At 34.9% G+C, this 72,089-nt stretch overlaps 5 protein-coding genes across 5 annotated transcripts in view; 4 read left to right on the top strand and 1 right to left on the bottom strand.

The window, feature by feature from the left end:
• LOC123540003 (uncharacterized) overlaps nucleotides 1-304 on the top strand; it is a 4,658-nt gene extending 4,354 nt beyond the window's left edge. The window contains exon 5 of the mRNA XM_053527530.1: nucleotides 1-304. This exon is cut by the window's left edge and continues 1,583 nt beyond it. The gene's annotated coding sequence lies outside the window, so the exon portion shown is untranslated.
• Nucleotides 305-5,815: 5,511 nt separating this feature from the next.
• LOC123539591 (uncharacterized) lies at nucleotides 5,816-8,978 on the top strand. Its single transcript, XM_045324240.2, has 4 exons — nucleotides 5,816-6,031; nucleotides 6,791-6,935; nucleotides 7,287-7,514; nucleotides 8,042-8,978. Exons 1-4 carry the CDS (start codon nucleotides 5,873-5,875, stop codon nucleotides 8,254-8,256), a joined length of 747 nt encoding a protein of 248 aa, XP_045180175.2. The 5' UTR covers nucleotides 5,816-5,872; the 3' UTR covers nucleotides 8,257-8,978.
• Nucleotides 8,979-14,370: 5,392 nt separating this feature from the next.
• LOC123541518 (uncharacterized) lies at nucleotides 14,371-17,504 on the top strand. Its single transcript, XM_053527528.1, has 5 exons — nucleotides 14,371-14,508; nucleotides 14,785-14,985; nucleotides 16,063-16,207; nucleotides 16,780-17,004; nucleotides 17,326-17,504. The coding sequence occupies exons 1-5, from the start codon at nucleotides 14,431-14,433 to the stop codon at nucleotides 17,502-17,504; spliced, it is 828 nt and encodes a 275-aa protein (XP_053383503.1). The 5' UTR covers nucleotides 14,371-14,430.
• Nucleotides 17,505-44,310: 26,806 nt separating this feature from the next.
• Nucleotides 44,311-54,408, top strand: LOC128549293 (uncharacterized). Its single transcript, XM_053525860.1, has 6 exons — nucleotides 44,311-44,398; nucleotides 50,417-50,610; nucleotides 51,407-51,551; nucleotides 52,447-52,671; nucleotides 52,956-53,092; nucleotides 54,319-54,408. The coding sequence occupies exons 1-6, from the start codon at nucleotides 44,311-44,313 to the stop codon at nucleotides 54,406-54,408; spliced, it is 879 nt and encodes a 292-aa protein (XP_053381835.1).
• Nucleotides 54,409-55,740: 1,332 nt separating this feature from the next.
• On the bottom strand, nucleotides 55,741-58,639 carry LOC128549850 (uncharacterized). Its single transcript, XM_053527527.1, has 4 exons — nucleotides 58,437-58,639; nucleotides 57,667-57,811; nucleotides 56,958-57,182; nucleotides 55,741-56,402 (listed from the first exon to the last, which is right to left on the bottom strand). The coding sequence occupies exons 1-4, from the start codon at nucleotides 58,593-58,595 to the stop codon at nucleotides 56,188-56,190; spliced, it is 744 nt and encodes a 247-aa protein (XP_053383502.1). The 5' UTR covers nucleotides 58,596-58,639; the 3' UTR covers nucleotides 55,741-56,187.
• Nucleotides 58,640-72,089: the final 13,450 nt, after the last annotated feature.

Raw genomic sequence — 72,089 nt, 5'->3', positions numbered from 1 at the left:
CAAGATCTCTGTTGCTATCAAAGCCATTGAATTGATAATTAAATACTTGTTTACTATTAAAGGTTACACCATATAAAACAACTCCCATAGTTCTGATTAGAAATTTGAGAGATTTATGCCCCTTTTACTGGCAAAGCTCTTATTCAGAGGCAAGCACCGTGAAAAGTCGAGTCTTGTTATTCATGAATCTTAACTGTAAATTATTTGAATATTTTATATGACATGTACAGAAATTATATTACATTTTCAGTCTCTTATAATTCTTTAATAGAATGGTCTTGCAATAGTTTGTTGTAATTGTACACTGTAATTATATGTTGTATGCAAGAATGAGACGTAAATAAAGATATAAAACTACAAAGTTTCATAACAACCTATGTAACCCTTACCCTGCTAAATTTCTATAATGAACTTGTCCATCTTTCAATTTGGAGAGTGCCATTAACTGTTAAAAGGAGTGCTTACCAAAATATACTAGCTTGCATTTGTCCTTTTAACGTCATGACATACTTCCTGTTTACGAACGTAAAGTTCCCGCGCTTTATTAATATGTTACTGTAAGAAAAAAGTACAAAGTCGGGGTGAGCTGTTGTGATTGCTCACCGTCCGTCCGTCCGTTATCCGTCCGTCCACAGTTCCCTTTAAACAACATCTCCTCATAAACCACCAGGCCAATTTTGTTGAAACTTCATATGGATGTTCCTTAGATGGTCTCCTTTAAAAATTGTTCAAAGAATTGAATTCCATATAAAACTCTAGTTGCCATGGCAATCAAAAGGAAAAACTTTAAAAATCTTCTTGTCCAAAACCACAGGTATTTGATATGTAGCATCATCTAGTGGTCCTCTACCAAGATTGTTCAAATTATCTCCCTAGGATCAAATATGGCCCCGCCCTTGGGGTCACATGGTTTATGTAGACTTATATAAGAAAAATCTTTTGAAACCTTCTTGTCCAAAACCACAGAGCCCAGGGCTTTGATATTTGATATGTAGCATTATCATCCCCCTAGGGTCAATAATAGCACTTCCCTGGGGTCACATGATATTTATAGACTTATATGGGGAAAAACTTTGAAAATCTCCTTGTCCAAACCCCACAGACATAGAGCTTTGATATTTTATATGTAGCATCATCTAGTGGTCCTCTACCAATATTTTTCTAATTATCCCCTAGGGTCAAATATGACCCCACCCTGTGGTTCACATGGTTTTTATAGACTTATATAAGGAAAAGTTTGAAAATCTTCTTTTCCAGAACCACACGGCATAGGACTTTGATATTTTGTATGTAGCATCATTATCCCCCTAGGGTCGAATATGGCCCCGCCCTGGGGGGGGGTCACATGTCTTATATAGACTTATACAGGGAAAAATTTGAAAATCTTCAAATTATCCCCTAGGGTCAAATATGGCTCCGTCATGCGGTTCACATGGTTTATATAGACTTATATAAGGAATAAAATCTGAAAAGTAGATCCTTCGGAAGCACCGAGAACAACACAAACAGTGAAAATTGCAGACTCGGTTTGATTGAGTCTGTTCATGAGCAGTAATGGAAAATGCAACACTGCACACGCCCCCTAGCACCGGCTTAAGCAGTATTCAATCTTCAAATCTAAATGAGTTGAAATCACTGATCCCGAAGGACCAGAAAATATAACAACGCTGAGATGAAGTCGGGGCGACTTTTTACGGCCGCCACACAGCACTTAACACCCACTGTTGTGAAGTAAATAAAATCTGAAAAGTAGATCCTTCGGAAGCACCGAGAACAACACAAACAGTGAAAAATTGCAAACTTTGAAAATATTCTAGTCTTGTACAAAATCACATGGCCTAAGGGCTTTGATATTTGGTATAAAGCATTGTGTAGTAGTCCTTTACCAAGATTGTTCAAATTATCCCCCTAGGGTTAAAACTGGCCCCTCCACGGGGGCACATTGTTGGAAAAGATTTGTATAGGGAAAATCCTTTAGAAAATCTTGTCTTAAACCATAAGGCCCAGTGCTTAGATATTTATATGTGGCATGATCTAGTGGTTCTCTACCAAGAGTGTTCAAATCATGACCCTGGGGTCAATATTTGCCACGTCCGGGGGTCTCTAGTTTTACATTAACATATAAAGGAAAAATCTTTAAAAATATTCTTGTCCAAGACCATAAGGCCCAGACCTTTGATATTTGCTATTTAGTATTGTCTAGTGGTCAACTATCAAGTTTGTTCAAACCATGACATAATCTTTACCATGACCTACTCACCTAGTTTTTGAAGCTTTAGCAAAGAAATTTGTTAAAGCAAGCAACTAAACTCGGGTGAGCGATATAGGACCATCATGGTCCTCTTGTTACTAGAATTTGTGTATACATAGACATATGTCCACTTTCGGTCTAAGACGGTCCTTATTCACGACTTTCAAAAGTTCTCAACCCAGGAAATGCTTTCGCTCTGCAGATCGACCTACATATGTAAAAAGTATAACCACCCGTGAGTGGAACTACACTGCCCCTTACTGAAATAAGGTCTTAAATTTGTTATAGAAAGTAAACAATAAACTCACCCTTTTCTTTGTTTACATTTCTCATAAAGTTCAAGTCTTTAGCACGGCCTCGGGAGTATCACTGGCTCTTTTTTTAGCTCATCTCCATAAAGAGAGGGAGCCAGTATTTACAGGCCGTGACCTTCATTTTGTAACCCAATCGATAAATGTTAATATAAACCACGTAAAAGTGGAAATATAAGCAAATGAAAGAGAAAGATATACTTTTTAACAAGTTAAAATCCTACAGGTATGTCTTTCTTCATGTACACATACTGTGGTGTACAAGTAAAACGTGACCATATTTTCAAACAATTCCTTAAAAAAATGATCCTATTTAACCATCACCGAGTAGACAAAGTAAACGTAATATTTTGCTTTTATTTATACAAGTGCGTTTGTGAAGTAAACATTTCTAAAAATTATTTTTGATCTTTGACCTGTCAGTGACCTTAAAATGACCCCTAAGATACGACAATACCCAAATATTTCCGTAGTTGACCCGTCAGAATTAGCATAGCTATCAAACATTGTCACCCAAGTATTTTTTCCAGATATATCGGTAGACTTTAACAAACTATGTCAATAGGCCGTCTAGAAATATTTTTTATCAATGTTATTAATAAAACTTAAAATTGAGACGTAATGTTGAAACCAATTAAGAGTGGGGGTTGTGGGGTTGGGGGTGGGGGAGGGGGGTAAATAGAATAACAAAAGTGCATGGAGGTATAGTTTATTTGTGAATGTACACGTTTGACCTCTTACCTCATGAGAAACCTTCATGCATTAACCACATTTATGCTATTATATGAGCATTAACAAAGAATGCCATCGGATGTCACATTTTCCTCGGGTATTGCAGCCTATTTTCTTTCCTTAATATTTGAAGTATAATGTAATTCTAACTTTGGGCGTGGGGAGTGTCGTAATATCAGCGTATAACTGAGTCAGACGTTTGATTATAATGCGCAACTGGTGTTGATAGGTAAGTTTCTTCAGCAACCTTAGTGATTATAACTTGGCATAACCATGTGGGTACACATCTGTTCGCTTTGTTTGCACAGAAGTAATTAATTAAATATTCGTTTTTCTGATTCATTTATGCATGCGTATCCTGGATTCCATTGTGTTAGTATAGTAACCAGGTTACATATCTCAGAATTAAGTTATCAGGATTTAAAAATTCAAAGTTTATTCTCTCAGGATAGGAATGTCAACTACTTTTGTTTGTTTAATTGTTTCGATATGTATGCAGTGTAACAAATATTTAGTCTATGATGAAGAAACTGTGATTGCTTTCGAGTATGGACTATTGATAACTTACCGTCATATATCTACAGTGAAACAAAAATCAAACTTTAATCTCATTATGGTAATATTAAAAGGCAGAGTTAAAACCTACTACCTTCTCTCGGGGGAAGTGGGGCGGGGGGGGGGGGGGGTTGGGGCTGCGATATAGTATTCTCTAGACCTTAGATCTTGTTCAACTGCTCAGTGTCTTGTGCATTAACAACAACCACGTGAATTTTATTTGTCTTGCATTTAAATAAGCAAATGAATACATAACTGTGTTTAGTATTCATTCAAGAACATAAGAAGTACCAAAGAGTCAAAAGTTATGTATAATATGATATGATATAATGTTGCAATAATAATTAAGCATTTCATAACCGATCAGGCATCTAAGCAGTTTAACAGGAACTTCTATATGTTGAAATACATTGTTTAGAACAAAACAGAATGAATATCTTCCCAGGCGATGCGACTATTTTTGACATTGGTTTCATAAAAACATTAACAATGCAGGGGGTGGAACGTCAGACTTCTGACAAATGGATGCCGCACGAATCCCGATGAGAGCAGAATTGCGCCGCCTAACTTAAGCACGGACACTGACAGAATTCAGGAAGCAGCCATCGAGAGTAGTTAAGCCAAATTGTGAAAAATTGTTCAAATCTGAATATAAAGTATCATGTCCAGGAAATGGTATTCTTAACACAAGTGCCAATAAAAACCAGAACTCTGTAAATGTATTTTGACTAAAACAACTGGCTAAAAATATACGTTTATGATCAAAACGACGTCTTCATCATATTTTGTGGAAGCTGAATTGCAAACATGTGACTTAAAATAAACTTCATACATGGGATTTTGAAGTGTTTAATACCGATTACACTTGTTTTGATATTTAACAGTTGGCTAAAAGGTTATGAAGATATTTCATAGTTAAATGATATACGCATCTGCTGAAGCAATTCTGAAGCCCGTTCAAATTGAAAGAAGTTTTAAACAATTATCTGGAGCCGTTTTTCTTGAAATGATCAAACAGGAAATCTCTGTGAAGATTTTTGCACATAAAGTGTCAACCATGTTTTTTTTTCAAAACATTATTTTCAGTTTATATTGATTTTGAGCGAACTAAAGCTTTTCCGATAGTTTTATAAAGAATGAACGAGAAATGATTTCAAAATGTCAGTTTCCAACGATGAAACATTCAAAGTAACCGAATACATCAAAAATATGTACCTTTACCAAATTCTTGCTCAATTCCAAAATTAACAGCACGCCACTGGTATTCATTAAACACTTATCTTTATTTTCATAGAAGGGAAATCATGAAATTATTCCTATTTGACATTATGTTACCAGCATCAGATACGATTTTTGTCATGTGCATTTTTTGTTTAATTCCAAAATTAAGAGCGCACTGTTGGTATCTGTTAACCACAAATCGTTATTTTCATAGAAGGGAAGAAAGTTTATTCCTACTTGAAACATGTTATCAACATCAGGCTTATGAATGACAAACGGTTTCTGTCCTGTGATTGGCGAAAACGGACACCCGGAATAAGATCAGCGTTAAGAATGAGATAAATTATTATTAATAGCAAAGGTAAAATTGCGCATGTAAGCAAAGGATAGGATGGCGATTCTGTATATAAAGCGAAACGTTTCACTAAGATCTTATTCAATTTTGGAGATACAAATCTTCGAAAGGTACGTACGTTTTAACTTATTCTTTTGTTCATATTTTATTCACAGTTTAGAATTACCAACTTCATTATAAAAAGTCAATTGGTTTTAAGACTTTATCCTTACAGCAGTCTGCAACATTTTTGTGTGAATTCGTTTTCAGTTTATTGTACATTAGTAATACCTTTGAAGAATTTGTAGATTTTACCGATATTAAAATTATATTATAATACCCATATGTAACTGCATTTCAAAAAGTGGGCATTATTTAATTGCGTATCTAATTTATTTTTCAAATAAAGGCTCACAGATAACGTATACACAGGAGTTACTAAAATAAACAGAACACTAAAGACAAAACATGGCCATTATTTTCTCCATGTTACTATTGAGCTTGGCAACAATTGTCCTTGGACATGGCCGCCTAACAGATCCACCGTCACGGTCCACTGCTCACAGATATGGGTTCAACACACCGTTTAATGATATGGACCATCAGTTGAGTTGTGGAGGATACTGGGTAAATAGATTTGAGCCGTGCCATGGGAAAACCAACAAAGTGGCTTTGCGACCAGCATGGATCCAGGCCAGCCTGCGCATCCGCGCAGTCTGGTCAGGATCCATGCTGTTCGCTAACGGTTTATCTAATTGCAATAGGCTTTGAAAGCGAACAGCATGGGTTCTGACCAGACTGCGCGGATGCGCAGGCTGGTCTGGATCCATGCTGGTCGCAAACCCACTATGTTGGTTTTCTCATGACACGGCTCATTTATTATTTTGGAAATTCAAAAACCCTGTTACTATGATTTGTTCTCCTTTTGGTCAATAGATCTTCATCATCGGCAAAATTTGCTGTAAAATAGTTTCAAGAATTATTATATCTATGTATTTATTGCTATTAAGTCTTTTGAGCATTCCCCTGATTACTAACGAGTAATGTTTTAGGAGCATATGTGGTTTTGCCCAGCCGAAGCGGCATCGATGCAACGGCAGCTTTTAACAATAACAAATCAGCATACTCTACAATCTTGTGTAGTTGCCACGCTAGCACACATAAGAACCTATTATCATCAGTGCCCGCCTATCTAGGGTTGTGCGGGGTTTACTTTTATTAGCACTTTGAAATGTTTCTGAAGATAACCGTACAGTATTAAGACCAACTCGGGATAAGTAATCTAATATAGTTGCATATTGCTGTCTCTTCTTTCCCTCTAACATTTTAAGAAATACAATATTTTTTACTGTGTGAGACTTGAAGTATATTATTGCTTTGTTTCAGAATCAATGGGGAATAAACAATGGCCGTTGTGGTGTTTGCGGAGATCCTTATCAAGGTCCACGCGAAAATGAGGCTGGCGGGAAATATGCGACAGGGACTATTGTGCGTAGTTACAAGGAAGGCCAACAAATAAACGTTGAAATTGGTATATGTTATTTCTGGTTGTTGTTTTAAATAACACTGAAAAAATGCTTTAGGACTATTCCATTCATGTTACATTGGCAACAAAATTATTTTTTACCTGGAGTTAGCATTCGAACCCGCAATTGTGCGGCGATCGCGGCTTGCAAAATTACATAAGAACTGCTATGTTACCCACAATTTATTATTAGTGGAAACATCGTTACAGACCAACAGGAAGAGTACATGAGATGTTGATAGACTGTCATACGCTTTTACTAATACAACGCATTTAGATTAATATATAAAAAATATAGACTACTGACAAACAATAACTGGAAAATGTGTCAATAATCACCCTCTTCAACCCTTTCAGAAATAACTGTTGCACACAATGGTGGTTGGTCGGAATTTCGAATTTGTCCAAACAATGATGTAAATAAAGCTGTCACGCAACAATGTTTGGATCAGTTTCTGCTGGCAACACCTAGCGGAGAAACACGATATATACACCAGAAAACAACAGGAAGATTTAACATACCGCTTGTGCTTCCACCGGGTCTAACCTGCACTCAGTGTGTACTACAATGGAAATGGAACGCCGGTATGTAGATAGACATACACCCAGTATGTTAAATTAAGAACAGTTACTTTTCAATTATATATAGAATTACAGAATTTCCAATTTAACATGTAGTTCATCTATAAAGTAGGTAGACGAAATAAGTATCAAACACATCTACGATATATATATTTCGTATACAGTACAACCTCTCCAGAGCGGCCCTCTCTTAAGCAAAAACCTCTCTATAACAACATCATCAACATTTCACTAAGCTGAAATATACTATTAAATTTACCTCTCCAGAACAACAACCTCTATGTAACAGTCAATATTTGTATCTCCCAAAGGGTGTTGCTCTACAGAGGTTGCACTGTATATGCTAAAATTTAGAATAAAGTTCTAAACGTAAAATCTGTTATCCTTTCTTCATACCGTGCATGGTGACATTGTCTACAAACAGAAGTATCACTTTTCTACCAATGAATGAGGCGAAATACATCATCGCATCTCTCTTAAAGGTGTACTCCCTGTAATGATACTTTAAAAACTTAAACCTTTGATTGCAGCAAGTCATAACAACTGCGACCCTATGACGTATGAATGTTGCAAAGGATGTGGACCACAAGAACAGTTCTATGGCTGCGCCGATGTTTCAGTTGAGAAGTCCTCTAGCGGAACATCTGGGTTTCACCCAAAAACGACCAAGAGTCCTTTCCGTCCAGTGTTTACCCGTAATACTCAGCCAAATGGTTTCATTCCGATCGATATTCGCAGTGGATAGAACGGGGTTTTCGATAATTCAGTGCAGATATTTATATGGGCTTTCAAATTATTTTTATTGATAATTGCTTAGCCATTTTTACTCTTTCCTATTTTATAGATTTTGCGCTGCCATTTTTACTATATTTCAATGTCTGTTTTCTATTTTTTTATGGATATCGCATTGCCATTTTTGCTGTTAGCTACTTTTATAGATATTACATTGCATTATCGACATTTTTTCAATGTCTTTTTTCTATTTTAATTGCGCTGCCATTTATACTTTATTTCAATAATCACTGTTATCTATTTTATAAATATTGCACTGACATTTTGAATTTATTTCAATGTGTGTTATCTATTTTTATAAATAGTGCTGTGTCATCTTTACTTTCTGAGTAATTACTTTTTGAATGGATAAGGCTACATGAAGACGACTGCACGAATAAATTTCAGAAAACGTCAAATTTAGTCACTTACGAGAACGGAAATTTTGGTGATATCTTTTTCGGTTTATTTTCTGTTAATGGAGTTAAAATTGTATGATTTGCAATATTTCACGACTTGCTTTTTTGTGTTTTGCTTTCATTTGTTTTCTTTTTTTTTCTATTTTTATACTGTACATTTAATAAACGATATTGAAAAGATAACAGTGTTTGTCTTAAAGTATTTCTTGGGAATTATGTCATACGGACTCTTCCAGAAGAATCTCATTTTAGTCGTAGGGTAGTGCAATGTCTCTCATTCAAGCGCACTAGATGCAAAGAACCTTTGTAAGTGACTCTTTTTTCCGAATGTTTTAGTTTTCAGTTGAGGAGTAGGCCTTCAAACACACGGCCCCTGATTTTGTAGTCCGGTGTCTTATCACTAAACCACTGTGTCCGTTATTACTACATTATCTTACATGCTGTTTATACCTCAGTGGCATGTTAAATTGACTTTAGACAAGAGCTATTTTCATTAAGCATGGTACGTACATACAATATGTTGCAAAAAAAGGTAGCTAAAACCAAAGTTACATTTTTGTTTGACCTGTGTTTGCACTGAAGTAATGTACTTAACATTTATCTCCATTAATCCCTCTAGGTCATCTGTATGTGCATATCCTCGAATCCATCGTGTAAAATGCGCAACCGTGACTTCCTTATCCTAAATTTCGGTCATCAGGTTACACGGTGTTATCGTTTATTCTTTGAGAGGAGGAAGGTCACCTAAGTCCATTTTTTGTCATTTCACTAAACGAAGATATATATAGTGTAGCAAATGCTCTTGCCTTAGAATATAGTATAAATAGAATTGCACTTATTGATGTGGAAACACTGTTTTAGTTTAGGTAATGCCAGTTCATTATAATTGGGGGTAACTTAAAAAACACAAACAAATAATGGGCAAAGTGTGGAAATAGTGGGGCTTTAATCCTTACCCTGCTAAATTTCTAAAATGAACTTGTTCATCTTTCAATTTGGACAGTACCATTACCTGTTAAAAGGGATACTTACCAAAATGACTGAATAGCAAACAGTGCATATCAAGATCAGACTTCACGGATGTGCAGGCTGATCATTATCTACACTGGTCGCAAAGGCATAATCAATTACAGAGTCCAGAATGATACGGGTTAAACGTAATGCATGTATCATTAGTTTGTAATACCTTAAAGCTTCGGAAAATTGTTCCAATTATTTGACCCACGAATATTGCTGCACAAAAACAATTGTCCAAATTTCTTGACTCATGAATACTACTGCACAAGAACTGTTGTTTCAATTGCCGATTTTGGATTAGCGGGTTAATTCCGCGGGTTTTTATTCCTGCGTATTCTACGGGTCGAAGCTGTTGCGCAGAAATAAATTTCGCACATCAAAACTATCAGCAGATTTTGACACAGAAATAAACTTTGATATATCGCTTAATATAATGACCCGTTATCTTATCTCACAAGGTTTCCGTCTGATGTTAGTTATTCACACCGTATCGATTGCGGTTGATTGCTTTTGTTATTATGTCAGTATATTGTCAACGAATGAATGGTTACCGTTTCGGGCGTGTAATTTTGAAGTGTACACCACAAAACGCGCTAGGTTTATGAAAAGTTGACAAACGTTATATAAATAGATAAGGCCACCAAGACATAAATGAGGAGAACGGTATGCATTTGAGTCGTTAATTCTGACGTAGTAAATGCGGTAGCTATTTCCCATGCGCAGAATTTACTTCCGGTTTATGCAAACCGCATTATAGGTTACATTCTACCAATTCAATTCCTTATTTATTTCATTTTAATAACAAAACATTCAGACCTCATTTTCAGCACTTTAGAGCACTTCAATGATATGAAAACCATAACAGTCATTTAGTATAACATGTCTTCTTATCAAAAATAGAAAAATATTGACATGTTATTTTGTATATAAGAAAAATAATCTGAGAAACATCACCCTCTAAAAATGCCCCCATGAAAACAGCCGTTTAGCAATTACGCGTAGGTAGACATTTTTCGCAAAGAATAAAACTTATTCCAGGAAATTCACAATGAAAATGGTCTAGATCTTGTCTCAATACAATAAGCAATAAAAAAAAGCCAAAATTTTAATTGTCACCTCCTCATGTCACTCATTATACCAGATTTCATCCATAGCATGGAACTACATTTTGGACTACTTCACATGTAACACTGAGTAGTCACTTCCGGTTTGGTGTAATCCGTCCAAAACTTAGTTCCTGCTTTTATCGAAGGTCGCAGAAATAAAAAACGCAGAAATAAACTAGGCCCATTTTAGGACAAAACCGCAGAAGTTTTTGCCCGCAGAATTAACCCGCTATACGGTACTTGACCCACGAATATTGCTGCACAAGGACAATTGTTCCAGTTACTTGACACACAGACACTTGGGGTTAGGATACCCCACCCTCCCCATTCTCCTCCACCCCTGCCTAAGTTTAGCGAATGTTTTTTTTAGTATTTTAACATGTATTGAGCATATGTGACGATCATAAAACGAAATTTTGTAACATTTCAGCGTGTTTTAAAAAATGCATTTTACCATCAATTCTCTTAATACATAGATTTGCAACAGTGAAACTGACCCTAGAAAACAATAGTCGATTTAGCTTCTTAATTAGCACCTACCTATGAATCCCTTGTATCAATCTACGATTCTGTAACCATTCTGTCCAATGACACCGGTCCTGGCAACTGACGTTCGGGTTCCGACGCGAAAATCAGTAATTATCATAAATCAATCAAACTTACTTGCGAATAGATCCCTGCTTTATACTGTGCATAGCGTACGCGAGTACCAAAGAGTGACTTTTATCGTAGGAAGCGATGATCCGGTATAATATAGTCGTAAGCGTTATAATGTTTGTACCCGGTTTATGATACGCACAGTACAAAGCGGGGATTCAAGCGGCAAACAAGTGTTCCCGGTTGCAAATCTTCGTGTAATAAGAGAATTGATGGTAAAAATGCATATTTTTTAAAACACGCTGAAATGTTACAAAATGCGTTTTATGGTCGTCATATATGTTCAATACATGTTAAAATGCTACAAAATATTCGCTAAACTTAGGCAGGGGCGGGGGAGAATAGGGTGGGAAGGAGGGGATGGTCCTGACCCCATATGTCTTTGACTTGACCCACGAATATTGCTGCAAAAGGAAAAATGTTCCAATTACTTGACCCACGAATATTGCGGTACAAAGACATATGTTCCAGTTACTTGGCCCAAGAATATTGCAGTACAAAGTTCTTGGCTAACGAATAATGCTGTTCGAGGAAAATTGTTCATATTTCTTGACTCACGAATACTGCTACACAAAAACAATAGTTCCCATTTTTGGCTGACGAATATTGCTTTACAAGAACTATTGATCCAATTACTTGACCCTTACATATTGTTGCCAAGAGGAACTCTACGGATGTGCTGAAGTTCCTACTTAATGTTCCTTAAAAGACGAGAGCCATATACCGGGATCCCGTTCCAGCTAAGTATTCTTTACTAATCACTAGGTTTTATTCGGTCATGACACTAAAGTAACTAGACTTATGTTTTAAATAGTAATTTATATTGTGGTACAGCTCCTAGATTATCAGTATAAATGACAAAAACATTTTTATATTGTCTGTTATCTGCTTTAACATAAAAGTTTCGAAATATTCATTTGGGGCACGTTCATTTAAGTGCGCATGCCTTTGAAGAAAGCTCACTGTACACTTCGACAAATTTGTCTAACAATTTAAATTTGTCTAACTGTTACAAATGATATGATCATGCGCGAGGATCTCAGTGGCCGGGTGGTTCAGTTCAATGACTTCGAATCACTTGTCCCTTACCGTTGTGAGTTCGAAATCTCACTTGGTGTTTAGAATTCTTCATGCGAGGAAGCCATCCAGCTTGCTTACGGAAAATCTGTGGTTATACCCAGGTGTCTACTCATGCCTAAAACAATGTCCAGGCTATCTCCACTATCTAAAGCAGGAAAAGTCATCGTATCACCAACGTTGTGTTGATGTGATAATGAATCCTAGTAGATGCATCGTGAACTCATTGGCTCTCGTGTTTTTGTAAAACGCGATGTCACTGATACAAATTCCTCAGATCAAGAGTTTTAATGCAAGTGTAAAGTGCAAAGACAAATAGGACTATACTCGTAACAAAAAAAAATCTGTCAACATGTGCAAGTTATCTGGTGATGCAAACATTTGCAATCTTAAATTAACTTCTTGTAAATTTGATATTAGGACAATCCAGATATTTATGTTCAAATAAAATGCTAGGATTGCTTTGTTCTGTAATTTCGTTTCATTTACATTGTTACAATAAACTTCACTTAAAAGTCACTCTGACTAATGCACACTTCTAAAAATGCAAAGCTTTTAGTAAGATAACGTAGATTATTAAAAAGATCATGCCTCACACGTATATTGTATATTCAGTATTGCTGCTATTGCTGTATAGACAATATATAGTTACCTTAAATGCATGGCAACTGAAATTGATCCATTATTTACCTGAGTACATTTGTATTGCCGCTGTTGGTGAATAGACAATATTTTGTTATCTTAATTTTATAGCATGGCGACAGGAAATTGACCCATTATTACCCGAAGTCACGTCCGTGTATAGTATAATACTTTTGATATTCTGTCCAAGGCAAGTAATGAATAGATTCCTATTGAAACCAACCTAGTAAATGCCACATTGAAGAAATGCACGGGAACGACCGAATTAGTCGATACAGTAAGATCATTAATTGTACATTTATAACGTGGTGCATAATGTTTCTTAACTTTATTGTATGAAATGCTAAATTTTATGGTGACTGATTTATATGATTGTTGATTTAGGACATTTCATTGTGTCGCATTTAGCGTGCACGTGGATTTCGTTGTGTCGTCCAGCATCGCGCGCCAATGGGCCTAAACGAAACTTTGAAAGTTTTGTGTGTCGTTTTGGCGCGTGCACCAGTGCGTCAAAATAACAATAACAACGTGACATACAAAACATAGAACGCGACAGAACGAAACATTTTCGAGCTGGGATATGCACCGTCAACAAAAGCTTCGTGTTGGCAACGTGGCAGGCACGCTAAGACGAAATGAAATGTTTTGTTATTTTGCAATGGTGTGCTGCCATTACAACAGAGGCATGTAAAAAGAAATAAATAACTATTTTTTTTGAATATATTTTATCTATTAGGATTTCATAGACATCTGATTATGAAACTAGACGTTTTGTTCAAAAACATAATACGTGATCATGATGTCAAAAACTCGTGATGATTAAAGAGGTCATACCTCCTTGACTAATAACACGGAGGTTTTCGTACTAATAAAGCAGTTACCTTTGGTGTTCCATGACAAACGCTTTTCAATTTTGAACAAAAAAAAAATAGTAAAAGCAATCTGTCAGTAAACAAGTTTCGAAGTCTTCTTGAGAAATATAGCAATTGTTTCCTGATATCTTAAAACATACTGTTTCTTTCTAGTATGATCTGGAGATAAGTCCCTTTAAAAATGCGGAAATGGCCTACTGTGCTAATTCTTTAGTCACCGCAGTGAGTCATTTCAAAGTCTTATATGTTATCAGCATCAACCTTGTGAATTCAATAAACATTCGGATTAATATCAGTTTAGAGAATAAGATAATGTAGGATTAATTACTAAGGAAAAACTGCGTATCCAATTAAAGAAATGGATGGCGTTCGTATATATAAAAAGAAATTTCACGCAAATCTGATATTCAGCATTGAAGTGAGAAATGTTCTTGAGGTACTTATTTTGGATTCTTTTCAATGTTTTAGTTTTATTATTTACATATGTAATGAATTATTGTTAACATATTTTTATGATAAGAAATAGTGGTGGTAAAATACACTCTAATAAGTTTCAGCAATATTTTCCACATTTTGCTTAATTTGTAGGTATTTTTGTTGTCTGTATAATTTATTAAAATCATTTTAAACTATAAATTGTAGATACTAATACAGATATGTCTGTGATCCAGTTAGTTTTATTTAGTGATCATTGTTGAATTAATGTTTGCAGTATCTACAGAGGCCGTTCGAAATGAAGCAATACAGAGAAGACATGATTATAACTACGTCGTTGTTGTTACTGAGTTTGGCAACCGTTGTCTTGGGACATGGCAGACTAATAAATCCGCCTTCCCGGTCCACTGCATACAGATATGGTTTTAACACACCAGTAAATGATATGGATCATCAGCTGAATTGTGGAGGAAGCTGGGTAACTTTTTGATCTTTTGATCAGTAGGGGAACCTTCCCTTTCAGAAACATTGAGAAATGATAATAATAATTTCACGTGGGTAATGACTACACTTTATGCAGATTTGATCGGAAACTCTTTGTTTAAAATTTCAAACTTCAAATTATGACCAAAGTATTAAGTCCATAATATATATTGAAATGAAACTTTGAAAAGATTTTGATTTGTAGCATCTTCTAACGTATATGAGTTTAATTTTATTTATCTCTGAAATATGTGGTATTTATTCCAAAAATCACTATATATTCATGGTAAACTGTTTCGTTTTACCCAAGAAGAAACTGGCAGGTACTTCAAAATGTAGCTGTCTGATTGGTCAGTTGGAATTCCTGATGACCTGTTAAAATTTAGAATTAGATGTTCCCAACCCACAGATTGTAACTTTCAAACCAAATATAGATGCTTCTTCCAAAAGGCTTTATGCATAAGAATAAACATTATATCATTGAATAAAATACACCATTATAATCCTTAGAACAAAACGTGATAAAACCGAACCTCTCTTTTTATTCCGCACGCACTTATACGCTCACTGTTCTTTCTTGTTCTTCCCCTTCCCATCCCCTTTTAAACCATCTTCCGTTTTCTATAGCTTTCGTATAATTAAAATGTAGGATTGCAAAATTTATCTCTCCATTATAATTTCTGTTTGTGGTTGACTTACATTGTGATGTGTGACTTTGGGTGTTGTATGTGTGCTTCGGCTCTTACCTTTTATTTATACACACGATTTACATGTGCCTGAGCAACTGATCACAGAGCGGGCTTAGCCGACGGACTATGGTCAACTTTAGTAACAGATGGTAGGCCTGACTGGTTTTCGGGTTGTAATATGGCCGTTGAGAATGAGCAAAAGCAGATTTACTTATTGTTAGGGCAAAAACTGTGATTGGCCAGTTACTATGAGTAATAACATTAACGTGACAGCCTATCATACCTTAGATTGTTCTGCTGAACAGGAGGACCCTTCTTATATTTATGAAATGATCATTAAGTCAGTCCTTTGTCTCTTAAAGAACAGTACATTTTTGTTTCAGAATCAATGGGGTATAAACAATGGTCGCTGTGGTGTTTGCGGAGATCCATATCAAGGTCCACGCGAAAACGAAGCTGGCGGGAAATATGCGACAGGGACCATTGTACGTAATTATAAGGAAGGCCAGCAAATAAATGTTGAAATTGGTACGTGTCCTTTTCCTAGAAGTGATGCAAATTTACGTAAAAGTTAAAGGAAGGACCTGCTGATTTTAAGCTAATTTGAAATTCATGTGATACTGGTAACTAAATCAATCTAACAGTAGTTAGTATGCAACCCCTCATGGACACTCCAACGGTGATATTGATCACCTGACAAACGCTGTTACCACCAATTCTATTTAGTACTTGTTTCCACAAATATGACCTTTAACCCTTAGCCTGCTGGCGGCAAGTGTTTCTGCCTTTGCGACCAGTGCAGACCAAGATCAGCCTGCACATTCGTGCAGTCTGATCATGGTCTGCACTGTTCGCTATTCAGTCAGTATCTTTTTTGGTAAGCAACCCTTTTAACTGTTAATGGTACTGTCCAAATTGAAAGAGGGACAAATTCATTATAGAAATTTAGCAGGGTAAGGGTTAATTACAAAATTGATAAACTCAATAATAGTACTGAAAATCAGTATTCCAAAGGCTGGTTAAAGTATCAGCTACATTTAACTAAATAACCTTTTGTAAATTATAGCTGTAAAATATAGCAACATTATCCTCTCTTTAAGAAATAAGTGCACCCCACGCTGGCTGGTCAGAATTTCGACTTTGTCCAAACAACGATGTACACAAAGTCGTTACACAACAATGTTTAGACCAGTATCTTTTACCGACACTTAGCGGAGAAACTCGAATTGTACATCAGGGTATTGCGGGAATAATAAGAATATCACTTGTTCTTCCACCCGGTCTAACCTGCACTCAGTGTGTATTTCAATGGAAATGGAACACCGGTACGTAAATAGATACACTGTGTATTGAACTTACTAAAATTATTGTCGGTGGTTTCAAATTACAATGTATTGCTTATATGATAAGTACCAATTATATAACGTATTTCGATAATTAAGCTTGTAGTGCTATTTAATTAGAATCAACTAGCGACAAGACTTTATATCTATAGAACTTTTTCATAGTGAATTATGAAATATCTGTCAAATCTGTTACAAATATGAAAAAAAAAAACACCCAAGAGATAATACATTATCTTATCTCTCTCATCTTTCTGAAAAGTGTCATAGCTATTATAACGCGATTAAAACACTTCATTGCAGCACATGATAACAACTGCGACCTCGTGACTCATGAATGTTGCATGGGATGTGGACCACAAGAACAATTCTATGGCTGCGCCGATGTTTCAATCGAGCAAACCTCAAACGGAGGATCTGGGACGACAAACCTTCCTATCCGCAATACTCGACCAAATGCTTTCATCCCGATTGTTGGATAGAAGAATCATTGTCATTCTTACAAATTGAATTTAAGTTTTATTTCAATGTCTCTTTGTTATGACTGATTGTTCGATGATGCAAAAAAATGACAAAAAATCTGCACCGACAACTGAATTTGAAAACATCTGTTTCAGTTCTTACCTCCGCATTATCTTCTTTCATGACATGGTTTATGTGACAAAACTTGTGACCCATCATGAAAATAATAGGTTGCCTTTTGTGAAAGGCATTGATATCTATGAAGACACTTGTAATCATTGGTGTCATACATTAAGTTTTTTTAAAAACAATGGAATGCTAAACCCTTTGATGTAAATATGTAAATTATGGCTTTTCTTATGTTATAAAGAACCAGGTGCGAATGTGCAGATATCTGCTTCTTTTATCGTGTAAATAATCTTAATCGAATGTGTAAAATAATAAGTTTGATATTGTAAACGAATGTATAGAAAACGTTTTTTTTATTTTGCAAAGAATGGTAATCTAATGTTCATGCAAAAAAGTTTTTTTTTTTTTATCTTCTAAGGAATCGTATGCGAATGTGTATCTTGAAAAAAATCATATGCGAATATGGAGAAATGTATGCGCATATGTAAATTAATGCATTTTATCTTATAAGGAAATGCATACGAATGTGTAGGGAAAAGTCATTTTATCTTGTAAAAGATCTTATGCAAATATGTAAGAATAATGTTTTTTTTATTTTGAAAAGAATTGTATGCAAATATATATAATTATGCCTTTTATCTTGTGAAGAAGAAGTGTATGCGAATGTATAGGAAGAAGTTGTTTTATCTTGTAACGAATCGTACGCGAATGAGTAAAATAGTACTTTTTATTATGAAAAAATTGTATGCGAATGAGTAGAATAATGCTTCTTATCATGATTGTTTCTTTTTGATGGATTTAACGTCACACCGACAGTTATAGGTCATATGGCGACTTTCAAGCTTTTAATGGTGATGAAAGACCTCACGTGTCCATCCGCATTATTTTGTCACGCGTAGGCATCTGGGAATAAAAATCGACCTTCCATAAGCAAACTGGATGGCTTCCTAACAAGAACAATTCAACGCCCTGAGCGAGGCTCGAAACCACATCTGTGAGGGGCAAATGTTTTGAAGTCAACGGCTTTAACGGATCGACGGTGGAGGCCCCTTTTTCATTTTTTTTAAAATGGATTGTATGCGAATGTGCATGATAATGCTTTTTATCTTGTAAAGAATTGTATGCGAATGTGCATGATAATGTTTTTTTATCTTGTAATGAATTGTATGCGAATGTGTTAAATAATGTTTCTTATCTTGTAAAAAAAATGTATGCGAATGTGTAAAATAATGTTTGTTATCTTGTAAAGAATCGGACGCAAATGCGTAGAATAATGATTTTTTCTTGACTTAGCAAGTTTATAAAATAGTTTTGAAGCAAAAACTTTTGTTCTTATGTTCATAATATGACCAAACTTTAACTTAAAAAAATCTGGTTTAGCCAAAATCTTAAGTCCTGCCCCTTAAAGCCTGCTGATATGCGGACAGAAGCCGGCCCGTGTCTCTTCTAGGGTTGCATCGCAAAACACCAGTGTCTGGCATATTTTCAGGCTTCTATTTTATCGTCTCTACAAATGTTATGCTCACAAAAGATGAGTAAATCAACTCTGAAGTGATGGTTATATGAAATATATGTAAGAAGGAACTTCAATGACCCTTCTATTTATTGCATTACTTGCATGGCAAAAGGTGACCATTTCAATAAAGGATTTAGTACAAAAGACATACATATTGTGGCTATTGCTTAAAATTTAGAAATCACATACCTCTCACCGCTGTGGGTTCAAAGTTCGCTTTTGATGTAGAATCTATTCGTATGAGGAATCTTTCAAGCTGGCTTACGGAAGATAGTTCGTTCTACCTTGGTGCATAACCATGAAATAGTGCCCTGAAGAGCACCTGGGTTCTTCTTTCAGCTTTTAAACCTAGTTAGTCGGCATATGACGTAAATTTTGTCACTATACTAGTAATTTTCAACCAAGCAAAACACGAAACAAACTTTAGAAACTAATCATTGTGTAATGTTGTATATTTACGCCATATACATATGTAGAGGGCACTGTACATTGTTTCACTCTTGCTTTTTCTCTTATATTTAGAGAAATGGCGAAAAATGTTATATTTTAGACAAATGGCACGTGTTTTCGATGACTGAGGTTTCATGGATCGATGGATCTGATAAACCGCAATTTCAGGAAAACTAATGCATGTTTAATCTTTCAGGTCTATGTGTTTAAATATTTTTGCTGGTTCGAAGGAAGATTACTCGGCCGGCCTGCAAAATGTCCAAAAACTTTTTTTGAAGTCAGAACCATTATGATAATAACAATGATACGAAAACAAATACTTTTGAATGTAAAGCCAGTTAAGATTGACTTTGTACTGATAAACATCAAGCTAATTGGGAAAGGTAGACTTAAGTTTACTTTTACTTTAAATATGTAATACAACACACTTCAAAATCGGATCCGCCGGGACCTGGTGATTTATGTCCCTCACTTCAAATTAGTTTTTTCCCCTGCATGTTTTACATGTCCTTTTTGTACAAAAAGCTGTGAAAACATCGCTGACCGGATCGAACCCCGGGTGTCTATTGTTGAGTCGCTTTTCCCCAAAACTGTGTCGGTTTTACTTACGACATCAACATTTCTAAAAAGCTTTTTAAGACAAACTATATTAACTTTCAATATTTTTTATTAAAAAATAGAAAAATAAACAGTAGCAAGGTAACTCACGGTACTGTTCGAAGCATTGGATATGGTATTTGGAAACTCGTTTTCAAGAATTTGACCATACACGTAGTGGGTGTGTACAGACCCCCGGCTCTATCCACTGGTAACCAGTTCATTGCTGAATACTTTTATTTCATCGAAAATATTATACCACATTATGACAATTTACTTATAATGGGTGATTTCAACTTGCATATAAACGATGACAACAGTTCTATTACAAACTTCAAGGACTCCCTAGTAGTTATAGGCCTGGAATAACACGTTCATTTCAGTACTCATAGATGACGATACAGCTTGGATCTAGTCATAACTGAGTCACTTAATGGTGTTCATGTATATAAATGTGAGCCTGGACCATTTTTATCTGATCACTGTGTTGTTAAGGCTCTCATAGATGTTAAAAAAGATTATTATTAGTAGGAGCGTGTCATTTAGAAACTTTAAAACTTTGAACGAATCAGAATTTTCTACGACCTTAGTGCAATAAACGTTGATTCACAGAATATCAACACGTTTATGAAAGAGTTTGAATCGGAAATAGAGGATGTCCTGAATAGGCACACCCCCCTAAAGGAAAAAAAATCTTCAGAGAGCACCCAAACCGTCGTTCAATAAAAAAATTACAACATCTAAAACAACAAGTTAGAAAGCCCGAGCATACATGGAGGCGTTATTGTAATACAGATCAGTTTGAGTCGTATAAACAAGTAAGAAATGAATACAATTTTGAATCAAACGTCAAAAGAGAAACACACTCAGTGAAAAGATAGGGAACGCTAAAGGTGATTCCAAGACTCTGTATGGATTGGTATCTGAACTAACTGGTATCAAATCTGAAAACCCACTGCCTCAAGGAAAGACTAAAATTTCATTGGCTGAAAAAATTTCATGGCAAAAATCTCAAAAATACGTCAGTCCCTAAGTGAATACCAAAACCTTGAACCTCAAGTAAAGGATATACAAAATTTACACAAGTTTACTGAATTGACTCAAGATGAAGTAAAAAAGCTCATCAATGATTTGAATACTACGTCTTCAGAGTTATATATTTTGCCAACACGTATTATGAAATCACATGTAGATGAACTTCTCTCTAGTATCACTAAATTGGTGAATCACTCATTACAACAAGGTGTTTTCCCTGAGAAATACAAACAAGCAGTTGTTAGTTAAAAGCAGGTCTTGAACTAGAGTCTTCCAATTATCGTCCTGTGAGTAATTTAACTTTTCTGTTAAAACTTATTGAGAAGGCTGTTCTTTCTAAATCAAAACATTCTTTTGCTTAAGAACCAGTCTGCATATAGGAAATACAATTCCTGTTAATCTGCGCTGCTTCGATTGGTTAATGATCTTCTAAGTGGTATGGAGAAAAAGGAAGTCACGGCCCTTATTGCGATTGAATGAAGTACGGCATTTGACACTGCCGACCACGACATTCTTCGAGATGTCCTAAAAGCACAATATGGCGGCTGTGATAGAGCTCTTCAATGGGTAGACTCCTATTTAAGGCCTCGTACTTGTAAGATTAATATCAACAATGTATATTCATCAGAAAGCCATCTTGAATGTAGCGTGCCCCAAGGCAGTTGCTTTGGTCCGTGGCTGTAACTCACCTGTGCTGGAACTCTTTTTTGATGTCATTCCAAAGTCCATATCAGTCTACGGTTTTGCTGATGATCATATAGCAAATACTAGTAAAAGTTTTCGTCCTACATCTGTTTCCGTAGAATTACAAGAGATCGGAGACCTTGAAAGGTGCGCAGTTATAATCAATGACTGGATGAATAGAAACAAACTGAAAATGAACACTTACAAATCTGAATTTATTATGTTTGGTAGCAGACCTCAATTGAATAAATGTTTTATAAATTCCAGTAACAATGATGATGATGATGTCAAACGTGAAAGCACAATTAGATATCTCGGTGCAATTCTTGACGAAACTTTGAACTTTAAAGATCACGTAAATCCCAAATGTCGTACAGCCATATTGAAATACCTACGAATTAAGAACATCCGGAAATATTTAACAAAAGCAGCCACTAGATTTTTAGTTTTGTCTCTAGCTATTTCACATCTGGATTATTGCAATGTCATACTGCATGGTGTAGCTAACTGTGAGATGCGTAAGTTGCAACGTATTCAAAACATGTGCGCAAAACTTGTCCTTAATAGGAGGAAATTTGACAGTTCTAAACAAGCATTGTATCACTTACATTGTTGCCGGTGAAAGCAAGAATTGAATTGAAGATACTTTCTTTCATGTATAACTGTCGCACTGGCAGAGCACCTATGTATTTAACAGAATTGCTAACTATACAAGCGTTAATTGACCCCCGAGTTGGCGTGAAACTTCCGTACAAATCTATGGCTATTCAAGCGAGAAGCTTGATGGCTAGTTTCACCAATATACTGTATATTAGATTTTCTACATGTTATTAACTATCATAACATTGTTACTAGTACAGTCGACATTATATATTTCAGTTTGTAAGTAGTACAACGTTGTGAACTACTAAATTTTTCGTTTCACAAATTGTTAAACAATGTGTACATCTTAGTCGGTTACATTTACTAGACCTGAAATGTGGATATGTATTAGTAGACAAATATTACCCTTCCTGGTGTAATTCGAACGTGTTAGAATGGAAATAGGTTTTAGTGTTGCGTGCTTCGGCCTTCGTGATAAGATTACTACGCATCTGAACTTAAAACCGTGTTATTTGCCAACAAAGCACGCAAAACTAAAATTTACTTCCCAAATAATATTAGCTAATATATTGTTGTAATAAATTTCTTGGGGGTTTCCTTTGGTAAAAGGGACTTATACCTTCTTAAAATACATTTAAGTGAATCTTTGTTTAAACACTAAAAATATATTTACCTAATCTATTTGATTATGTGCTTAATAAAAGTATTACATGTAGAATATTAGTTAGTTAGACAGATAAAAACAAGAGTTAAGTAATATATACGCTGATTGAGTTGTACATCCTGTCTGTCAGTTGTCTAGCGACTTTATTTTAAAACATTTCTGCGTAGGATTATATTTCACTTAAAGTATAAAGATACAAAATCTGCATTTTGAATATAAAGAAGGCATTCAGTGCGAAACAAAAACGTTTACTTTCTATGTGATTATATGTATTTTAAGTAGAACAAAAACAATAAGTTTCGGAAGACAGAAAGTATAAAAAAGAAACATCTGGGTTCGTCTGGACATGCAGACGAGGGCATTTTGTATGTGATACAGAACAAGCATAATGTCGAAAATAAAAGCATGCATGTACATGTATATATTTTAATATATTCTTTATCGTTGTATAGTGTTTTAAAAGTTATTTAACTTTATGTTTCATTGAAACATTTCGATGTTTAACTATTGAAAACATTATTTTATTTTTCTCATACGATTTCGTGGCGTGTAATATTATTCGTAACATGCATAAGTATATACCTATATATGTCATTATGGTCATACGGCACACCATTGCCGTATATTAATCTCATGAAATAAATATATCATAAATTAAAATGGCCACCCCATATGATACTCGATTTTATTGGCTTCAAACTGTCACAGGTTTTAACAACATTACGATTTTAAAGTTTATTTTGATGTCTAAATGATCAGAAGGAAGTATCATCAAAAGAACTTTAATGTCCTTTCTACATATACAAACTTCAATGTAGTAAAACCATCCTTATTAACCACGCATATGTTTTCCTTTCAAAAAGATATGCGTGAATACTTAAATATTTAGAATATATATCAGTTGTGCAGTCAGGAAGTTTTAAAAGCTATTTACATTTCGTTAAACACGCGCTTTGAAAAGGGTAATATTACAAATATATGACAGTTCATTAAAATTCATTATTAGTTAGACATCTGTCATGTGAAATTATGGGTGATTCGGGCGAATGTGAAATCAACACACTTGATAAATATTTAAATAATTTGTTCCATGGCGAAATAGAATTTGGTTTAAGCGATGAAGAAGTATTCGAAATTCAAAAAGGAATTGAATATTTGGTTAATTTGATAACCGGCGCAATTGACAAAGATGTGACACAGCTGAAAAAAGACATTTCAATCAAATTTATGAATCTATATCCTGAACACAGATTCATTTGTGATGGAAATTATGATGGATACAAAATCATAAAGGTTGGAAGTTACTATGAACATACAAAAAACGGATATCCCGATGAGTTTGACTTTATCTACGTTCTTAGCACTTTTGCAGTTGACGGGTATAAAAGCAGAGAAATGTTCTGGCGAGAAAATTACATGATTCTGAATCCGCTTCACGATGCAATAAAGGAATTTTTGAGATGTCGACAAATCGAGTTACCTAATGAGTGTTTCGTGACTGAGGAAGGCAACATGATTTTATTTCGCGGTTATGATAGGACAGAAGGACCATCGTCAAAACTAAAATTTTCGTACTTTAATTGTGACACAGCTGAAATTAAATACATCTACGTTGATATTGTACCTTCTTTCAAGATAATTGATCGGCAAATTCGGTCCAGAATAAAGAAAGTTTGCCATTTGAAAGATTTCGCAAGAGAAGTGATTGCAACAGGCAGTTACCTAATTACTAAGGAAGTGTCATTTACAATGACGGAAGTACATTTTATTTTAAATGTATTATCAAACAAACACCGGAAAGCATATAGAATTTTGAAATACTTGTTCAACGGGAACCGCGATGGTAATATATTGAACTCTTCCACCACAAGTTCTGGAGGCATAACATCTTATATGATCAAGGTTGCTATCATACATCATCATTGCACATGTAAACATCATGGACTTAAACTCTCTGAATGTGTGATAAAAGTCTTGGAGGATTTACAGCATTTCTGTAATCATTACATGGACCTAGCTGAAGACAATCAGCTAAGAAAATTAAACGGGGGGCAGTTCAGTCTGCGCTTAATTGTAGTCATGCAAACAGTTCACCATTTGCGTAAATTACTTATGAAATTAGAATTAATGAAAGTTTTAGATTTACAACTTAAAATCAAACCAATGATCATCCATATATTGACTGAAACTGAAAACCGATCTTCAGTTGGCGAAAGATCTCGAAATAGGTCGTTAAAGAGTTCTTTCTTTTCGCTCTCAATGTCAAACAAGACTACTGGTTCTAAAAGTGACGATGAATGGGAGGATGATTTAGCGAGTGTAACTTTTGGGGCATTAAAATACAGACAAAAATATAACGACAATGCACACGTAAATGTTAAAAGGTATCAAGAAAAAACTTAAATCGTCAGGAAAATGGATCAGTTCTACATCCTAGATTTTTCGAAACCCCTGAAAATGAAAATTCATACCCGTCTTCTGTTGAACAATCTGATTATGATGAAAACATGGATTTAATGTCAATCAATATCTCTGCTGTTTCAGCAAGTATAGACGATGATGGACCGTCTTTTAGAATGCATGCTGATGAAAACAGGAGTTGGAACTCTACTGTTACAAACATTTATATGCGGACACCCACAACTAATAGCGGACGGGATATCGGTTTTAGAGTAAACACCCGACGAAAGCAATCGCGTCGGAGGTCTTATGCCACAAACGATAGTGTTTCTGAATTTCACGATTCGGTGGTATCCTTTAGTGTTAGTGGTATGCCTGATGACAGAGAAAATGTTTCAGTATGGACGGGAAAACAGAAACAAGACCAAGCCCCCATGACGAAGTATCTTGGTGATAGGGAAAAGCATAAAGGCAAAATTAATTGTTGTAACTGTGTCTTATTGTAAGACATTTCTACGAATGCGTTTTGTTTGGTGTTAAATTTCATCACTCGAATTTTTTTCAAACTTATGAAATTTGTAAATAGGACATATAAAAGAACGTGTGTCTTGTATTCATTTTGCTATGTAATCAAATAGTTATCTTATCTTATTTGAAACAAGCATGTATGTGAAATTTACTTTATATATTATGTTTCATTAGAAATATTATGTTTCATAAGATTAAACTATCATGTGAAAATAAAATCTGATATCTGATGTTGTAACGTAAAACTTTATATTCGATTTTTGTATAAAGCTTCAGAAAATATAAACGATTTACATTTTTAGGGTTACTATGGCGAAAAATATTAGGTTTGCTCTTCGATGGCTTATTAGCAATAAATCAAATAATAAATAAAGTTGTTTGAACATTCCATTAGATATGAAATATTTATAATACAACCTGATGTCATTTGAATTACATAATCCAAATACTTTAGTTATGGAATATTATATTGAACAGCACCGTTTTTTCATACAATTGTAGCTGCATTGGAAGTATTTAAGTATTTTACATGTCTGTTATAAATTGTCATTTTATGACATCATTGTACACAAATAATACGTAAAATAACAATTTGTCACGCAGCAAAGTACATGTAAAGAAACACTATATTTGCATGAAATGTGTTGATCATGTCATTGCCTCTTATAAATAGACTCAGAGATGATCTTACAAGTATGATGATAAAAATCAAAACAAACATGCCGAATTGAGTATAAATGATACATATTGGTTAATTGTTATTTCATTGATAACATTTAATTATATCATTTTATTAAATTTTAGTGGTATGTCCTTGTCTGTACAAATGAGAATACAAAAAATATTTTGTACATTCTGTCATTCTCGTAATTGTTTCAATATGACTACAATAGTCTTCTTTATTTTATATGTATAAAGTTTTATATATTTCTTATATCTTGATTTGGTATCACTAAAACAATTTTTGTCCAGCTGATTTTAGTTTTAAATCTTTTACCAACATATTTTCTCATGTTTATTAGTTTTGGTTTACCACCACTTTGCAAAAGAAATCCAGTCTTGTAATGTTGAACAGTTAACCTAACAAGTGTCCATGGATTCTGTACTGGAACTACTATGTCCTCTGCAGGCAAGTGCTAAGTTCTCCGTATTGTACAGGTATGTGTAAGTCTAGTTCTACTAAGCTGACTTTATTTAATTGTCACGGAGAGCAAAGGCCTCATCAAGATATCTGACTCAGGACCCTATTATTCATCCTATAAAGCTAAGCTTGGTTTTAAATATGTTCTTTTAATGCTACTTTTTCTAAAATTCAAAAAGTAAAGGTACATAAATGGTGCAATATATATTTTAGGCTATTTCTGAAATAAACGAAGAAAACCTTCTTAAAACTAACAGATAACAGTTTAAATAAATCAGTATGCAACAATTTGGGCTTCAACTTCTTTTTAAATATCTTTTTAAAAAGCAATGGTAGTGGTAACGTATTTTAAAGTGTGTTACGATAAAAATATCACACTCTCTGACAAGTAAAGAAGTATATTGTGTATTATAGTACAAACTATGTAATATTAATCATGTTTATGGAATATTTTCTGAATAATTGATGCAATACAACAAGCTTGTTGGAATGGTAACGTAACATGTGTAATGTATGCTACATTTTTATTCTTCCTTTAATAAAGTGTTAATTCTATGTCTTCAGATATTATACATCACAAAAAATTGGTTTTTCATTGATAACAATTAATTAATTAATCATTTTATTCAGTTTATTGGGTTTCAGAATTTTATTTGTTGTTTGTGACACTGGTTCATTTTATGCAAATTAGCTGAGCACATCCAGTTTTGAGCAAACAAATGTGCCATAAAAGTAACAAAATAATATATTACAAAACACTGAGAGACTTTAGGACCTTCTTAAACAACGTAGTTCGAATAAAATTACTTTAATCATTTATCTTCTTATTTCCCCACGTGTAATCCCGTTATGAACAAAATGGTTATCCCGTTATGAATAAATGGTCAAGCAAGCACATGTGTCTACCATCAATTACACTTTACCGACACGCTTTTCTGAATGACATAATCTGACCTATTTTTAACCTGTAACCCGTCTTAATTTGCTATAAATAGAACTTATAGATTCCTTAATTCGATAAAATTAATGTAATTGTGAGTGTGTGTTGCCCTCATTGATTTGCGTGACTATATGTAATGTTTTCATTAAATTCTTGTATTTGTCTCATGTTTTTGTATGTATACAAACTGAAAATTTGTTGAATAAACTTGAAACTTGGAACACCAGAACAAAGCTGATAAGTACAATTAAATTGCTTTGAAACTTAGAAAATGTTATTTATTAACAAAATTTTGTTATTTTTTAACATTCTCATTAATATTCATGAATATGAAAATTAGTTAATTAACATAAAAATGCTTCTTTTTAAAGGCCAATGTCTCAGCTCCATGTTGACACCATTTTTATTGTTTTATCACTAAAATTGACCAAGAAATGACTGACTATCATCTATATGGTCATACTTTTCAAAAATGAATGTTGCCATGGAAACAGTGAAATCATATATAGTTCAAAAGAGTTTTTTCATAGGAACGTTTTCCATTTTGAAAGAGTTCTTCCTGCCAAACAATTTGGTACCTATGAAAAAATGTTTAGGGAGGGGAGGGGGGAGGGCGGTGCATGGTATACCTCATTGGCCCCCATACTATTATATAAACTCGAAATTTTCAAGATACGATCGAGATTTTTCGACTTAATAACTCAGTTTGGAGAAACCGAACTCGAAATTTCGATATATTTTACTCGAAATTTCTGAGTAAATACATCGAGATCCCTGCTTAGTAGTATCATAATATTCAACCCCAAACAGTTTTTTTCCGTCTGTTGAGTATCTGAAAAGTAATTAATAAGTTTGTCATATTACTTTGACAAACAACTGAGCCGAGCGATATCTTATTAAATACAGTAAAAAATGTAAAAAAAAAAAGCCATCTTCCTACTCGCTATAGGAAAAGACAAAATAGATAATAATGTATGTAAAATTGAACTGAAACTTAAAGAGCAGAAAACTGCCTGCCAATTTAGTTTCTTTACCTACGACAGATTTAAATGTAAGGCCGTTCATTTCCCTCCTTCGATACCAGTGAAAAAGTTAAAAACTAGTTTTAGAATTCTAAAATGCAGCTTTTTACTATCACTTTATTATTATCACTGATCAACCAAATAAATAATGAATTGCGATTGCGCATACAGACTTTTTAGTACCACGAGGAATACATAAATATCTACTTCAGTTGCTAGTCTATATAAATACTCGCCCCTTTACGATTTTGCAGCATTTACACCAGTAACAACCCTACGTAGACATTAAAAGAGACATAACTGCGACAGGCAGAAAAGAACAAAATGAGTACAATTATGCCTGATCCCTATGCAGAAAATTGCCCTCGACGAATCAGAGAAAGGGACACTCGAACGATTTTTACCATTTTTCTACTTTGACCATGTTTTTCTCCATCAAACTAAAAGTAACAAACATATATTACAGAGACAAACAATTAATGAAAATTAAAGATTATTAAACATGTTTGTCCTTTTCGCCCTGTACATTAATAAAAAAAAAGAAATAATAATCAAACTAGCCCCTGTGGGATTTGTGCTTATTCCGAGTTCAAAAATATTTTCGCAGCTGATACATTTACATGTTGTGATAAAAAGACCAGGTGTTTCAAATCGATAAAAAAGTTCTGACAATTGACTCCCAATTCGCAAAAAAATGCAGACCACGCGCATACAATTACCTGGGGTGACACCTGCGCGTGACCCCTGAATATAGACCAATGCAAATGCGACTTTCATTTTCAAGTTAAGCCTGTCTACATTGATTTTCTTAACTTCCGGAAAAAATCTTAAGGTCATCTGACGTCACTTCCCTTACAGAAAAAATGTTCTGTGGTGAATGGCTGCGGTGAATAGTCGGTAAATGATTGGTTAATAGAAAGTGAATGAAGTTGGAACCATTTACATTTTATTAATTTTTCAATAACTTTTCACATGCAAATGAGGTCTGCGGTGAATGACTGCGGTGAATGAGCTGCGAACAGGCTGCGGTGAATGAGCTGCGAACAGTCTGCGGTGAATAATCTGCGAACTGTCTTCGGTGAATGAGCTGCGAACAGTCTGCGGTGAATGAGCTGCGAACTGTCTGCGGTGAATGATCTGTGATCTGTCTGCGGTGAATGAGCTGCGAGCTGCATATCTGCAGAAGGTTTTCGTCTTGTAGTTTTAGAAGAGATGTTATTTTAAGAAAATATATAGTTTTTGGATGAAAAGGTGGACAGACAATGAACAATCACAAAGGTAAACAAGATGGTTCAGAGTTTTCACCTGTGCTATAAAATGTAGTTATACATCAGTTTACAGCCAATTCCTGAGCGCGATACGTTTTTATTCGTCGAGAGGTAATAGAAACCTATAATGTGACGTAGTGACATAGACTTTTATGACCTCTGAAACCTGCTGAGAACTTTTTTTCCTGAATTTGATCATTGAGGTGGTTCCCGCCATTACAAATGGGCAAGTGAAACAAAAGCCAGTCAAGGCGAAAACGATATAAGTCTTCCCCGAGCCAGAGTCAGAAACCTCTCCTAAAGAGAAACAAGCTCGGATATACAAGCGATTTTGCTGATAGTGAGGGCGAAGGGCTGATTACTTTGACGCTGTTGAGTCAGATTCGGACAAGAGTTTCGGACAAATCCCCCTACCCACTATACAGTTTAGTCAAGAAGACCTTGACTTCCTTAGCTCTAAATTAGCCCCCATACTGATAAAAGACTTTAAACAGGCACTGAAAGAGGAATGTATATCAGAACTGCCGTGAAATACATGATATTGTGCGACAGGAAACTTTGCTTCTAAGGGATGAAATTGCTGTTTTGAATACAGAGGTGGCTAGACTGAATGCTGAATTGGCACGAGCCAAACTCGATCACGATGAGCTTGCGCACTATGGAAGGGGAATGTGCCTAGATATATCAAACCTTCCTGGTGATACCGGTACATACGACGAACCAATTGAAACCAAAATTTTAGAGTTTGCTAAAAAGCCAAAATCAGCAATAAAAGTTCTGACATTGACAAATGTCACCGTGAAGGAAAACCTCAGATGAATGTAAATCGTAAAGTTATTATCAAATTCACGAATTCCAAGGCACGTGACAATGTATACAAGTCAAGGAAAAGTCTACCTGATGGCCTGTTTATGCAAGAGAATCTTACACCTCATCGCGAATACCTGGGTTATGAAGCCCGGAAACTGAAACGCGACAAACTTATAGACAAAACTTGGATCGCAGAGGTCATGAACAACTCAGTGGTGAGACCACAGGACGTATGATTAAATCTATTGACGCGATCAGTGCCATCAGGGACGGCAGACCCTTCCCAACAAGTTAGACAGCTGTCAGTGTTATTGTTTACATTTAAATGTACTAGAATGTGACCCTGGATGTGAACACCTTTACTACAATAAATCAGTGATAGACCACTATGTTTATATAAGCTATTGTATGTATGTCGCGCTACAGTCTAGTGAACTCTCCTACCTGTGTATTAAGTCCACAGCCTACACAATTGTATTACAGATGTAGCAGACGATGATTTTTCCGGCGTTAGCTGAATAACATGGATTTTGACCTAGATTCTGTAGTAATCGGGAGACGGAACAGATGCTGAAGAGATAAACCATTTATTAAGTCTTAAATGACATTGATTATCAGAAGGCAATATTAAATGGAACATATTTAGTAGTCTCAAATGATTTATTCTTATTTACAGTTTTTAGTAATTTATCACCGCCAGAGAAATTGAAAGTAAACTTCTTCCCCCGTTGCGTACCCCGCTTATGGATGAATGAGTGGTGGCTGGTTGTAACTGTAGAGTCAGTGTACCCGGTGTCGGACACTGCGCGTTTTCGCACACACGGCAAATTCATGCTCTTCATGAAAATAAAGCAGAAAATTTAACAATTCTTTGTTATTATTTCACGAAACTGAGTTATTCCCTACATAATTTGATACCAGGGGTCTTTTTCTCAAAACATTAAAAGGTCCGCAAGTGAACAAGTTACATTTAACACATGTAATCACAATTTTCAGATGTCCTATCATTTTAGTTCATGTCACATTTAAACGAGACGGCTACATAAATGTCTACATGTAGGATGCCTCTAGATTCAGCTTATTACTCTCTTAAATTTTACTTGCCTTAAGAATGTTCTTCAAATATCCGTATGCTTTAACAGTTTGTTTTGATATTGATACATTTCTTCCGCGCGACTCTAACGACTTGGAACCATAAGTGCAACGATAATACTTCACTTTAATGCGTTCATGCATTAAAAAAAGTACAAATTGAAACATGGATTTGAAGATAACGGCGATTCCTACAAAAACAGTTTGGTTTTTATTTGTGTCCGTCCATACGATTCCTAGACTTTTATTTTCTAGCAGCAACATAAGATAAATAGCAGTATAAAATTATTCTGAATAAAACGAACGTAAGTTTTTTGTTTGTTTTTTTTTTTTTTGTTTTTGTTTTTGTTTTTTTGCACAGTACCGTGTTCTCGTAGATTTCTGTACGCAAACAGTCATTGTTTTCCATTAATTTTGATAACTGTAGAATGTTACATAAATTATAAAAAGTTTTAATGAAATATCTTAGATGATTTTGTTCAACACTTTGTCAAAACATACGGGGAGTTCTCATGCATGCACCTTTCATCCCCGTCGAAACGAGATCCGATATACTACGATAATTTAGCGGCAACATCCTGAATTAGTTATGTATCGGAATGTTAGAAAATTTAAAAAACAAAGAGAAAAAAGAATATCCACTTCATATTAACATAATCTGATATCAGATTTTGAAAAAATATCAGGCACACTCGATCTTGATGACTGAGATCACGCCAAGACTGAATTCCTGGGGTTCTGTTTTCAAAACATTTTTAGTCTAAGCTGAGTTTGATTGTCATTGATATCAACATTGCATGTTAAATTTCAAGATTTAAATTCATGATTATTTTCAAGTGACTATTCAGTCTGGATTGTCAGTCACAACTTGAATTTAATATGTAAGTACCATTAAAACTAGCTGTCAACATCTCAATCTAAAACCCAGTTGAGACCGAAAATTGTTTTGCGAAGAAAGGGCATGGGAAGCGTCTAAGGTAAAAATTCCGATCATATTCTAAAAATGTTTTATGGCCAGTAAATGCATTCAGTTGTGAACGAAATTTTTGACTTAACTCCTATGACGTCATTTGATACAAGATTAGAAGTTGAGAGTAGCCTTTTATCATTATTGACGAAGCCTTTTAGTCGAACACATGCATGTACGGTATGTGTAGATACTTGTCTTCATGATATTGAACAAAGATTTAAACTCATGAAAACTCAATGTCAATATTGGTTTAAAAATTCGTAATGTAGCCATCACGTATATCATGATAGGGTGACCGGGAATACTGAATAAATTCAGTATCGTATAAAACTGAATTTGTAGGGTTTAAAATGGGTAAGGATATATAATACCACTCGCGGCATTTTTTACCGCAGTGCATTACAATATCACGCATCGTATCGTGCATATTCAAAATTGTGCGTCGATGAAATGATTTTTTTTCGGTGTTCATGCGAAATGAACAACAGAATAGGATCGGCAAATTCATGAATCGCGCTTCATGTTTAATTTGCCGATTCTATTCTGTCTTTCATTTCGCATGAACAACGAAAAAAAAATGTTTCATTTCTTACATTAACATTATATTTCCTTTCCCTTTATAAACTATATAATATTATGAATTGCATATAATTTGTAGCATTTAGCACTAAAATCAGCTTCCCGGCCATTCTGTTTGCCAGACGGAACAACTTCGACGTCATCCATGGAACGTTCTCCCTGTCTATATGCGGACGTCGTCAAAACAACGGTCGTTTATCACTAAGCAGCGATTACATGACTTACGCTCCTTTCCTTTTGCTGTTCATACGAATTGAACGTCAAAAGTTTCAATGGAAAAGAATAGGGCGAATGTAAATTTTACCATTTTAGCGTCGCGCAAGCTATAACACGAAACCTCCTGCTCAATATACACTATATATATTTTTGATACAAAAAATGTTGTGATCCCTACGAATAGGCTCGGGTGAACCTCTTGAAGGGAAGAGTGTCTGTCTCCTCACCAGAAGGTCATTGGTTCAAATTCTGGTTTATAGGGTATGTTGATCGTTTAATCAACAACCATTTTCACTGCTAGCGAATACTTGCTAGAACATCACGAACTGGACAGCAAGCATAATTTATAAATAAGTTGCAATACTTCAAATAAAAAAGAACAAATACGATTCAAATCCTCTAGGTTCTTGTTCATTATTACGGTACTCGAAAGATTTGAATATGTACATTTATCAAAAAGTGATATAAAAGGTAAAAGGGTGAACTCTTTTAAAATGCGCCCACAATGTTAAGAAAGTTTGTTTACAAGACAAAATATATTGGTAATTCATATACAATTAAACGGATATTGATAAATCTTATAGCTGTCTTTCCTCAGATATTTTAAATGAAAACAGTATTACGGCATTAGAACCAGATGCTAAATATGCAACTGTTCAGTTACGCGTAACTTCCTAATATACAGTTTGAGAAAAACCCTATAGTGATTTCCGTAGTCCGTGGTCCGCAGTACGCGTCGAAGGAAGCTGAAAATCTCTAATACTGGTCGTTGACAAGATTCTTTCTTTTCTTCATGATGTTACAACGAATAATAATAATAATAATGATAATAATAAAATGGATAAAGGAACTGTCAGATCAATTAACCAGTACTCTATGCTCTTTTTAGCTGTTGTTGTTACTTTTTTTGTAACATCAATCTCCATCTTTTTCTTTTATTTTCTCTCTTTTTCTTCTTTATTTGTACAAAGTTGTAATATAATATAAGATATTTTACCAGCAATCAAAACACAAATTTAAACTTGTTATTGTAAAAAGTACGCTTTCTGATAGTTCCAAAATGTTGTTTTAGTAAGTAAATTAAAAAGAGCAAGTAGTACATATGTTGGTATCTCAAGTATTATGGCTACCTGTTTCTTTTTTGTCAGGAATTTTCAGCAAGTTAGCACTTACTACAGTAATCCTATGTTTAAGAGTACTTCACCTCTTCTTTTTTGTTTGTTTGTTTCGTTTTTCACTTGCCAGTTATACACGCTTAGTAATTAAACAGTAACGTAGGCCATTACAATCGGCGAATGTATTCAGGAATTAGCGTTCATCGGTAATAATTCTGATTGTTCTCATTTTGTTCTCATTTTATTTTGTTTTTTTTTTCTCTCCGTCATAATCCACGGTCAACGTTGTACATTTTATTTTTGTTTTCGTTAATGTTTTTTCAGGTCCTAAGCCTCTCAAGTCCCCTCTGTCTCGTGTGTTGCCCGTTGTTAGTTTACTATTACATGCATCCCTGTTTTGTTATAAACATCTATCTATTACCTAACAGGTGAATGATCTAGCTTCGTACAGATCGGCTATAGGGCTATTTCATATGAGATTACAGCGGCTCTCAAAATCGTATATCTTTATTATGCGTCCAATTTACACAATTTTAGGTTTCTTATTGCGTACACAATCGTACATAAAGGAAGTTGTACCAAAATCGAATATCCTTATATACAACTATTACTTTTCGTTTATAGTTGTACTACTTACCTGTCATAGTCACCATCTTTGGTTTTACCATTCATCACCCTTTCCAGAAAATAAAATATACTATTCAAGCGATCCTCCTAGCGAAATTATATCGGTTTTTGCCAATTACACATTTATATTTCAGTTTTTGCTTGTAATTTCTGGAGACGTTGAGTTAAATCCGGGACCAAATAACAATGAAGAAAATTCGACAATCTCTATTTTTCATCAAAATATTAGAAGCATACGACATAAAGTGGATTATATAAAAACACATTTTTCTGATTATGACATCTTATGTTTTACAGAAAGCAAACTATCAATCGATATACAAGATAATACAGTTATGCTTGATCAAGTTGATGGATTTGACAAATTTTACAGAAATGACAGTTCTTCCCATTCATGTGGTCTACTTACACATGTCTCGCCGCATTTGATATCCAGACGTGTCCAAGAACTAGAATATTTACGTTGTGGGTTGAATTCAGAAATAAAAAATAAACATATCTTTTATGTAATATTTATCGCCCGCCTAATACCCCCTGCAGAATTTTGGAATAGATTTAAATAAAAATAAGTAAAAATACATTTGCATTAAACAAACGACAGAATTATGCCATAAAATAATAACAGTAGGTGACATTAATGAAGACCAGTTAAACATGAATAATAACAATTATAAAAAGATGTTTTAACTTTAAATAATATGGAAAATATCATTACCGAGCCTACCAGAATTAGTACATACTCAAGAACATTACTAGACACCATTGAACTTGCAAGAAACATATCATATCTTCACTCCGGTACTTTCGAAACCGACAATCATATTAGTGATCATTATGGCACCTACGTATACCTTAAAGCGAGTGATGATACCAACGCATCTTTCAAAAGACGTGTCTCGAATTATAATAATGCTAATTACGAGTAGTTAAACGAATCCATGCGTAACACCGACTGGTCTTTCCTACGCAGTGAAGATATAAATTCGGCTACTTTGAAATTTACCCAAACGTTTCAATCGAACGTCCCTTATAAATATGTAACCGTCCGCCCACGAGACCGACCCTGGTATCATTCTGAAATACGTAAAACATCTAGAAAACGTGACCGTTTAAAACGAATGGCGACAAACTCTAGTAAATCATCTGATTGGATACGTTTCAAACAAATACTTATATGAAAAACATGCAAAAGAAATGTTCTTTAATAATATTGAATTTACGCTAAATGATATTAATTCTAATGATCCTCGCCAATATTGGAAAATCGTTAAAATGCTCGACAAAGAAAATTCATCAAAATGTGATTTTATCCCTCCTTTATTAAATGAAAATGGGACGTATTCTTTTACTGATATTGAGAAAGCTAATATTTTAAACGATTATTTTTCGTCAGTTTCAAATGTTGATGACTCGCAAGCAAGTTTACCATTTTTTTCTAGAAAAACTGACAAACAACTACAAAATATCACAATAACTGAACAAGATACTATTGATGTCTATCTAACCTTAACATAAATAAAGCAAACGGGCCGGATCAAATAAGTCATCGCATGTTAAAAGAAACACGTGAAACAGTTTGTGTACCATTAACTATTACAAACTACCGTCCTATATCTCTTATAAGTTGCGTGGGTATAGTCATTGAACGAGTAGTTCAAATATATATACAACTACTTACATGCAAATGATCTTATATATGATAAACAGTCAGGTTTTCTTCCAGGCCATTCGACGGTCTACCAATTAATTGATATATATATATAATCAAATTTGTTGATGGACGAAAATCTACTTGTATTATATTCTGCAACATTAGTAATGCTTTTGATAGCGTATGGCATTCAGGGCTCACTTTCAAACTCAGACTATGTGGTATAAGCGGAAACATAATAAACAGGATCACTAGTTATCTGAACAATCGAAGCCAAAAAGTCTTTATTGGATCTTCCTACTCTTGTGAAACACAAGTAAATGCAGGAGTGCCTCAAGGATCAGTCTTAGGGCCTTTGTTTTTTCTTATTTACGTAAACGACATTACCGAGTCTCTTTTAAGTATATATCGGCTGTATGCTGACGACAGGTCACTCGCCGTTAGTTCTGACAATGTTGAATATATCGAAACAATACTAAACCATGATTTACATATGATATCAAATTGGGCTCAAAAATGGCTTATAAATTTTAATCCCTCTAAAACAGAAGTAATGGTTTTCACTCTGGCCAAAAACAATATTGCTAGACCCTCCTTACTTTTTGACAATGTTCAGCTGAGCTATTTTCAAACATACAAACATCTTGGAGTTACGTTTTGTGATGATGGCACTTCATCTCGATTACGCAACTGTTGCCGTCGTCTTGAAAATTATTCCAGATCAGTACTACCATCATCTATTAAGCTTTGGAATGATTTAGATATAGAAACTTGAAATTCAGAAACTCTCGCCTCAGTTAAAAGAAAGCTGTTAAAACTATTTAAACCATCCGTTGTCCCTACATATTTTCTTGTAGGTGACCGTTTCCTGCAAGTGCATCATGCCCGATTACGAAACAAATGCAGTAGCTTAAATAACGACTTATTCAACAATCATCTACGTGATAATCCACAATGTACGTGCGGCAATCTGTGTGAAGATGCTGAACATTTCTTCTTTCGCTGTCCGTTATACATAAACCAAAGACTCCAACTGTTTACCAATACTAGACAATATCATCCTCTTAACAGTAAAAATCAAAGTACTGAGAGGACTGATGGGGGCAATGCTTTGCAGTTTCAAGACTTGATGTAACCCATTCATGTCAGGGAAGTACATGTAGGTATTATGTAATGCACATGTGTGTGGCAAGAAATGGAGTGGTCACAACTTTAACACTGCACAACAGTAAAATTTATTAACTTTGTGTTCAATACACTTTTATATTTTGTTCAAAAGGTAAAGATAAAATATCTAGTCTTGTTCAATAGCAGTTGTTCATCAACAAACAAAAACCTTTCACTGTCAGGTTTGATAAAATGAAAAAGATAAAGCTATACAATGTATTTTAATTTCTTCAATACTTCTGTTTGCACTCTATGTCCTGACATCATGTGTTCTTGACAGTCTAACAAAAACAGGCAAACTTTGTAACACTTTATGAAAGTTTGGAAAGAAAGTCAAAATATTCCAATATGTGAAAGTTTAAAGGAACAGGATTTCCTTGAACTGACATTGAAAAAATATAAGCTATGTTTTCTAATGTGTACAATACTTATCAATTAAAAAGGTCAGGAATGTTGTTGTTTTTTTTTTTTTTGTTACAAATAAGCATCATTTTAATAAGGAGTCGTCACACCCGTAAAAAATATTTTTACAGATCAACTTTTTTTCCATTCCAACTATTGCTGAAATTCAGTAACTGTTTTCTTAAAAACATACATGATATATGATGATATTATTATTCATATTGTTTGTTATGTTTGTTGATAAAAATGACATTGTCTGTTTCAATTTTATGTTATTTAATATACACCTGTATTTCAAACTATCAAATATCATAATACAAGAAATACATTAAACACTATGAAAACCGTGATTCGTCATATCAATGAACCTATCGAACTGGCGTATACAGTTAGGTTCGAGTAAATTAGGATACGAAACGCCCGTGGAAAAAGAACAAGATTTCTGGTGGTTCTGTCTTCGAATATCACCATCAGAAACCATTTTCACCCTCAGATAGATGAAATATATTAAACTGGTAACATAAATATACATCTGCAGGGATAATTACCAAGAAAATGAGGCCAAAATATAACGGGCACCTGCGGCAAGTTATCATCGCGGAATGGTGGATTACCTCCTATAGCAAAAATTACTCGGTCTGAAAAATGATGAAATACGTATATGTACGCGCAATTATAACAGTATTTAGCGCACTCTTTACGTTAAACGATAATTTTCCTGCAGATAAATACCAGTTTGATCAGCGTATATGGCGTTTTTTTTTAAATATAAAAATCTGGGAATGAATTTTTTCTTCGGTCCCTTTTCAAGGATTTCCCGAACATTATATGTTAAACACGTCATATACATAATATTCTGATCTTTAGACTAAAGAATCGGGCACATGTTCAGTTTGGGAAATGCTGTACTTTTCCAGAACAAGCGCGTTTCTATTGGCCCTATAGTGAGGTCGGATTTCAGGAAAAAGTAAAAAAAAATATCTCCCCTGTTTTGCGGTGGCGTGGTGGTTGCTATTAAAATTACTGCATGCCCGCAAGATTCTGATGCCATAACTTTTGACAACATCTCCATGGATTCAAACCTTCCCTAGATGGCATGTATATTCAGAATGCTCTCTCCAATTCACAGTACATATCCATATCGACGCATTCTTTGCGAAATCTGCTATATCGGCCGTTTCTTTGCGTCGGCATTGGCTACTTTTTGTTGCTATAAACAGTGCCCAGGTTGGTATGGGCGGCGAAAAATCGAGCTGCCATCCATGATCATAGGTATGTTGCTCAAAAATAAGTAGAGCACGGAACATAAGATTGTCTTTTCTATGTTTTATAGTGTTTACTTTTTAATTATCAGCGATTTTGCTCGCAACTCGATGAAATTCGTTGATGGTGTACTGACATGGAACACTAGCCCGACTTTTTCCACAGTCTTTAACCAGTTTTTGCTTTGATATCATACATATCAAGCGCACTATTTGTATTCATTTATCAATATTCTTCCAAATAATAAAGATAAATAGGCCGAAATGTAAATGGAATTTTTTTTTTTTTGATGCACAGGCAGGCTCTCTGCATTACGCACAGATAGGCTCTAGGCTAATGACTATCTGGAAACATTATACAATGTAGCTTAATTAATTTGGTGTGTTTATCTGACTTTTTATAACTGCCAACCTGTTTATAGCAAAGAATCGCCGGTGCTGACACAAGAAACCGTAAAGCATATTTCGCAAAGAGTCCGCCGATATGGATATGCACCGTGCAATTGTGTATTAAATTTTAGTAACTATTTGAAATTCAATTCATTTTTATGCAACTTCTGTGGACAAGACATTTTGATTAATGATTTACAGCTGATTTCGAGATCAAAATATATAAGTATACATAATATACAATCACGAATAAGGACGGTCCGACCAAGTACATAATTATGCCTTTAAGCTTTAAAATGTTCTTAATAGTTGGTGTAAAACAGAAGTAATCTGTTCGTAGTTGATATTACGAATTCGAACAATAAGAGAAAAAATCTACTGACGATTATTAGATTAGATAATAATTACAAAAAATCAAACCGTCAAATTAATTCCCCCCTCCCCACCCCCGAACCAAGTAAGTCATAAATTCAAACTGACGAATAAGTAATGAATTTTTTCTACCTATTTTATTTTAAGTAAAACACTGTTTTTTTATTTTATTTTTTTTATTATTATTATTTTTTATATAGTATTAATTTTTATAAATAACATATCTCTTGAAAATATTTTCTTAGACATGCGAAAAGTATTTCATTTCAGCACTGTATTTTCTGAAATAATATTTTAGAAATAAAACCTGCACAGAAAAGATATTTTAACAGATTGCGAATCGGGACCTATAGGATGTTGCCGCATATTTATAGATTCGCCTACTGATAAACGGTAGTGATCGCCGCAAAATGATAAAGTTTCTCCATAATACACATCCACAACAGTGTCGAGGCACGGCGATGAAAAAATCAATAATCTATCGGCTTCCAATGGCCTTGCAATTCCTTAGTAGTTGCTATTTTCAAGCAGGATCATGAACACATTTTTTTTTCAGCGTATTGAAACTAGTTATTGGATTTCAGAATAGGTCACATGATCAAAACAAGTGTCGGTTTCAGAATCGATCACGTGATCAAATCAAGCGTCTTTATTATTCCAACGCTTAAGAAGATATTATAATTTATATTTATAAAGCAGTTTAGTTTTCTTCACATACTGTTGTTCATATAAAATGTGTAGATCTATTTAATCATATCTGGATCAAAAATATTGCAAAATGCAATATGAAAGTTATGTTTGGTAAATACTTTGGAACTTGTTTTCTGTGTGTTGTCAGTTTGGTCAGAAGCTCGACAAGAAAATTGAAAGACGGTTTGTTAAATCTGGGGGCATTGCCCCCAAAAATGCTTTTTGGTATTGATTATTTAACCGATGAAGAAAATTCTACTCTTTTCAAAGAAGTCCAGCGATTTATTAAATTAACTAGGCGCTTTGAAACGTCCAATAATCAAATGTTGTTTATGTACCTTATCATAATTGTAATTACTTAATCGCTGATCTCAATCAAAACAGTAAATTTCGGGAGTATACGAGGCACGAGAATCGAGGTTGATCAGGTTTCAAAATCTTCATTTGTTTTTTTTTCTTTCTTCAGCATTTTGTCATTTTTTATTGAAGTAGACATTTTTGTTTTGTATTTTTTTTTGTATCATCATTCTCTATATAACAAAAAATGTTTATACTAAATTCAAGATCCATCTGTTACCTTAATCTACTCTTGGGGAAGGGCCGTCGCTAATGTTAGGAAAACTTGTGGCCCAACCCTTTTGCTTCTGATTTCAATGTATACACTCACATGCTTTTCTAATTCTAATTAATGTATGTTAAAATAACACATGTGTTTATTTGTATTATAAACATGTATCGTTTGCAATAAAATATGTTTAAACTAACAATCACAATAGCTCATCCTGGCACTTATTGGCAGATGATTTAATAAGCTAATGAATTAGCTGCACACCTCTATACATTTACATGTACAAGAATTCATGAAAACTGATGACAAAAATAAGTCTGCATCTGTTTAGAATAACATGAATCAAATAAATTGAAAAAAAAATCACATTTTACTTTTGACATGCCTTGTGTATATCATAGACAATTAAAAGGCACTTACTGTAGCTTATACCATGCTATAAACATAAATCTACTGTCCAGAATTTCAAACTATACCAACCATTTTGCCGCCAAAACTAGTGCAGCTATTTTATTCACAAATCATGAAATTCAGTTTCTCTGGTGAATAGAAAGTGAATTAATGATACAATATTAAAAATATCAAGTCCTGCGGTGAATAAGAAGCGAATACTGAAGTCTGCGGTAAACAGAATGTTAAAAAAGAAGTTTGATCGCCAATTATTAACCGGATGCGGTGAATGAACAGCGAGCTGCTGCTGTGAATAGCTCCATTAACTTTCTATTAACTTTCTATTAACTTTTCATTCACCGGAGAAGGCTTGTTCTGTAAGGGTTTCTATGATACCAAATTGTCAGAAGCATACGTATTCCTGGCGAGATTGTATAAAAGTTTGCCCGTCGTCCAAATGATATAAGAACAAGATTTTAAAAAATCACTTCAGTTTCTGGTTTATGCTTTTTTACCCCTTGATGATTTAACAACGTTAAAACCAGTAGCAACTTGTTAAAATAGCCGTATATTGCAACATTCATTATTTCCACTGTTCAAAACACGTTACCAAAAGTTTTTTTTCTGTCTTTAGTCTTAAGAAAATATTACACGTTGACTAATGGGATCAAAAGCTATATTTTAAGGTACAACAATAATCCGTATTTTCACCTTTTTGTTAAAAATATCCGATAGATTTATATTACAAATATACACTTTTTGCTGTATTTTTGTTCAATGCATTTTGCCGCTTATGTATTTAACGTTGTTAAGCGGGTTGGAGCTTTTTTACACGCTATCGTTACGTCAGTTCCACTTTTTATAATTATATTACCCTGATAAACCCTTTCAGCGAAACGTCGGTTTATAAAATTTTAACAGTTGTTCGTGTTTGGTGGTACTTTTTTCTCTATAGCGTTTTGTAAACATTTGATTTATGTTGTTCATAGAAATGATTTAATCAGCTATAAGTAAAATATTCTCTCTTTTTTTTTTGTTCCATGGATTTAATATATATCGTTTACTGTTTATGTTCACTTTTGGTCATTTTTAATGTAAATGAAGTCATAAAGGATATTCAACATAGTTTCATATCACTACCAATATTTCTGTCCTTTCGTGACTTGTGTTTAAAGTTTAATGTATGGATAGATATCCAATTAAACACTATGGTTTATCATTTAATGACGTAATGTCGTGAGCAAGACTGAATTACCCTTGCAAATCTTGAATGTAGGGATAATACGCGTTTTTTTTGTGTGTATTAACGTCTGCAGAAGCCCGCGAGATTGTTTGTGACAGAGACCGAAGGTTACAATTCTGTTGTTCTTGGAAACGGTAAACATGTTTTAAATATCCATAACCAGGGCCCAGAAATCAGCAACACTACAAACAGCACATAATGGTTTTTTAACGATTTCTTATCTCTTTTTATTACAAACATGGCATTACCAATGATTTTTCATATTACTTATAAATTTGGTAAACAGAAGTACAATTTCAAGAATAATGACTTTACATTCGTGTTATTTTGAGTACGAACACACTTCGAGTAGGGATGAGTACAAACGTAGTGAAAAGCTTTCAAGCTATTTAGGTAAATTATTCGAGAAATTAGATTAAAACATACTGAATGATACTTGCTAAAATCATTTATATCATTTCTAAAAACAAACAATCGCACAAATTACACGTGATTCTTAAACATTCACGGTTACTTACAAAAACTGAATCGACGTTGACTTCTAAAAGGGGAGTAAACAGGGAGAGAAGCGAGTACGAGCGTTGTTTGAGGCAGTGCATTTGGCGTTGGTAACGGATACAGCAAAATATTCTATGGATTAAATTGCATCTTTTATGTTACTATTAGGTTATTTAACATTGTTCTGTACAATACGGAGATATATTTGGACGTACGAGTCAAAATATATCTCGTATTGTACAGTACAATGTTAAATAACCTTTTTATTCTATATCTATTTTATCTTTATCTTAGTTTAAATTGAAAATATTTCGTTGAATATTGTATTCCTGCCTTTTCTGTATTTTGCCATCTTGGTATGAGTGCAAATATATATTATACAGATCAATGTTAGGCCCTAAATAACCTTTTTATTCTATATTTATTTCACTTCATACGTTATATGCGTAATTCATTTATTGTTGTTTTTCTGCGTATCAGTATTAAATAAATTATATAGTACAACCTCCCTACAACAGCCATTTGGCGATTGGGGTGGTTATAATACTTGGCTGAGATATTATGCCCACAAACATTGTTAGCAAGTTTGGTGAAGATCCGATGAAGACTGAATTAGAGAGCCGACATGCTTTGAATGCCGACCACTTGCTCGCTGCCACGGGTGTTCACATAACACGCCGAGATATTATGCCCACAAACATTGCCAGCAAGTTTGGTGAAGATCGGACGATAACTGTTGGATTTAGAGAGCGGACAAGCCTAAATTTGCAGTTTTCCTGTACGGATTACCAGACCCCTAGCCACTGCCATTCAAAATTTTCTCAACCTGTGACAAAATAATAGATTTTTTTTCCAATCAATAAGATTTTTTTCCCAGTTATATCTGTATAGATCTAGATCTATATAATTTCTATTTTGGAAAATCCTGATTTCAAGATGATAATCAAACTCTGTACATAGAGCGCCTACTTCATCCGATTTACATTCGGAGTATTTTCATGCGTTTCGGGCTTTATCGTATGTTTAACATGGGACTGTTGAACCGTCCAAATACAGAAAATACAGGATTTTTTGTACGCACGTGCGTCCAAATACAGAAAATACAGGATATTTTGTACGCACGTGCGTCCAAATACCGTAATATATTGTACGGTCACGTGTTGCAAATGAACGTTCGTGACTGGATAGATAAAATAGATATAGAATAAAAGATATTTTTATGACAGAAACAAGACGCAGACACCAGGTTTCAACCTGCGCAGAAATACAGATACGTCCCTGGGAAAGCATTTCAAAAATAAATATCGGGTATTAACAGCACGTGAATTGCCTTGTTTGCACACGATTTACGATTTTCTCCCGTTAATAAATGGGCGGATCCAGTGAAAGAAGTTGTTTTTATGCAAGAAAAGTCTTAAATATTTAAAATAAGTACTGACAATAAAATAGGGTTAATATAACAGTAGCTTGATCTGGGATGCAGTATTCGGCTCGAGTGGATTTTGCCAGATTGGATCTCACGAGACGCACAAGCGCCGAGTGTGATCCGACCTTGCAAAATCCATAAGAGCCGAGTACAAAGTCCCAGATCTAACTACTGTTATAATGACCCTTTTATTATATGCCTTTACCATTTTGATTCTTGTTTTGTTCTTGAACGAAATATTCAATGTTTATCGATATTAAATGGAACTTAGTGAAGTTTTTATGTGCGCTATTTATAGAAATGTGTCGGATCATGCATATTAATGAAAACAGTCCGGCAGCATACAATACGGAAGGTACAATACGGAATTTAAAAGGTACAATACGGAATTTTTGTCTGTCTGTTCATATTTATTGTGAAATACAATTAAATTCCTGATAATGTGGCGCCTGGGTGTCAGAGTTTGTAAGCCTGCTACATAGATAAAATCCGTACCTAAAGAGAATGTAATCAAGTCTACAAGTTTGTTTGATCGGTTTTCACTGAAGTAAAACTGCACATTAATCAACCCCCTCTCCCCTCTCACCCCACCCCAATTCATCTTTGAGTGCATAACTTAATTTCATCATGTTAGATGCGTAACTGAGAATTTCGTATCCTAAATTTCGGTTATCGGGTTACACAATGTTATTGTTTATTTTTCGAAGAATAAAGGGTCACCTAAATTCATTTTTCACGGTCATTTCGCAAGTAGAAGCATATGTTTCTATATTTATATAGTGTGACAAATGCCCATCACTTAGAACGGAATATGAATAGAATTGCACTTAATATAGATGAGGAAACATTGTTTTGGTTTATTTCATACCATTCTCATCCATCAGATGTTCGTCAAAACCCGTGACGTTCATCCGGAGAACCACGGTAGACCTCTGGTATGCGAGAATGATTTCATACCAGTTTTTCATCATCGATGATATTTCTTTAAAAATAATAAAAGATACTCGGGCCTTAAACGTAATATCGTCAGTTTGCAATACCATAAAGCCTCGGACAGTTCTTTGTATTACTTGACTCAAGAATCTTGCTGGACAGTTACAAGTAGTCTAATTACTTGACCCATGAATACTGCTGCACAAGAACAATTGTTCAAATTTCTTGACCCACGTTATTCCTATACAAGAGTAAGTGTTCCAGTGTCCTTACCCACGAACACTGTAGCACAAGAACAGTTGTTCCCATTTCTTTACCCACGAATACTATACTGTTCCATTTTTTTAACCATGAATACTGCTGCATAAAAAATGTTCCCAATACTTTACCCCCGAATATTGCTGTTGTAGCTGCACAAGAACAACTCTAAGGATATGATATTTTCAACCTAGAGTTCCTTAAACGACAATCTTTATACAATAGATCCCGATCCAGCCAATTATTGTTTGAAAATCAGTTGGCTTCATTTTGGCCTTGGCTTCAAAAGTAATCAAAAGTAACCAAACTTATGTTTAAAACAATTATCTGTATTATGGTACAGTTTCTCATAGATAATCAGGTTAAATAACGTTAACGTTGTTGATATTCTATTTACATTGCTATTTGCTTTAACATCAAAGTTACGAAATAATCAATTGGGGCAAGTTTTTTTTAAGTGTAAGCATGCCTTTGAAAAACATGACACTGTACACTTCCGATAAATTTGCCGAACAGTTACAGGATCATGCGTAAAGACGAAAGTGAGCGGGTGGTTCAGGTCGTTGATTTCGAATCACTTGCCCCTCATAGCTGTATGTTCGATATCTTACTTGGGTGTAGAATTCTTCATGTGAGGAAGTCATCCAACTTGCTGAAGCCACAGTCATATACGGATATGTCCGTGCGTTAAGGTACGGTGCGGACAGGATTAGTCTGTGGGTGTATTACTACGGAGCACCGTCTTAGTACGGGAAAAATGGTGAGTAACAGGAAACAAACAAAACAATACAGGACGCGATTAAGTACGGATAGGTACGAGGCACTACGTTGAATTACGTTTTACTGCGCCTTGCAACTTGCCCAGCGCACGGACGGGTCTGCGGTTAACTACGTTGTACTATGCTTAAGTAAGAGCAGCCTCGTATAGCTACGTTAGGCTACGGCGAGGTACGTAACAGCACGGATAACTACGTTTAAGTACGTTTAAACGTTTAAGTACGTTTAACTACGGATGAATAAGTTTCAGCCAAGTTGGACTAAAGTCACGCTCAAATGTCTACGGTTCGCTTAAACTTTTGTGCAAGTTCAGAAGTTGGAGAAACTTGCAAGTTTGGAATAAGTTTTGAATACGTTTTGACCACGCTTTGGTACGGATTAATACGAATGACTACTCTGAGGTACGGCTCAGGTACGGATAACTACGTTTATCCTGTCACTTGCAGTATTTTCGACCCGATATCAGGGTGCCGTATATCTTTCTTGATATACCGTCAGTTGACACGTGACCAGTGATATACGGTCAGTTGATCATGTGACCTTATGACCGATATTGTTGTCATAAGAAATTTTGCATTGAAACCATCACCATTTTGATGGAAATGTCCGAACTAAGAAAATGAGTGGTCAAATAATGAGTTTTTATTCAAAAACGAAGAAGTTATTGCGATTTTGTCGGTGATTACGTCATTATATAAGTGACGTCATTACGAATATGACGTCATTGAAACGGTTGCCGCACACTTATTTTTGTAAAATAAATTGCCAAATATCGGAAAATGAAGTAATGACAAGATAAATAGAATAATAGGTTAGTTCCTAAGATGGAGAAAGTTTATCTGGCTCGGCTCCGGACGTTATCAGGTTCGCCTTCGGCTCACCCGATAACCTCCTCCACCTCGCCAGATAAACTTTCTCATCTACGGCACTAACCTATTATTCTCTATTTCTGTCCGTAACAAGACGTAGCTATCCGCGCCGTATGTGTGACTGGGGTAAAAGGGAAGGTCGGTGATTCTACCCACTCATGTCTGAAACAACGCACAGGCTATCTCCACCATCAAAAGCTGAAAAAGTCACCATATGACCAAGATTGTGTCGATGTGGTAATGAATCCCAGCAGTTGCATGGTGAGCTCGTTGGTTCTTGCGTTTTGTGTTTTCGTCGCTGATACAATTTTTCAAGTTAATATTTTAACGCAACTGTACAATGCGGTTACAATTATGGCTTTGATGTTTATAGAGAACTGTTAACATGTGCATGTTGTCTGGTGATAAAAACATTTACCATCTTAAATTAGCTCTACCTGAAATTAGGACAATCCAGATATCTATGTTCAAATGAAACACCAGGATTGTTTTGTTCTTTACTTTGGTATCGTTTACTTTGTTTTACCATACACGTGACTAAAACGTCAATCTGACTAAAGGATGAAAATTGTATCCGCACTTTGTTCTTTATAGTATATTTCTACATTAAAGTTATTTTACTTAATGAGAATTTCATAACGTTATGCAGCAAAAATAAAGAAAATAAAAAAATAAAAATAAGTAAAAAATGAAATAAAAGTGGAACTTTATGTCGCGTGCGTCTTTCTAACGTCATGAATATTGTACATTAAGTCTTGCATAGTCAATATCATATATTATCTTAATTACTTAAATATGGCAAATGAAAATAGTCATTTATTACCTGAAGTCATGCCCTTGTATAATTACGGGTATAAAGATCTGATATTCTGTCCATGGCAAATTATGAAATATAAAAGTCTGGTTTATCATTCAGTCTGGTGTCAACCGTATTGAAAGGGCCAGCCAATTTAGCTTATGAGACACAAATTACCTCCCAACTCCTACTACTATGCTAGGCGCCAGTCGGAAAGAAGTCGGTAACCGTTCATTTAACTAGCTCGCGGCTCACGAACCGGCCTTTTCGGAACGAGTCCTATAACAAACACCCCCGGACGGACGCTCCCCATGGGGCTCGAACCTTCGACCTCCCGATCCCGAGGCGGACGTCTTAAGCACTAAGCCATGGTGACCTTATCTTGTTGGAACCAACCAAATAGATGCCCAATTGCAGAAACACACGGTGTAGTCAATGCAGTTAGGTCATTGCATTGCACAATTATAACATATTAGCTTATTGTATACTATGCTACATTTTATGGTGCCTGATTTAGGACATTTCGTTATGTCGCGTCGGCGTGCACGCTGTTTATGTAATACATTTCATTTTGTCGTCATAGAGCGCGTGCGCCAACCCACCATAACGAAAATTTGAAAGTTACATGTGTTGTTTGGCGCGCACCTCAATGCGACATAACGACACAAAAAGCGCAACAGAATGAAACGCTTCATTTTGCTTAGTTTGTAGATAGTTTTGTTGTCTGTATAATTTATAGAAATTACTTTTAACTATAAATTGTAGATAATAATACAGATATACATGTGATTTAAATGTTTTTCTTTAGTGCTTATTCTTGAATTATATTTTTATGCAGTAAACCATATCTACAGAGGCCATTTTCGAAAGGAGGCAAAACAGAGAAGACATTATTATAACTTTGTCGTTGTTGTTACTGAGTTTGGCAACCCTTGTCTTGAGGCATGGACGACTAATAAACCCGCCTTCACGGTCTTTTGCATTCAGACAAGATTTCAACACACCGTTAAATGACATGGACCATCAGCTGAATTGTGGAGGAAGCTGGGTAACTTTTTTATCATTAGGGGAAACTTGCCTTTTAGAAACATTGAGGAATGATAATGATTTAAATTTGGTAATGACTACAATTAACTGAAACTTTATCGGAAACTCTTTGTTTAAAATTTAAAATTTTAGATTAAGACCAAAGTATTTAGCCCATATTATATTGAAATGAAATTTAGAGAAAAGTTTGTAGTTTGTAGCATCTTCTAGCGTATGGGGGTTTTAAATCCTGAATTTATCTCTGAAATGTCTTATGTTTATTTCTAAAGTTACTATAATTATGTTTTTTGTAAACGGTTTCGTTTAAAGAAAAAACTGGCAGGTACTTTAAATCGAGCTCTCTCGTTAATCAGTTGAAATTACTTGTCATGTTACAATTACTGGCTATTCCCAACTCCCTAACTGCAACTGTAACTTTGATACAAGATATTGAAGCTTCTTCCAAAATCGCTTGATGTATAAGAATATATACATCGTACAATTGAATGAAATAAACCATTGTGATCCTAACATCTTATATAATCTGTTAAAATGGTTGCCTTAAAACCGAACCAATCTTGTTTATAACCATGTTATGTTCTAAGCAGTATCATGAGTAAGTAAATGAAGCGTATTTCTATATTGCATTTAGTCAGATTTATCAACCCTTAACAACTCAAAGCAATTTCACTTCTATTGCTCGGACAAAAGCTATGATTGGTCAATTACCATACAGTGAGAGTAATTACATTAGTGTGCCTATCATACCTTGGATTCTTCAGCTGCACTGGGGTATTTCAAATATTATTTTGTTTCAGAATCAATGGGGTGTAAACAATGGTCATTGTGGTGTTTGCGGAGATCCATACCAAGGTCCACGTGAAAACGAGGCTGGTGGAAAATATGCGACAGGGACCATTGTACGTCATTACAAGGAAAGTCAACAAATAAATGTTGAAATTGGTACGTTTGCTTTGCCTAGAAATGATGCTAATTTACGTAAAGCTTAAATAACAAACTTACTGATATTAAACTAATTTGTAATTCATGTCATACCGGTAATTAAATCAATTTAACAGTAGTTAGTATGCAACCCCTCATGGACATTTCATCGGCGATATTAGTTACCCGACAAACTGTGTTGCCCCCAGTTCAATTAATAGTTGTATGTACAAATATGACATATAATTACATATTAATGAACTCAATAACAGTACTGAAAATCATTCCCCTCCAATCGTACCCAACGGACATAAACTGTCACAATATAACATTATGATCATAATGTTATATACCATATAGAACATGAATAACGTTTCAATGAATAATAGTTTAATTTGTTGTAAGCGACTTGGTTGTCGTCTGAGCATGCACAAAAGCACAAAAGCATTCGTACATAATCATTATAAATATAAATACAACATTATGCATTTTATTCGTAGAATTTTTACGGTTTAACTCATCTTACTGAGTTAACTCTCATTAACAATTAAACACATGTACAACATGACTATAATACCATGAAAACTACATTCATTTTTTGATATATACTGAAACAATTTTAAGTGATTTCTACATAATCAACGTATAACTGTCGCGCCTCGAAATCCGTTCAGTGTGTAATTTTTATTTACAAAATGGAACACGCATATTTTAAGTATTAAAACATAAATCGAAAATTGTCTACTTGCATTGACAATCGAGTGACCGAGCGCTGAAATTAACTAACCACTTCGCATTGCGAAATAAATTGTGTTTACCAGAGCACGAAATATAATAATACATATGATACGCTAATACATCTTTAATTTTTGTAAATTATAGCTTCAAAATATAGTAACTGTATCCTCTTTTAAAGAAATAACTGAAGCAAATGGTGGCTGGTCAGAATTTCGACTTTGTCCAAATAACGATGTACACAAAGTCGTTACACAGCAATGTTTAGACCGGTATCTTTTACCGACACCTAGCGGAGAAACCCGAATAGAGCATCAGGGTATTGTGGGAATAATGAGAACACCCCTTGTTCTTCCACCCGGTCTAACCTGTACCCAGTGTGTATTTCAATGGAAATCGAACACCGGTAGGTAGATTGACCTTGTATTGAACTGCCTGAAATTATTGTCGGTGGTTTCAAATTAAATGATAAGTACCAATTTTATAACGTAATTCCATATTTTGTAGTGCTGTTTAATTAGGATCAACAAGGGACAAGACATTATATTTATAGAACTTTTTCTTAGAAATGGTGAAAATATAAATATTTGTCAAATCTATGACAAAATCACACACGTGATAATCACACCTCTCTTATCTTTCTTTAAAGTGTCATAGCTGTTATAACGCGATTAAAACACTTAATTGCAGCACATGATAGCAACTGCGACCCCGTGACTCATGAATGTTGCATGGGATGTGGACCACAAGAGCAATTCTACGGCTGCGCCGATATTTCGATCGGGCACATCTCAAACACAGGATCTAGCTTTGAATACTTGACTGATGTATTCATTGTCATTCTAACAAAGTTTTTATTTTAATGTTGTTTTTATTTTCGTTATTACTAATTGTTATTACGAATATAAAGCCAAAACTAAAGACAATCTGCGTAAGATGAGTTGGAAACATCTGTTTCAGTTCTTACCTATGTAGCATTTTCTTTGACGACATGGTTGATCTGATAAAAGTTGTGACATTGATATCTATGAAAAATACTTGTAATCTGCGAAGTCACAGCTGTATGTTTTTTTCCAAAAATAATGGAATGCTAAGCCCTTTCATGTAAATATGTAAATTATAGCTTTTTTATTTTGTCAAGAATCAGGTGCGAATGTGCAGATGTCTTCTTCTTTTATCTGTTAAGAATCTTAATCAAAAGTGTAAAATGATTAGTTTGATCTTGTAAACGAATGTATCGAACAATGTTTATTTATCTTGCAAAGAATGGTAATCGAATATGCAGGACAAATGTTTTTATCTTGTAAAGAATCGTGTGCGAATGTGTAGAATAATGTTTTTTTTATCTTTAAAAAAAATCGTATGCAAATATGCAGAAATTTATGCAAAAAAAAATCTTGTGAAGAAATGTGTACAAATGTGCAGTAAAATGCCTTTTTATCTTGTAAATGATGGTATGCAAATGTGAAGAATAATGTTTTTATTTCGAAACGAATTGTACGCAAATGCGTATAATAATGCTATTCTTAAAAAGGATTGTATGCGAATTTGTATAATAAACAAAAGCTGTTGTTCTTATGTTCATAATATGAGCAAACTTCACCTTAAAAAAGGAACTTTTTAGCCAAAATCCGGAGTCCAGTTCCTTAACTCCTGCTGATGTGCAAACAGAAGCCGGCCCATGTCTCTTCTAGGTTACATTGCAAAACATCAGTGTCTGGCATATTTTCAGGCTTCTATTTTATGTTCTCGACAAATGTTATGCACACAAAAGATGATTAAAAACTCTAGAGTGATGGTAATGTAAAGTATATATATAAAGGAATTACGCTGACCCTTTAATTTATTGCATGACAAGAGGTAATCATATCAACACAGGACTTGGTACTAAAGACAGACATATTGTTACTAACTTAAATTTGATATTTGAATACATCTGTAAATTGATTTTTTCTTGTTGTTTTTGTATTTGTCTTATCTATTTACCTTGTTCGATTAAAACCGAAATTTACCAAATATTTTAGCAAACTAATACTTATGGTATCTTTTGTAGACATCTGATTTCCTCATTATCGATACATATAATTTTATTAAAGCCAAAATGAATCGTGCTAGTATTGTATTGAGAATAAATGCAAAGTAAATGTTATTGTCCATTGTTCACGCGCCAGTGTGGCTGTTAGTTAACCTATAACCTGCTAAATTTCTGAAATGGACTGGTCCATCATTCAGTTTGGGTAATATAATTTATTACTCGAAGGAATATTCACTGAACATTCACTGACTGAATAACAAACAGTGTGGACTATGATCAACCTGCACTGATATGCCTGTACGCAAAGGCAGAATCACTTGCCGCCAGCAGGCTAAATGTTTAAAACTGAATCACTTGCCACTGGCCGCTGTAGGTTTTGAAGCTTCTTTTGGGATGTAGAATGTTTTCGTATGAGGAAGCTTTGAGCCCGGCTTACGGAAGATAGGTCGTTCTAACTTGGTGCATGTCCATGCTTGAAATAGTGCCCTGAGGAGCACCTGGGTTCTTCCTTCAGCTTGTGACATGGCTGGTCGGCATATGACAAAAATTGTGTCATTATACTAGTACTTTTCAACCCAGCAAAAAAAGAAATAAACTTCAGAAACTAATCATTGACTTATGCTGTACATTTAGGCGGTAGACCTTTACAGAAGTACAGAGGCACTGTACATTGTTTGACTCTTCCTTTTCCTCTTACATTTAGAGACCTGGTGAAAATGTTATGTTTTAGACAAATGACACGTGTTTCGCGGACCGAGGTTTCATTATTAACTCTGTACGGATCGATGGGTCTGATAAGAAACAATTTTAGGAAAACGGATGCATGTTTAATCTTTCAGGTCTATGTATTTAAGTATTAAGGAAGATTCCTCAGCCGGCCTGCATAATGTCCAAAAACCGGCAAACGCTTTTTTATTGAAGTCAGAATCATTATGATAACGTAACAATGTTACGAAAACAAATACTTTTGAATATAAAGCCAGTTAAGATTGACTTTGCACTCATAACCCCCAAGCTAATTAGGAAAAGGAAGATTTATGTTCACTTTTACTTTGAATATGTAACACAACACCTTTCAAAATCGGGATCTCCGGGATATGGTGATGTATGTCCCTCACTTAAAATTATTTTTTCCTGCTCCCTGCAGGTTTCTGCGTTGTGTACAAAAAACAAATCTGCTTCAGAAAACATCGCTAACTAGATCGGGCCCCAGGTGCCTTCGTCAACCTTTGAAAATTGTTGATTTGCACTTTTTCCAAGCCTGTGTTGGTTTCACTTAATACACCAACGCTTCTAACACTTTCTTAAGACAAACAATATTAACTTTTCAATATCTTTTATTACAAAATAGAAAAATAAACGATAGCAAAACTTGATACAAAATAATGAATAAAATGTATAATGTAAAATGATTTTTCGAGATGTTTTAAACCAGTAAGAGCCGCTTTATTAGACATTTGCATCTAAAATATTTTGATTTCTTAATATATTTACATAAAATAAAACATATATGTGTGACATTCCAAATTTCCAAAACCGTCGAATAGTACAGTGCCTTCATCATCAAACGGTATTCTATATCACACAAATATCTGATCAAGCGTACCAACAGTGAAAATAACATGAATAGACGATGTTTCAAAATTCTGTTTTCTGTTCTCGGAAGTCATTGATTTATACGTTTTGAGAGCAGAGTACAGTCCTTATGTGGTCTTTTCAATGTTGAAAATCCTGATCATTTAAAAGTCAAAATGGCAGTCTGGCGTCTCCCTTTAAAAACAGATTCTCCAATGTACTGTAATATGAGAATATTCAGTACACGTCACTTCAGACGCTGTAACTCCAAATATGTCTCTACGAAAGAAAGAAATTCGCGTGAAACCCGTTCTACCCACTGCGAATATTGATCGGAACAAAAGCATTTGGTTGAGTATTACGGGTAAATACTGGGCGGAAAGGACTCTTGGTCGTTCTTGGGTATGATCCAGATCCTCCATTTGTGGATTTCTCGATTGAAACATCGGCGCAACCATAGAATTGTTCCTGTGGTCCACATCCCATGCAACATTCATGAGTCGCGGGGTTGCAGTTGTAGTCATGCGCTGCAAATAGGGATTTAAAAAAATGTTTTAACAGCAATTATACGTTCGCGTAAAAGAAATGTTTAGTTTTCACCGGTGCATTCATAGTGGTATGACGCGTAAAATATTCCATAAATTCTTGAAAGTTTTGTAATTTCATTACACTTTGAGAGTATATAAGCCTATACAGTTCATGGTATCACAGAATTTTGATTTTTGTCTTTAACTTAATTGATTGTCCTTATATGCCCAGTAACTGAGGTTTATGTCCCATTAACGATATGCAAAAGGGATAATATTGAAATATTTTTGTCAAACATCCGTGACATACCTCTTCAAAAATGGACGATAGTTAAAAGTATTTTATTCTCTAAAGTGACAATTTTTATTGTCATCAGATCTATGATATTTTTAAGATTTGTTTACACGCTTAAAATTGCTTTATTCAGGTGTACATACTTAATTTTAGCGTGATGGTTATTAAAGATTTTCATGAAGTTCTAGGCTTTTCTATAATTTGAACCAGCAATAGTTTAATTTTATTCATTATATTACAGAGTGTATTTGTGAACGTACCAGTGTTCCATTTCCATTGCATCACACACTGAGTGCAGGTTAGACCTTGTGGAAGGACGAGCGGTATTTTCAATTTTCCCGATATACGATGGTGTACAATTCGTGTTTCTCCACTAGGTGTCGCTAAAAGATAGCGGTCCAAGCATTGCTGTGCAACAGGTTTCTGTACGTCGTTATTTGGACAAAGTCGAAATTCTGACCAACCGCCATGAGGTGCAGTTATTTCTTAAAAGAGAAGAAACAGTTACTAGGTTTTGAATCTTTTGTATACAAAAGGTTGCATAAATTAAGACGATATTTTGACCAATATTTTGTAAACAGATTGTCCGTAGGCCTACTTTTATTGATAGTATTAAAAAGCTGTTATACATTATCTTTGTACGTTCAAGTATTAAACTGAACTGATGACTTCAAAAGCGTTCTTACTTGAAGTCTACCTGACGACTTAAAGAGCCGTTTTCAGACATGCGTATTTATTATTAATTTGAATAAACAAGCGAACATGGCTTTTGTATGCCGTTACGTATATATGCGTAGATTTTATCTAACACAGATTGGTTGTGTTTAAAGCTGCCAGAAGCTGTCGCCGTTCCGACGAGAGTTCGAATCCTTCTTCGGGCAAAACCTACAGTATGTCATTTGAAATTTTTAGTCCGTTAATGAGGTTTTTAGATTAATTGTGTAGTATAGCAATACGAAACCTACGTACCAATCTCAACGATTATTTGTTTGCTTTCCTTGTAATGACGTACTATTGTTCCTGTTGCATATTTCCCGCCAGCCTCGTTTTCACGTGGACCTTGATAAGGATCTCCGCAAACACCACAGCGGCCATTGTTTACTCCCCAATGATTCTGAAACAAATGCACATACACTAAGACTTAATTATTTCTAATGGTTGTATAATTTCTACAACCACAATCGGTTACCCGTATCGGCAACTCCTCAAGACAGACATTTTTAGTATACAGGAGACACATCATTTCCAGCAGCATCCTTGGTTCCTAACTAATTCGGACACATAATCCAGACTCTTACCTACTAATTATGCCCATGGATTTACTTTTTGGCAATGAATAAAGCCGAGGTCCTTTATCACACTTTACATGCAAATGCCACCTGTATCATTTACAGTTAGAACCTGTGTTTTACTGTAACTTAGTACTTCTTTAAAGCTTATTTAAAGCCGCAGCCTGTAACCCATATGGGCGACCCATCCAAAACACTGTTAATTATTGATATAAGTGGGAAGATAGTAAAACATGCAGAAGACGCTCGAATTCCAGACACTGCTATGATTCTTAGCATGCCAGATGTAAAGCACCCACACACGGGACTCTTATCCCAGATTTAGTATTTTAGTTGAAGGAGCAGGTGCTCAACTCACGATCCATGGTTTCGGAGTCAGATCTACATTAACTCTTGCATATGATAACGTGATTAATGAAGCTCGATAGATAAATGTCTTTAACTTATTACCGTTATTCCTCCGCAGTTCAACTGGTGGTCCATATCGTTAAACGGTGTGTTGAACCCGTATCTGTGCGCAGTAGACCGTGAAGGCGGGTCCGTTAGTCGACCATGACCCATGACGGCGGTTGCAAAACTCAGCAGCATTAACGGGGAACTAATAGCCATGCTTACTCTGTACTGTGTCGTTTAAAGTGGCCTGTATTAAACTGTTATCTGAAAGATTAAGTCTTCAAAGTACAATATTCTTTGAATCGTGGTAATAGGTGTTGTTTAAAGGCATATTAAGTCCACATTTCATATATAGTTTATGTAATTTAAAACATAAGATTAACCAGTTTATTTGTAAAACCCGAACTGTGCATTAGGTTTAAAGCAGTAAAGACGTAATATATGTATCGCTAAGCCAAGTATATATATTTACAAATGTACTATAGTAAAATAACTGGAAGTGTTTTAACAATTGACTGTTACTGCAAGACATGTACTTATGAGTGTTGCGCTAACTACATAGTAAAATTAAATACAATTGTGATGAGGATTTTCAACAGGTAAAATAAATATCTAAAGAATAAATATTTTAGTGAAAGAGTGGCATTAGATATATTTAAGAAATAGTTCATACGATTTTAAATAAAATGAGACGGAAAATATACAAAAATAATTCTAACATTATCTTTCCAAGTTTAGCGTATTATTTCTTATTATTAAATCAACAAATGTAAATAATTATCATAAAGAAAGAAGAGGAAATCTATATATTAAAACACTAAACATTGCAAACATTATTACGTACCTCTTGTAAAATACTTTCTTCCAGACTGATTACCAGTTTGGTAAAATTTTCCATTTATATACATAACTGGCATCCAATCCTTTGATTATTACTCAATTTTACCTTAGCAACAGTATCTCGCTCCAAAAAGTGATTTAATTCCGTGTGTACATCTCCGCCAATCAAATGACCAGAAACTGGTGTCTGTTGTGAGTCTGGTACTGATAACATATAGAGGACAGGAATAAACAAAACTGAATCAGATCCGTTCTTTGAAGAAGATAAAAAAAAACGGTACAAATAAATAAGATTTAACATAGATTTATATAGTGCATTTACTATGGAAGCAGGATGGTGACATCATAACTTTTATCATTCAGTTACCAAGACATAACATCCGTATTTATATATTTTGTTAGAAGATATAGTGTCTCGATTATATTTTCACATCGTTTTAGGGACATATATAGCATAATCCCGAGTGTTGTTTTTTTCTATCTTGTTTTCATGACATAGTTTCTACTTTATTGTTTATAAGTATTTGATTATTAGGCAGATGAAAAGTAGCAAGAACAATTGAGCGATTACGTTTTTCTGGTTGTCTTGCATCCCAAGTTTGAATGGTGGGTTCCCGCCTCACGTTAGGTGTATTTCATCTTTAAACGCATATGGGATGTCGTCTGTATGGCTGCTTTGCAGCCCAAAATTAGGAGTGGGTTCCGGCATCACATCTTAAAGCATTGGTGAAAACGTCTGTCTGGCTGTCTTGCGCCCTAAGTATAAAAAGGACTACTTCATGTAACTTGTATTCCCTCTCTGAAAGCAAAGTTAGTTACGTCTGTATTGCTGATTTGCTCAGGGTAAGTTTTCTCTTCAGGAAACGCACACTCGACTTAAAGTCCATTTCCACTTAAAATCTTGAATCCCCTAACTTAACCTAACCCCATTCCTACAGTCGCGTTCAATATCTTTTTTTTTTTTTTCGGTTTAATGACCTTGCAAAGCAATCATAACGTAATAACGTAAAGCAAGAACAGCTTTAAAACGTCATGGCATTGTAAATTAATCTTAAAGTAAGGCACCCGCCTTACCCCATTCTGTTCATCGCCCAGTATGGTTGCATCCAAAACAGACCCCCATCTAACCCACCCGTAACCGATTCATTTATATTCTTCGGGACGTTGTATTTCCAAATTTCCAACGCATGTGCTTCGATTAAACATCAAAACATTGATACAGGAATAAAGCTCTAAACACAAGTAAATAACATCGCATATACAATAGAAAACATCGCACACAAAACTTAGACATATACAAAGTTAAAAGCACCGCATAATCACTAAAAAACAAAAAAAGAAACATCGACAGAATAGAATTCACTACAAATACAGTTAACAGTATTGCAATTAAAGTTGAAAAGACATGTGCAAATGGAAGCACCGCATATACCGCCTAAAATAGCATGTAATAGATCTAAAATCACCATACATAGTGATGAAAGCACCCCTTTATACAGTGTGAGGCGTATTACGTACAAGCATACGCACTTCATAGCCATATATAAGCACTTCATTTACTAATATGAATACAGCGTATAAAGATGTATCAATCTAAGGAGGCACCAATGGCGCTCCGTAGAATATGTTCAGGTATAGTGTTACTATAGTGTTAAGGTCATCGGGTGGAAAGACTGCACTATATGTGATCATGTAGCCTTAATTTGCTCATCTCAGTGAAGGTTAAGAACTAAGGCTACCTTAATGTCCTGTTACTACAAACACCAAATTTGTAAAACGTGAAACAGAAATTCTGTCTCTATTTGTAGATGTGGAAGTTACGGTTGCTGGCCTAACACGATGGAATCTAGGACATAACACTAACAGACAAACAACTGGAAAGAGGAATACTTAGTTGCAATTGTAATTACTTCAGTACAAACAGACAAAAAAGCAAGCTTAAAGCAATGGCTTAATTAAAACATTCAATCTAAATATTGTATAAAATGGTATTCAAGCGACAGGATAGTCTAAAAAGTAGACGTCCATATGCACTCGCATACACAATATTATCATTGAAAATTGCAATAAAATATGTATAGGTTTTCGTTATTATAGTGATATTTTTAGACATAGCAACCATTTTAAACAAAATGACCTGTATTTTCTCCATATTGCTTTCTGTCTACCCACAAGTCTTCTTGAAAACGCCTCCAATCCTCCAATACATTTAAGGTTATATCATGGTCAGATTCATTTCTTGAAACAAATCTATAGAAACTGAAACTAGATAAATGAACTGGCTAGTTCTCTATTATACATCATGAATATTATCTTCTTTAATCTATTTCGTGATGAGTTGACAGACCAACGGACGGACAAACGAACATTTACATGATGTTCATATTTTCTATATAGCTTTTTATCTATGACTAGGGTTTATGAGAAAATCTCGTCTTCGCATGATCTACACTTAATACACACTCTTTATATTACTTGCTCTTAAAACAACAATGTTATGGATGCAGCAAACGATATTATTAAGACATGGCGTCGAGGTCCATTGTGATTCTCTAGTACAGTATAAGGAGGACATGTCACCGAGGACCAATATGATATCTAGTTCAGTATTATGAGGACATAATGCCAAGGTCTACTGTGTTTTCTAGTACAGTATTAGGAGGATATGGCGCCGAGGTCCACTATGATTATCTGGTACAGTAATAGAAGGACAAGGCGCCGAAGTCCAGTATGATTATCTAGTACAGTATTAGGAGGAAATGGTACTGAGGTCAACTGTGATTATATAGTGCAGTAATAGGAGGACATGTCATCGAGGACCAATATGATACCTAGAACCGTATTGGAAAGATATGGCACCGAGTTCCACTGTGATTATCGAGTACAGTACTAGATGGACATGGCGCCGAGCCCACTATGATTATCTAGTACAGTATTAGATGGACATGGCGCCGAGGGCCACTATGATTATGTAGTACAGTATTAGGAGGACATGGCGCCGAGGTCCACTATGATTATCTAGTACAGTATTAGATGGACATGGCGCCGAGGGCCACTATGATTATGTAGTACAGTATTAGATGGACATGGCGCCGAGGTCCACTATGATTATCTAGTACAGTATTAGATGGACATGGCGCCGAGGGCCACTATGATTATGTAGTACAGTATTAGGAGGGCATGGCGCCGAGGTCCACTATGATTATCTAGTACAGTATTAGATGGACATGGCGCCGAGGACCACTATGGTTATGTAGTACAGTATTAGGAGGACATGGCGCCGAGGTCCACTATGATTATCTAGTACAAATGATTAGACATTTACGAATTAAGTCTACTTGGACCGTGAACACCTAAGACGATCGATTTTTCAAGGGGACCGTCTCAACATGATAATTTTAAAGTGTGTTTGGTAGGAAAACATTCCTATAATGATGGTAAAGTCTGGCTTATTATGTCACCGAACAGGATAAGATTTTGATTTGTCTTTCCGTCCGTCTGTTCACCAGAAAAATGTTTTGTTACCCATATCGCAAAAAGTATTTGATCTAGCGTCATAACACTTTCCTGAAATGTTCTTTAATAAGTTGCGCATCTGCGTCAAAGTTGAAAAATTGAGCTAGCCTAATCGCAATGTATCCGTATTCCATCGTCGTCCGACGTGAAAAAATCTAAACTGGGACTGCTGGGTTCAAAATGTAGGTCAGAAGGTAAATCATTGTGAAAACTGTAGAAAACGTAATAGCGTGTCTCTATTCCTTTGTTGTTATTATACGCCCGAGGGGACGTATTTTGGGATACAACAGGTGTTCATCTGGCCGTCTGTTTGTCTTTCAGTCTGTCTGCCCGTCTGTCCGATAGCAATTTCTTTTCGACTCCGCTCTGTTACTCGTGAACCCCTTAAAGGATTTTAAACAAAGTTTACAAATGTACTCCACATCAAGGCGACGTGCAGAGCGCCTTATCAGGTGGCTCGCTTTAAGGTCAAAGTCACACTTAGGTGTCAAGGTCATATGACTTTGTTTCGTGTCCGCTCTGTAACACTTGATCTGTTTGAGGGATTTTAAAGAAACACTGCCGATGTCCACCACATTCGAAACAACGTGCAGAGCGCATGTTTTTGATGGCTAGCTACAAGGTCAATGTCACACTTAGGGGTCATAGGTCATTATATAACTTTGATTCGAGTGCTATGTGTAACTCTTGAACTGCTTGAAGGATTTTAAAGAAACATCGCACAAATTGTCACCACATTATGACGACGTGCAGAGCGCATGGCTCGCTTTAATACTTTTGGCGATATGTGTAGCATAACTTCTCTCTGATGGGCAGAAACACGGAACAAGAGCTGTCCATAAGACAGCGCACTCGACTTATTTCAGTGACTGACTCTTATTTAGAGCTGCCAGTATAAAAAATCCAAGTTCAAACAGGACATAACTCTGTCAAAATTCAAATCAGAGTAGTGGGGATTGTTTCTCCATGTTGAGACTTTGAAAGTAAAAAAGGATTTTAAGTTTCAAGTCGAAGCTTTAATAGTAATAGAGATATTTGACTTTATCCTCTTTTTTTGCAAAAAAAAATCTAAGTAAAAAGGGGGCATATTTTTTGTCAAAATGCAAATCAGAGTTATTGGGATTGCTTTTCCTGGTGTAGACTTCGATAATTAATAACTATTTTAAATTTCAAGTCAATAGCTTTGATAGTAACAGAGATATTTGACTTTATCAAAAACTTGAAACAAAGATTCTTAGTAAAAAGGGGCATTATTCTAACAAGATCCAAATCAGGGTTATGGGGATTGTTTCTCCTGGTGAAGCCTTTGATGGTAAATAAGCATTTTAAGTTTCAAGTCAATAGCTTTGATAGTAACAGAGCTATTTGACCCAATCAAAACTTTTAACTGAAAATTCTAAGTTCAAAAGGGACATAATTTTGTCAAAATTCAAATCAGAGTTATGGAATTGTTTTTCATGGTGTAGACTTCGATAGTAAATAACTATTTTAAATTTCAAGTCAATAGCTTTGGTAATAACAGAGATATTTGACTTTATCAAATATTTTAACCAAAAATTCTAAATTAAAAAGGGACATAATTCTGTCAAAATTCAATCAGAGTAATGCAGATTATTTTTCCTGGTGTAGACTTCGATAGTTAATAACTATTTTAAGTTTCAAGTCAATAGCTTTGATAGTAACAGAGATGTTTGACTTTCCAAATTTTTAACCAAAAATTCTAAATTAAAATGGAGCATAATTCTATCAAAATTCAAATCAGAGTTATGGGAATTATTTCTCCTGGTGTAGACTTTGATAGCAAATACCTATTATAAGTTTCCATCAATAGCTTTGATAGTAACTGAGATATTTGACTTTATCAAAAACTTTAACAAATGCCGACAACTGAGCGAGTGCAATAGCTCTACTGTTTCTTCGAAAAGTCGAGCTTAAGGTATTAGATCACTAATAGTAATGTTTACAAAATGGCATTTACTTGGTATATTCTGAAAGGTAACCGTGTTTTGCACTATTTTGCAATTTTTAAACAACTTTTACCGTGCCGTTTTTTATAAATTTTGTATAACTTATGGTATCTCCTCGGGCTCAAGTAGAGACAAATTTCAAAGTGATGGTCACTATCCAAAACGTTTGCAGAGAACTCATTTTACCATTAATTTTAATAAAAGAAACATCAAACTATTGGTAAACAATTATAAAACAAAATAAAAATGTCAATATCATTTTTTTTCTATGGTGCCTCAAGTAAACGGATTTAATGAGACAAAAATCATACTTCAACATTGAAAAAATAAGGTCGAATGCTGTCTTTCTGTTTTTAATTTTGCTTACTTTATTTAAAAATAACCTTAGGACAGACGTAAAACTTACTTAAATTTCTTCCACAATATATAAATTTTGCGCCCATACTCTGATGTAACCCTTCGGGTGTATATTGCCCCGCTTGGCGGCGCTCTTATATTCATTGCAATGCAGGTAACCCTGTGATTTGTTTTAACAGAGTAAATACCTCTTACTGTCCGTCAGTCTCCAATTTCTCAATACAGTGTAACAAGGTATTTTTCTTCTTTACAGTGGTGACCTCATTCTGTTGACTAGGTGACTTTCAATGATTTTTTTGTTGAGCTATTGCCCTTTTTCGACCTTGAATTTTCAGTTGTTTTTTTTTTTCAATCCAATTACCCAATATCTTATCATAGGTATTGACATGATACTAGACATAATTTATTGTGATGACCCAATTTGTTAGACAAGAGGAGGTAACTCTATCAAGGATCATTTTCTAAGAATTATTGCCCTTTTTATATGCCCGTTTGAAAAATTGGACGTATTATGGGAACGCCCCTGGCGGGCCGGCAGGTGACATCCGGAGCATATCTTCTTCATGCATGGAGGGATTTTGATGAAACTTGGCACAATTGCTCGCCATCACGAGAGGGAGTGTCAGGCACAAAAACCAGGTCCCTAGGTCTAAGGTCAAGGTCACAATTAGAGGTCAAAGGATACAAGAATGAAAACTGTTCGGAGCATTTCTTCTTCATGCATGGAGGGATTTTGATATTACTTGGCACAAATGTTAACCACCACGAGACGGAGTGTCATGCGCAAGAACCAGGTCCCTAGGTCTAAGGTCAAGGTCACAGAGGCTAAAGTTCAGATACAAGAATAACTGTCTGAAACATTTCTTCTTCATGCATAGAGGGATTTTGATGTAACTTGGCACAATTGTACACCATCATGAGACGGAGTGTTATGCGCAGGTCCCTTCTTTAGAATTACTTCCCTTTGTTGTTACTATAAATAGCTTATATTGCAACTTTTTCGTTACTAGTCGTAGGGAAAAATCGAGATCACTTTTCTGTAATGCAACATGCATGATACATCCAATTCTGAGATGTATTTTGACCTGTCTCTACCTGGTAAGATTTTTGTGTGGACTTGCAACTTTTTTTTGGGGGGGGGGGGGGGGGGGGTTAAAGATTAACTTCCCTTAGTTGTTACTATAAATAACTTACATTGTAACTTTTTTATAATTGACCATAATTATGGAAAAACCAAGACCACTTTTATGTGGTATACAACATAGATGTTTTTTTCAATCAGTAACTTGAGAACCACTTTACCCAGAATGTTAAAACTTAATAGGATGATTGCACATGCAGAGTTTATGACCCCTATTTATTTTGGGGGTCACTGGACCTGAACATGAGAAACAATTTCCATTTCATAACTTTTAAAAGAACCACTAGGCCCAGAATTTTGAAACTTAGTCGGATGATTGGACATGCCAAGTAGATGATCCCTTTTGCAGCCAACCATCATTGTCTCTTTGACTTTTGCTCCTTTCCCCTATTGACTTCTTGCCTATACGACATGCATTTTTCTTCAAAATCATCTTCTAGTTCACCTTTGCTGAACTTGCCGCTCATGAAGTCCGTATTTACCTTGTTCCTGTGGGCATGTCATTGTATTAGATTTTGTTATCGTTAAACTACATAAGCTTTTTTGTATTTAATTAAATTGAATTATCGTTTTCGTTAAACTACATAATCTTTTTATAATTTTGGACTTGAATTATCGTTATTGTTAAACTACATAAGTTTTTTGTATTTGATGGATTTAAATAATTGTTACGTATGCTTTAAACTGTATTGTATTATCAAGGGTGCAGTATTCCCATATACTGCTTAAGGATTACTTTCGTTGTTTCTGAACTTAACGAATATTTTAGTAAATTTTATAATTAGATCTTGAATTAAAATATGTAATTGAAATTTTGTTTTGCTTATTTATTTAAACATGAGCTGTCAAAAGTAGGTTGTATTTTGGTGGTTTCACAACGTTAACCAACAACGTTGTCACAACGTTGATACGACTCCACATTTTTACGTTGTCACAACGTTGTATCTGACCGCAACACAACGTTATGCCACAACGTTGTCGCAACGTTGACACGACTCCACACTTTAACGTTGTCACAATGTTGTTTCTAACGTTGTCACAACGTACAGCACAACGTTGTAACAACATTGTCACAACGTTATTGTGCTTCCTGGGTTATTGCTATTAAACTTAATGGGCGAAAAAAAAATTTCACGGTGCGTTTTGAAAACATTTAATAACTTCATCATTTTTCGGTGTATATAGCTAAAATTTCGTATATTAGGCTTTATTAGCATTATTTACGATACGAAAAAACAACCATGTCTATAATTTAAAAAAATAAACGAACGCAGAGCTATTATTGCTATTAAACATCATAGGCGAGAATAGCGAAAAAAGATTTTTACATGGTGCGTTTCGAAAACATTTGATTACTTCATCATTTTTCAGTGTATATAGCTAAAATTTCGTATAGTAGGCTTTATTAACATTATTTACGATATGAAAAAACAATCATGTCAATAAATTAAGAAATAAACAAATGCCGAGCTTTTTTTGCTATTAAACTTCATAGGCGAAAATAGCGAAAAAAGATTTTTACATGGTGCGTTTTGAAAACATTTAATAACTTCATCATTTTTCAGTGTATATAGCTAAAATTTCGTATAGTAGGCTTTATTAACATTATTTACGATATGAAAAAACAATCATTTCAATAAATTAAGAGATAAACAAATGCCGAGCTTTTTTTGCTATTAAACTTCATAGGCGAAAATAGCGGAAAAAGATTTTTACATGGTGCGCTTTGAAAACATTTAATAACTTCATCATTTTTCGGTATACATAGCTAAAATTTCGTATAGTAGGCTTTATTAACATTATTTACGATATGAAAAAACAACCATGTAAATAAATTAAGAAATAAACAAATGCTGAGCTTTTTTTGCTATTAAACTTCATAGGCGAAAATAGCGGAAAAAGATTTTTACGTGGTGCGCTTTGAAAACATTTAATAACTTCATCATTTTTCGGTATACATAGCTAAAATTTCGTATAGTAGGCTTTATTAACATTATTTACGATATGAAATAAAAACCATGTAAATAAATTAAGAAATAAACAAATGCTGAGCTTTTTTTGCTATTTAAAGTGTTTTTTGCAAAAAAAAGTGTTTTCCGCTATTTAGGCATACCGTAATTTAAGAGTGAAAGCAAAATAGAGAACTTTCACCGCATGTAACTCAGTACTTTTAAAGATGTGTAACTCTACCCCTTATGTTTAAGTAGTTTTTAAATTCATTTTGAACACCAATAAATCGCTATAAGATTCAACTTTTTTCCACTTTTTGTATAAGAAATCAATAATAAGTCTTAAAAGAAGTAAAAACTTACTAGAAAATAAAGGAAAATAAGGAACAAAAAAATTGGTCCCAGTAGGGCTTGAACCTATGCCCCCTAAGAATTGCAGTAAAAATAGGTTTATAGTAGGAAATGAATACTCTTCAAAATGGAGGTTCTCTATTAGCGATCTAATACCTTAAAATAGGCACATCCGAATTTATATCACCTACCACATAGTGATGATATAATAACCTAAACCCTATTGCCATTATAAACTTTTTCCTACCGCGCATAATATAATCAAATTATGTTGAGATGGTCCCCTTGAAAAATCTATCGTCTTAGGTGTCCACAGTCCACGTAGACTTAATTCGCAAATGTCTATTAGGAAGACACAATGCCAAGGTCTACTATGAGTGTCTAGTACAGTATTAGAAGGACATGACGCCGAGGGCCACTATGATTATCTAGTACAGTATTAGGAGGACATGGCGCCGAAGTCCACTATGATTATCTAGTACAGTATTAGAAGGACATGGCGCTTAGGTCCACTTTGATTATCTAGTGCAGTATTAGGAGGATATGTCACTGAGGACCAATATGAAACCTAGTACAATATTAGGAGGATATGGCGTCGACGTCCACTAAGATTATCTAATACAGTATTAGGAGGACATGGCGCCAAGATCCACTGTGATTATCTAGTACAGAATTTGGAGGATATGGCGCTGAGCTCCACTATGATTATCTAGACCAGTAATAGGAGGGCATGTCGCCGAGGACCAATAAGATATCTAGAACAGTATTAGGAAGATATTGCGCCAAGGTCCACTATGATTATTTATTACAGAATTAGGAGGACATGGCGCCAAGGTCCACTCTGATTATCTAGTACAGTAATAGAAGGATATGTCACCGAGAACAAATATGATAGCTAGAACAGTATTTGTAGGACATTGCGCCGAGGTCCAGTAAGATTATCTAGTACAGTATTATGAGGATATGGTGGCGAGTTCCACTATGATTATCTAGTACAGTATTAGGAGTACACGGCGTCGAGGTCCATTGTAATTTTCTGAAAATTCTAGTACAGAAATGACATTTTATAAACTGGTCACAGTGAGATCAAAGTACGGGCCTTTATTTTATTTTTGTCCGTAAACACTACATGGACCGGGGTGTCACGCACTCTATTATTATTATCATAATTAGTATAAATACACATGAAGGAACTAAGGGCAAAATAATCATTTTACAAGTGAAATTGTTGTCTTAGCCAGTACGGTTTATTTGTACTGAGGCATTCAATGTTAAGATTTCTTTATTGCCTGATTGCTAGTTCACTGCAAAACATCCGGAAACATCTGGAAATATATTAACTTTGACGTGTTTAACACCTTTAACTATCTATTCTTTGATGATTGATATGTATAGTCAAACTTGTGCAAAAGACGATCTCCAAATCACTTGCCCCTCATCGATGTGGGTTTTGAGCCTTACTCGGGGCGTTGAATTCTTCATATGAGGAAGCCATCCAGCTGGCTTACGGAAGGTCGGTGGTTCTACCCAGGTGCCCGCTCGTGATGAAATACTGCACGGGGGGCACTTGGGGTCTTCCTCCACCATTAAAGCTGGAAAGTCGCCATATGACCTATCATGCGTTGGTGCGTCGTTAAATCCAACAACAAAAAAATCTCAAAAAAAAAAGCCACTACTGTTTTTTTTATGTTTACTGATTATCACGTGATGAATAATGGTCACGTGAATGTTGTGTTGGCAGTGATCAGTGAGAGCGTAGCGGAAAAAAAGGAAATCACTGCGTAGGAGTGTGCTGTAGAATCTGCTTATTACGATCACTATTTGAGCCGTGCCATGAGAAAACCAACATAGTGGGTATGCGACCAGCAAGGATCCAGACCAGCCTGCGCATCCGCGCAGTCTGGTCAGGATCCATGCTGTTCGCTAATAGTTTCTCCAATTCCAATAGGCTTTAAAAGCGAACAGCATGGAGCCTGACCAGACTGCGCGGATGCGCAGGCTGGTCTGGATCCATGCTGGTCGCATACCCACTATGTTGGTTTTCTCATGGCACGGCTCATTTACTCTTCCTCTTGATCTCGTATTAGCCGATGAGCCAGGTCCGGTATTTTTTGCTAGTAGTACCATCAGAGGGCAATAAAGCTCATTACAAATTTTTGGAAATCTATAGAAACTATGTGATAGCATTGCAATGATGGTAGCTTTCTGTGTGTTATTAGCCATGAAGAAACCTCGTCCCAGAATACACTTTTATTAAACTTGCGTGAGACATAAGAGGACTTTCTATTACATACTAATGGTTCTCTCTAACTATTGACTATATTTTCTTTGCATTTCATAGACAAGTTTGATAGATGAGTTTTTGTTTTGCTTTACTTTATAGAAATGTTGTTGAAATGCTGCCTGTCTAGCATTTAATGACGGCAATTACAGGCACGGATAGACCAATGCTTATACACTATAGGACCTATAATTTTGTTTTCCATAAAAGGTTTTTTGCTCATTTTCGAACTAATATATCGTGTTTAATCACAATTATTTGACGAAAATTTAATAACGAGCTGTAATAATGCTTAATAGTTGTCCATGTTATTAAGTTAGATGTAGTTTACAAATGTTATTGTTACTACCATTATTCGCAGCAGCAAAACCAAAAATGTAATTATGAATAAATGTACAAAGGCTAGATAAATATGCGTTTAAACGGATTATCCGTCAGCCGTTCGAACGTCCGATTATCAGTTAGTAAAAATAGAAGTACTTTTTATGTCTTCTTCTCAACTGCTTGATTTGTAGCATTATTAGAAAGTCTTCTACCAATTTTTAAGAAATGGGGTGCTTAGACCCTTTCAGAGGTTGCTACAGCTTGTTCTATAGTATCATTATAATGTCTTCTCCCAAATGTGTTCAAATGCATGGACATGGCTCCTTTTATGGATCACTATACCTAAAAATGGAAAAAAAAAGAATTTAGACGGCTACTTATAATGAACCGCTCGATGGATCTTCATCCAACTTGGTTTGTAGCATCATTATAAGGTCCTCTCATTGTTTAATCAAAAATGGTTGCTTGGTCCCGTTTTAGGGCCACTTGAGCTAAAAATTGAAACACATTTAAATGACTTCTTCTCATAAACAGCTTAATGGATTAACATCTAACTTGGTCTTTAATATCATTGTCAGGTCTTCTGCCAAGTTTGTTCACATGGGGGCGCTCAGCGACTTGTACCTAAAATAAGAAATACCTGTTAATAACTTTTTCATGAACTATTTAATGGATTTTCATCAAACTTTGTACCATTATCTTCAGGTCCTCTCCCAATTTTGCTCAAATATTGGCGCTTGGGCCCGTTTTAGAGGCTACTGACGCTAAACACTGGAACACCTCTAAACGATTTCTTATTATGAACCGCTTGATGTAGCTTCTTTAATTTTGGTCTGTAGCACCATGGTAAGGCCACTCAAAAAATTGTTCAAATTGGGGATACTTGGTTCCTTTTAAGGGCCACTAGAGCTAATAATAGAAATACCTTTAAATAACTTTTTCATGAACTGTTTGATGGATTTACATCAAACTTTGTACCATCAG

Source organism: Mercenaria mercenaria, chromosome 16, assembly GCF_021730395.1.
Source record: "Mercenaria mercenaria strain notata chromosome 16, MADL_Memer_1, whole genome shotgun sequence".
In the NCBI taxonomy this organism is placed as follows: Eukaryota; Metazoa; Mollusca; class Bivalvia; order Venerida; family Veneridae; genus Mercenaria; species Mercenaria mercenaria.
Note: the sequence above shows the minus strand (reverse complement) of the source record. Positions and strands in the feature narration are given on the sequence as shown.

Bases quoted from the DNA above. Each gene is read 5' to 3' on its own strand.
- LOC128549293 (XM_053525860.1), top strand. From the start codon at position 44,311: ATGACTTTACATTCGTGTTATTTTGAGTACGAACACACTTCGAGTAGG. The intron at 44,399-50,416 runs GTAAATTATTCG...CCATATCTACAG, and splicing joins AAAGCTTTCAAGCTATTTAG to AGGCCATTTTCGAAAGGAGG. The intron at 50,611-51,406 runs GTAACTTTTTTA...ATTTTGTTTCAG, and splicing joins TGAATTGTGGAGGAAGCTGG to AATCAATGGGGTGTAAACAA.
- LOC128549850 (XM_053527527.1), bottom strand. From the start codon at position 58,595: ATGGCTATTAGTTCCCCGTTAATGCTGCTGAGTTTTGCAACCGCCGTC. The intron at 57,183-57,666 runs GTACGTAGGTTT...TTCTCTTTTAAG, and splicing joins ACAAATAATCGTTGAGATTG to AAATAACTGCACCTCATGGC. The intron at 56,403-56,957 runs GTACGTTCACAA...CCCTATTTGCAG, and splicing joins GCAATGGAAATGGAACACTG to CGCATGACTACAACTGCAAC.
- LOC123539591 (XM_045324240.2), top strand. From the start codon at position 5,873: ATGGCCATTATTTTCTCCATGTTACTATTGAGCTTGGCAACAATTGTC. The intron at 6,032-6,790 runs GTAAATAGATTT...GCTTTGTTTCAG, and splicing joins TGAGTTGTGGAGGATACTGG to AATCAATGGGGAATAAACAA. The intron at 6,936-7,286 runs GTATATGTTATT...CAACCCTTTCAG, and splicing joins ACAAATAAACGTTGAAATTG to AAATAACTGTTGCACACAAT.
- LOC123541518 (XM_053527528.1), top strand. From the start codon at position 14,431: ATGGATGGCGTTCGTATATATAAAAAGAAATTTCACGCAAATCTGATA. The intron at 14,509-14,784 runs GTACTTATTTTG...TAATGTTTGCAG, and splicing joins AAGTGAGAAATGTTCTTGAG to TATCTACAGAGGCCGTTCGA. The intron at 17,005-17,325 runs GTACGTAAATAG...ACTTCATTGCAG, and splicing joins TCAATGGAAATGGAACACCG to CACATGATAACAACTGCGAC.